The 71,091-nt window shown below is 51.9% G+C and overlaps 2 protein-coding genes across 2 annotated transcripts; both read right to left on the bottom strand.

Annotated features, from left to right (window-relative positions):
• Positions 1-34,584: 34,584 nt before the first annotated feature.
• Tas1r2 (taste 1 receptor member 2) lies at positions 34,585-48,630 on the bottom strand. Its single transcript, XM_051170921.1, has 6 exons — positions 48,070-48,630; positions 46,102-46,402; positions 44,636-45,412; positions 43,043-43,252; positions 37,592-37,715; positions 34,585-35,617 (listed from the first exon to the last, which is right to left on the bottom strand). The coding sequence occupies exons 1-6, from the start codon at positions 48,258-48,260 to the stop codon at positions 34,689-34,691; spliced, it is 2,532 nt and encodes an 843-aa protein (XP_051026878.1). The 5' UTR covers positions 48,261-48,630; the 3' UTR covers positions 34,585-34,688.
• Positions 48,631-53,551: 4,921 nt separating this feature from the next.
• Aldh4a1 (aldehyde dehydrogenase 4 family member A1) lies at positions 53,552-70,046 on the bottom strand. The gene is made up of 16 exons (XM_051171084.1): positions 69,993-70,046; positions 68,587-68,639; positions 68,006-68,099; positions 67,823-67,915; positions 66,959-67,006; positions 66,453-66,608; positions 64,958-65,107; positions 64,801-64,875; positions 63,316-63,503; positions 61,115-61,188; positions 60,160-60,356; positions 59,902-59,949; positions 58,924-59,076; positions 58,279-58,400; positions 57,374-57,492; positions 53,552-53,943 (listed from the first exon to the last, which is right to left on the bottom strand). The coding sequence occupies exons 1-16, from the start codon at positions 70,044-70,046 to the stop codon at positions 53,831-53,833; spliced, it is 1,737 nt and encodes a 578-aa protein (XP_051027041.1). The 3' UTR covers positions 53,552-53,830.
• Positions 70,047-71,091: the final 1,045 nt, after the last annotated feature.

Raw genomic sequence — 71,091 nt, 5'->3', positions numbered from 1 at the left:
CCATGAAGTTTCTATGACAGACACATAACCAGGACTGTGTAGCTGGCCTGACGCCCTCATCTCCTGCCCTTGCCAGATGCCTTGGGGGACCCCACAGCCTTGAAGAATCCAGTTTGAGAACTGTCAGGGAGGGGGCTCTCTAAAGGCCCTTTTAGGGTCCGTGAGAATTCTGGAGCTCCTCCAAAGAGCACTGTGGCTGACACTAGCTTCCTTACACCTCATATACACCCTCAGGAGGCAGTGAGGCAGGGCCTCCACTCCCAAGCCCCTCCTCACCTTCAACAACCCTCAGAGAGGGGAGTATAAAGAGTGTGGACCAGGCCCCAGCCTCCACCCTATCAGCCCGCTGTGCCTTTGACAGCACCAGCAGGCACCTGATGTCCCACATGTCCTTCACACCAGGCTTTGTGACACGCCCCATCACCTCTGCTCAGTGCAGGCCCCACAGTTACTGCAAATATTGCTTAACACTTAAAAAAGCAGGAGCTGCCGGCGGTGGTGGCGCACACAACCATAATGCCAGCACCCAGCAGGCAGAAGCAGGCAGATTTCTGAGTTCGAGGCCAGCCTGATCTACAGAGTGAGTTTCAGGACAGCCAGGGCTACACAGAGAAACCCTGTCGCAGAGGAAGAGAAAGCAGAAACTCAGGACTGACCATGAGAGAACCTGCGGAGGTCAGGCTGCTATGGGTTTCCAAGCTAGTCCCTCCTCCCTGCCTCCTTCCCCTCCCATTGCCTGGCCCACCCCCAAGCTGATCCCTCTTCACACTATGGGGACAGTAAATTCTTCTATTCCCAAGTGGCAGACAGTCTACAGTGTTAGCATACCTGCCATCAGATAAGCAGGACACAGACGGATGCGCAGATGCTGTCATTACCAGGGCAGGCAGGAAGTGCGCCCTCCGTTTGAAGCCCAGGGCCCAGAGCATGGGCTCGCATGGGCTTGGTAGCAATAGGCAGAACACTGTCAGCTAAAGCACACCGCATAAAGTGTACGCCCTGCCCTGCAGGTCCAAAGCATGGCACATGTGGAAACTGAGGTTCTAGAATGCTCTAATGAGCTTGAGCAGTCAGATTCTACCTAGGCAGTTTGTCTGTGAGAAGATCTCCATAGCCCAGGCTGGCCCAGAACTTACAATGTAGCTCCGGCTTGCCTCCAAACTGGTTAGTTTCCTCCTAGCCTCCACCTGCCAGGCAGTAGGATCTCAGGCAGGTGCCACTATCCCCAGCGTCCTAGTTACACTCGTCACCATTCGTCTGCACACCTCTAAAAACAAAACTAGCACTTGGGGAGCGCCTTCTGCGGGCAGGCACCTCTCAGGTCTTAATCTCTGGTCTTCAGAGCAACCTTACAGAGCAGACCACATGGGCCTCAAAACTGACTTGAACTTGGCTTCTCCCAGATTCCAAAGTACCCAGGAAAGCTATAAGTACCCTGGGGCAGTATCCTCAGGGTCCCACCCAGGTTAAAATGGTAGCTGAAGCTAGGCAGGACTCTCCTCCCTCTCAGAGCCCCAAATGCCCCCCACCCCCACCCTCACAGCCCCAGGGCCCAGGCTAGTTGGTGTTTTGGCACCATTACCAACAGCTGCCCTGGCAGCAGGGTTTCATCTTTCCAGGCTGGATGGGAGAATTCTTCCCCCCCTCCTGAGTTCTTGTTCCCAGCAAAAGACCTTGGCAGGACCCCCTGATCCTCTGCCTTCCCTGGGACGGATGGCTTCCAGCTGCCCACACCCAGCCTGGGAAAATTCCTCAGAGCTCTGCAGGTCCTTGGATCCTGAAACCTGAGTGGCTCCCTCCATCTGCCCAGCGAGTGAAGGCTCACTCATCCTGCAGTACCAAGCCTGCCAGATCGATACACCGCAGAAAGACGACCACGGGCGGAAACAAGGGAGGGCTCCAGACAGACACAGCCTCAGTCACTGGCCACCGTCTGCCAGGCCCTGGGCGCCAAACCCTAGGTGGACTGGGATCAGCAACAGCCTGGGGAGTTTGGCACTTTACATACGGGAAAACTGCCTCCGGAGACAATCCCACCATTGCTTAAGAACAGAGCCAGGCTGGGCGAGGTGGCACATGCCTTTAATCCCAGCACTCAGGGAGGCAGACACAGGTGGATCTCTGTGAGTTCGAGGCCAGCCTGGTCTATATAGAGAGTCCAGGACAGCCAAGGTTATACAGAAATATTCTGTATCAAAAACAAAAACAAAAACAAAAAAAACAAAAAACAAAGCAAAAACAAAAACCAGAGCTATACAGAAGACTGGATGCTATGAGCTAAGCCACACTTTATGCCTCAGTACCTTACAAAGGTGGGGAAACTGAGGCCTTGATGGGGAAAGATGTCTTTGCAAAAGACACCACCTGTTACATCAGGGCTGGATAAGGCTAAGAGGGTTCTAGTCTGCCCTACCTTGCCTCTGACCACTCAGAAGCCCCCCCCCATCTATACCCTCAGCCTCATCATCCATTCCCATGCCCCTCCCTCCAGCCCCCCCCCCCAGACACAGAGGCAGATCTGACCCTGTCCCTGTGCTGCAATTACTGTCCCTTGGTATTCCCGTGCAAGCCTCCATGTCAAGGACACAGCTCCCCTGCTTTCCTGTCCTGACAAATGTGCCCCGCACCCTACAAGTTTCCCCAAGTACATACTGTCCTGCAAAGCCTCTGAGCTTTCACTCGTATTTTTCCTCAGACCAGCTTGTTTTCCCACTCATTACCGGGGCTACAATCCACACTGTTGCTGATGTCATTAGGATGAAAGCCTTCTGAGGCCAGGGCTGACTCCTCCCTCTTTGGGACTGGTGAGCACACCCTGGGGTGGGGGGTTGGGGCAAAGGTCTCTGTCTCTTTTGGGAGTGGGAGTGGGGAGGCAGTGTGGCCTTCAGCGGACTCCCACTCTCTCTCAGCTTTGCCACCCTGGCGATGCCTGCCAGGATCAGAGTGTGTGCCTGTGGTAGAGAGTCTCAGTCCGCCCCCAGCCGGTCACCACCTCTGCTGAAAGCCTGGAAGCCCAGAGCCTGGCTTAGGAAGAGTGACCACAACAGGTGTCCCCCAACCCCCTCCCTACCCCAGCGGCCTTTCCCACATGTAACCGCCAGCTGGAAAGATGGATGGGCCTACCCCCCCCCCCCCGCATCCTCCAGGCGGAGGCTGGGAACCCAGCTCTTGTGCCTGGGCATCACATCCCTGGCTGGAGAGGGCCATAAAAATGTCCCAGAGCCAGACATGGGATGAGAGCCATTTTTTCAAATCGTGGGAGATTGTTGTTTGGGGGTTTGATTTATAAGGAAGAAAAAAGAAGAAGAAGAAGAAGAAGAAGAGGAAGAAGAAGAAGAAGAAGAAGAAGAAGAAGAGAAGAGAAGAAGAAGAAGAAGAAGAAGAAGAAGAAGAAGAAAGAAAAGAAAGAAGAAGAAGAAGAAGAAGAAGAAGAAGAAGAAAGGAAAGAAAGACTACTCCCAGGCTGTGTGCACAGGCCAGGTGGGTCTCATCCTCCACCTACCTGCCCGGCCTCCGGCACTCTTAGCTGCAGCCAAAAGCAGCTTCCCAGGCCTCGGTTGAGCATCTGCCAAGTGGACCAACAGGGTCTTCAGCTCCATTTGCTAGAAACAAGACCCAAAGCAAGATCACTGAAGCAGAGAGGAAGGAGCAAGGACTGTTAGGGGTCAGGTTTCTCCTCAGCTCAAGGGCAGCTTAGGCAGCACTTAGCTCACTATTCAATCAATGCAGGACTTGCTTTTCCCTGTAGGGCAATGGGTACAGCACCCTTAGAGCATGGGTGAACGCCAACCGTAAAAAGTATTCTCGTTGCTACTTCATAACTTTAACTTTGCTACTGTTACGGATTTGCAATGGAAATAGCTGCGCTTTCCAATGGTCTCAGGCGAACCCTGTAAAAGGGTCGGTGGACCTCATGGGGTCGAGACCGACAGGTTGAGAACTGCTGCTCCAGGGGATTGGGAATTCTATCATGGTTTATGTGCAGGGAGCAAAGCCGGCTACCTGTCCAGTCACGGTCATCTATGGAGGACATGCTGAGTGCAGACACTGGGCGGAGCAGCTGTGAACCAGTTGGCTTCTCTTCCCTCAAGGGGTTGCCCTCAAGCTAGAGGTATAGCAAAGATGGGAATCAGGGCAGTTTGTGACGTGCTTTGCAGGAGAAAAGCAGGGAGGGCTGGCACACAGTAGCACTGGAAGGATGGCCAGCTTCTCTAGAGTAATTTTGAAACTGAGTCCTTAAAGATGACCAGGAACTACCCAGTAGCTTGTTCCCTGGGGAATTTAGAGGAACTCCTACTTAGCCATAGGGAAGCTGGGGCACAGATGAACTTGACCTCCTGGCCCCCAGAAATTGGTTCTTCCCTCCCCTGTCCCAGGAGACCATATGAAGAACAGGTATGGGTCTTAACTCAAAGAACATCCTGGAAAGGGGCCGGAGGAGATGGTAGGACCTCTGGGCCTAAAGGAAGAGTCACGCTCTACCCACTAAGTAGAAAGTCCCATCCCAGCCTGAGGCACTTCCAGCTTGCCCTCTCACAACATTGATGGGGGCTCAGGGGTTGACCTTCTGGCAGCTGTCCATCAACCCAGCACATCCAACCATTGGTGTGACACGTGTCCCCAGGGTCTCCTCCATCCGAAAAAGCTATTCCAAGAGTCCCCTCCACTCCCCTAAATGACCCCCTGCCATCTAGGGGATGGAAACTGGAAACCCTTGAGTGCAGCTCCCACCCAGCCTCTATCCCCACTGGCACCAAGAAGGGGTTCCGTTCCACTCACAAGAGACCCTCAGTCATGAGGTCCTCAGCCTGGGCTGCCCTGATGCTGAGGGGGCCCCACTGTTTATAGTCATTACTAAACTTAAGCCTCAAGGCACTTTGGGTGCAGTGGTAGCTTTCTTCTCAGACAAGGGAGATAGTCAAATGGAGGCTTCAAGGTCACCCAGCCACTGAAATGGTCATCTTCTACCAGGGAGCAGATTCACGCCACAGCCAAGGGAATCAGCACTGCAGCCTGTGGCTCCTTCCTGGTACAAAATGACCTCTTTACTCTGTGGCAACTCCCTCTAGCCTCTGTACCTTCCTGAAGACACCCCTGCAGGTGGAGCTGGGGTCATGGCTTCTTTGTCCTTCAGCCTGAGCCCTGAGCCTTGCCCTCTAGGACTCTGAGCCCCAGGGAGGCCCAAAGCCAGGGGCCAGGCTCTCATCTAGGAGTGACAGCAGGAAGTGAACTCCAGCCTAATTCTTGTGCCATCTTGAGCTATGGAAAGTCCTATTTGGGCACTGGGTCCCAGAAAAAAAAAAACAGACCCCCAAAGAGTCTCTTATTATGTGTTAAACAGGCCAGGAGGAGGACCCTAGGGTAAGGAGTGGGCCACAACCACCCTGTGAAGGCATGACAAGCATAGAAAGATAAGCAGAAAGCTGCTGTGAATTCCCAGGGAGCAATCAGGAGCCCAGAGAGGGAGAGTCATCTGCCAGAGGTCGCACAGCCACAAACAGGCTGACCTTGATCCAGAACATAACATCTTAGGCTTGGGCCAGATGTTCCTCTGAGCTCTTCCTCCTTCAAGCTCTTGGGGGGCAGAGACCTATCACCCCCAAGGCACCCAGTAGGGCAGTGCCCATATCTGGTGGGGCGAGACCACAAAGAGTTAACAAGGCTCTGCCAGTCACCATGATCCCTCTAAGCAGGCAGGACCCCAGGCGGGATGGGCTTGGGTTTCCTGCCACCCCAGCCTGGCCAAGCTATAAAATATGATCGTGTCTCTCTGCTGATTGATGGGCTGAGGGAACCTCGGGAAGAAGGGCTGGGACGAGATCAGGTTTTCAAGTCTCAGTCTTGATATTCTATCCGGGGCCTTCTGGAACTCTCTATGGGCCCATCTTGCTGCAAGCCCTCAAGGATGCTGGGTGGTGGGAAAGCCAAGCGGTTGGCCCTCCAAGGTCCAGCATAGTCTGAAAGTGTTGGGTTCACCTCCAGACATGAGAGACCCAAAGTCCTCTTCAGAGTTATCAGGGGGACCAGCTGGGTGGCCTCTACTTTGTTCATTCTATCAGTGCCTGCTGTATACAGAGCCCCATCTTCATGCGGCTACCTGAAAACTCTGAGATCCCTGCGCCCACTCAGGATATGCAGGACCAAGGGCCAGGGCACGAGTGAAGCACTGGCCAGGGCCTGAGCTCCGCTGAGTGAGGTTCTAACCACACCACTTCGCCAGTGCAGGCCTCACCTCCAAAGTGGACACTGGGGGGACTGCCTCTATCAGGTGAGTTCCGGCAATGGCCTCATGAGGCATGGAGCCTGGTCTTGGGAAATCAGTCAGACTCTGGGAGACAGAGCACTTGGAACTGTAGTTTCATTCCATATGAATGAATGAATGAATGAATGATGCTGGTGTACCAGCCTGTGTTGGGTCTCTCTACTTAATAATCTCATTTAACTCCCATCTTGATTGTTGCCATGGGGAAACTGAGTCTCAAGGATCCTTCACTTTCCATTGAAGCCACCAGCCCTTGGTTTTGACCTTGAGATGAGGAGAGGGAGAGACAAGAAGAACCATTCCAGATTCTTCTTTTGGCTGTGGTTGGCAGCCATTCCTGGAAGCCTGCACATGCCCCTCAGCCAGTGTCTGGGAAAGTAAGGCACACGGAGGAGAGCCACATGCAGACGGTCTAGAAGTCCTGACCTCACATTGGTCCCAAGCTAGTCAGGGCTTGAGTTTTAGCTTGCAGAAGCCCCTCCCATGTCATGCTGACCACACCCATCATTTGCCTTGTGGCCATACCCTTTAATGGCCTCCACCGCTCTCTGATTGGGCCTTGGACCCATCACCACGTGGCTTCAGCTCTACGCCCAGAGAGAGGCTGCTCTCTAGTCTATGAAATGAGAATGACACTGAAAGGAGAACACTCCTCCCTCATCCCCACACCTCACGGGGGGGTCGCTGTTGCCTGTTGACCACCGTCAAGGCCCAGTGTGTACCCCACCCCACCCCCAACAAAAGGACTTGGAAGGCAGAGAAGCCTCACCCTGCAGCTGGCTCTCGGTCCCTTCCCCCTCTGCTCTCTCTTCTCAGCACCCCCAATCCCCAGCCCCGGGTCCTTAATCCCCCCAGAGTGACGTGAAGCAAGTGCTGAGAGGGACCAGAGGATCACACAGACCAAGCGAAACCCAAGCCCCCCACATGGCCCCAAGACCCCATGGAATGTCATCAGCAGATTAGACCACTCGCTGTTCCCAGGAATCAAGAAGGGTGAGCTGGGGCTCCCACACCCACCTTCTGCTGGGGTGAGAGATTTGCCTCCTGTGCCCCCAAAGTTCGGAAAACAAGAATTGTTGACCATGACATCTGCTCAGGGTACAGAGAGGTTCAGAGAGGCTAAGGGGCTTGCCTAAGGTCACACAGCAGTCTTGCCGCATGTCAAGGTCAGATCCAGGGCTTCTGGGCTTCGTGCACAGCCTGGTCTCTCTACAGGCATTTATTACCCTGGCCATGACCTTGACCAGCTAAATGGGGCTTTTCTTCTTTATTACTCGTGGCTAATACCACAGTGCCTTAAGTGGCCTGGACAAACCCATCCCCCCCCCCCTCACATTGCTTCCAAACCCTTGTGCTTTGCAGCTGGGGGTTCTTGGACTCAATCTGAGGGCCTGGGGGTGTCATACCACAGCTATCGGGTTCACACTAAAGTTCTTATTTCTGGTCAGAACTGACAGCATTTGTTTGGCTACTCAGAACCTGCCTCCGTCCTCCCATTGGCCTGGCTTTGTCCTCCTGGTTTTCCCAGTTATGTCATGTGTCTTGTCACACCTGCCCTGAGATGAGATTGTGCTTGAAAGGCCAAGCAGGGAGCCTGGAAGCCCTGGATCTGGTCTTGACTCAGGGCAAGACTGCTGTGTGACCTTAGACAAGCCCCCTTGCCATCTCTGAACCTCTGTGCCGTGAGCAGATAAGCCCAGTCAACAATTTCCATGTCTCTCACCCAGAAGCCTTCTGGGCTTCACTCTCAACCCCACTGCTTCCCTCTACCCACTCACTGCCACCATGATGCTGGGACAGACATAGGGTCTGGCAGTCTGGGCCCTCCATGGGATAAGCCACCAACCTTCCTCTCCCATTGCCCTCCCTTTCACCCCCCTCTCACTCAATGTCTCCAGGAAAACAAAGCCCCTCCCTGAACCCAGTCACCCGCCTCCTATTTATCTGAGTCCAGTCCTCATCCTCATCCTCATCCTTATCCCATTAGGCTCAGCAGTGTCCCGAGCCCCCCATCCCCATCACAGTGGTCTTTTGGACGTGGATTCTGCAGCCATCCAGACACGGTCCTAAATCCAGCTTAACCACCTGAAAGCTGGGTAGCTTCAGGTACCCCAGTCTCCTCTCCCACTTGCCTTCTCCATCTGTAAAATGGGTGTTTCTGAAATTTCACTTTACCTCCCAACAAACAGCTGCTGTGTCTCAGAGCAGATGTGACACCATTGGCAAAGCCGTGCCACACTCAGGACCGGCATTGGTGTTCCTTCATCTGGGTAACTAACTCCTTCAGTGCAGGTGTTCTGTGACTTCTCCTGGGAGACAAATGTCAACTTACCCCACATCAGCGCACGTGTACGCTCACACACACACACACACACACACACACACACACACACACACACACGAAACAACTCCACCAAATCTAGTTTAGTAAACCAGTGAGTTTTGGGGGGGCGATTTACGGGAGTGTGGGTGCCCCACAGACAGCTGCATCATTGAAGAGCCCCACCCCATCCCCAGCAGGGTGGTAACCAGGAACTCTGGAATCTGCAGCTTCCTGCATAAGTTCCAGGCAGCTCCACTGAAGAGCTAGTTGCTGCTTATGCAGCCCAAGGAGAGGCTAGGGAGGGCTGGAAGGGGCTAGGGAGTCTTAGAACTTTCTGGTCTTTGGGAATCTTAGGCATCTGGCTCCTCTTCCAGGAGGGTGTATTTCGCTGGAGGGAATAGCTACAGAGACACCATCTCCCCTTTTTTGTTCTGTTTGTTTGTATGTTTTATTGTTCTAGGAAAGGCTTGGGGTTTTTTGTTTGTTTGATATTTGGGGTTTTTTGAGACAAGGGTTCTCTGTGAGGCCCTGGCTGTCCTGGACCTCAAAGATCCGCCTGCCTCTGCCTCCTGAGTGCTGGGATTATACACTGTGCCACCCTGACCAGCTCCACCTTATTTTTTTAGGTTTAATCTTAACTCATCTGTCTGACCACCGAGCTCCTCCTGTCACCCTTCCCCAGTGCTGGGGTTACAGATGAGCACTTCCTTCCCTGGCTTTCATGAGGATGCTGGGGGTCCCAGGTCCCCGTGTTTGCACTGTGAGCCTTTCCCCACTGAGCCATCTTCCCAGCCCTGTTCTGTGTCTGTGTTGCCCCATGCCTAGCACTGCTCTGGCGTCTAGCAAAGAGTCCACGTTTGAATGGGTGCACGCATGGCATAGGTGCCTCAGCATGCGTTATAGTCCCTGTCCACAGGGGCAGAGGATTGTGGGGCTCCAGGGTGCAAGGACAGCCCAGGAAACACAGCGAGACCGTCATCCTAAGCGAGCAAGTACAGGGCACCAGGAGTTTGGGCCCCAGTGTGTTCTGCTCACTGACAGCAGGAAGGGATGGTTGCTCCAAGTCAGACGGCAAAGTCAGGAAGGAAACAGAGCCTTCTGGACCCTCACCATTCTTGGTCACATGCTCAGCTCGTTGCTTACTTGTTGGCACCTGTCCTGCACCACTCTGGCTTTGGTTTAGGAACAACGGGGGCTTCAGCAATGAGCGGGGCCTGTGGAGTCCTTGGCCTCAGAACGTTCTCACCTAAGGCTGCAGAGGCAGACCACAAACTCAGGAAAAGAAGAAGAAAAAGAAGGAGAAGGAGGAGAAGAAGAAGAAGAGACGGAGAAGGAGGAGAGGCAGAAGAAAAGAAGAAGAAACGAAGAAAGAAGAAAGAAGAAGAAAGAGAAAGAAGAAGAGAGGAGAAGAAGAAGAAGAAGAAGAAGAAGAAGAAGAAGAAGAAGAAGAAGAAGAAGAAGAAGAACTAGAAGAAGAAGAAGAAGGGAAGTGAGGTGATTGCAGATGCCCCTGAGAGCTGTGAAGAAAACGCACAATTTCTATGCAGCTAGCAGAATGTCCCGGAAGTTCAGGGTGCACATTTGAAGTGAGACAAGCGCATGGAGGCTCAAGAGCCATGAAGCCCTGACACAGAAGTATGAACTGTGCAGTCAAAAGTTCCAGCACTGGGCCAGGCGGTGGTGGCGCACGCCTTTAATCCCAGCACTCGGGAGGCAGAGGCAGGCGGAACTTTGTGAGTTCGAGGCCAGCCTGGTCTACAAAGGGAGTCCAGGACAGCCAAGCCAAGGCTAAAACTGAGAGATCCTATCTCAAAAAATACAAAAACAAAAACAAAAGAAAAACCAAAAAACAACAAACAAACAAAACATCCCAGTTGGGCGGTGGTGGCGCACGCCTTTAATCCCAGCACTCGGGAGGCAGAGGCAGATGGATTGCTGTGAATTCGAGGCCAGCCTGGTCTACAAAGTTAGTCCAGGACAGCCAAGGCTACACAGAGAAACCGAGTCTCGAAAAATGTAAAAAGAAAGAAAAAAACAAAACAAAAACTTCTCTCATTTAAAAAAAAAAAAAAAGTCCCAGCATTGGAAACCACATGCTTCAGAGTTGGAGGGTAGCAACTACTGGAGGTGACACGTGACCCTGAGTGGATGGTGCATTGGTGCGAGACCAGCCACATGGAATGGCACACCATCTGGAGACAGCAAGGGCAGGTGCATTTTGGGCATCTGGGAACTACCAGGCTCTGTAAACAGGAAGCCTGAGCTGGCTCCCAACTCACTGCAGCTTTGAGTGCCCTTGAGCCAGTGGCTCCCCCGACTCGGGCCTCAGTTTCCCATTTTCTGCAGCAAAGGGATTGGTGCTAGAGACCCCTTGCAACTGTGACTTTCCTAAAAGTCCTCCCTCCCTGAGCCAACAAGATAAAGATGACTGCCACCGAGCCTGCCGACCTGGGCCCCATCCAAAGGAGAGAGTGGACTGCTGCAAGTGTCCTCTGACCTTCAAATGTTGTGTGTAGAACCTGCATGCCCCACACACAAATAAACAGCTAAAAATGTATTAGAAAGCAAGCCCTCCTCCCCTGTCATGCTCAGAAGTGTAGTCACCTGGCATCTCCCTAGGGGTCCCAGCTGGCCACACCAAGGGAACAGGCTAACCAGGCAGAGCTCTGTAACATCATCCATTTCAGATCCAGCCAACTCCCTACTACCCTGCCTGCTACTCTCTATCTCCTCAGCTCCCACCTCCCAGCTCCAGCCCAGGCAGGGTTAATAGCCACAGCCCCCACCCTGAAGGAAAAGGCGAGAAGGAGGGGCTATCCCTGAGCAGCCCCTTGGCTAGCCTAGCAGCTGTCTCCCAACATCCAGGATTACCAGGCTCCCAGGGGGCCCAGAGGAAGCAGATCACATTCTTGAGGGCCTTATGTCAGGCTGGCTGCTTCTCCCTCAACACACACACAGTCCTGCAATATCCTCTTCACTCCCCTGCCAAGGCGGCTGGGCAGGCATGGAGCCAGCCAGGCTGGGCACAAACCCTGGCTGGATGGGCCTCCCCTCCTCTTTCACTTCCTTTGCCTGAAAAGCAGGATCACCCCCCCCCCCACTACCACGGTCTGACACAAAAGGTACAGGGCACAGCACGGTAGCCACCCTTGCACACACATTCACTCAGTCCTCGCAGGAAGCATCAATCGTATTATCAGCTCCATTCTGCAGACAGGAAGCTGAGGCTCAGAGAAGGTGGATAGGTACCCTAAGGTCACACAGCTACCACATGGCATGGCTAGGATTCAAACCCAGGCCTTCTGGTTCTGAAGTCAACAGGCTTAACTGCACTGGCAAGCTCATTTCCTCCCCAATTTCCCTACCCTTGGCTGCTCAGTTTGTGGCTACTCTGATTGAGATCATCCCCAGTCATGGTTAGGGTCACATAGCAACTTTCATTCTTTTTCTTTCATACTCTTTTTAAAAATTTATTTATTTGGGGCTGGAGAGATGGCTCAGTGGTTAAGAGAACTGTCTTCCAGAGGTTCTGAGTTCAATTCCCAGCAACCACATGGTGGCTTACAACCACCTACAATGAGATCTGGTGTCTACTTCTGGCCTGCAGGTGTACATGCAGACAGAACACTGTATAAATAATAAATAACTGTTTTTTAAAAATGTTTATTTATTATGTATACAGTATTCTGCTGGCATGTGCTCCTGCATACCAGAAGAGGGCAATAGATCACATTATAGATGGTTATGAGCCATCATATGGTTGGCGGGAATTGAACTCAGGACCTCTGAAAGAGCAGACAGTGCTCTTAACCCCTGAGTCTCCAGCCCTGAGCAACCTTCATTCTTTCCTTGTCTTACTGGAACTCCTTCTCTGCCTCCTCTAGCTGTGTGGCCTTGGGGAAGGCAATGCCCTCTCTGTTTACCACTCCCTGCACACGGACGTCAGAATGGGAGGAGGTGGTGTGCAGAGGCTGCAAAGTGGATAAGTCTTACTGGAGTTCCATCCTCTCAGATAGCCATCCTCCCAGAGATACAGGCCCAGGTGGGAGGCAGGTGCACTGTAAAGTGCAGACGGGAGAGTGGAAAGGCTAGCGGATGATGAGGGACTGCCCTGAGGTACACCTCAACTGCGGTGATACATGCCAGGTGCCCCTGCAAGGCTCCCACCTGCAGTACACCTCAACCGCAGTGACACATGCCAGGTGTCCCTGCGAGCCTGCCACCTGCTTCCTAAAAGGACCATCCAGGTATCCTCTTTGGGCTCATCTAAAAAAGTGAGAGGGGATCAAAAGCCTTAGAAGTCTGGGGAGCCCTTGGGTATTTCTTGGGGGTGCAGCCAGCCCAGGGACACACAGAAGGTATGGTGAGCCGAGGTTAGACCCGGAGCTGAGAATTAAGACAGATTTGTCTTCCTATGAAGCCAGACCCACTCTTAGGAAGTCCATCTTGAGTGCACTCTGCTCTGGGAACAGGGTCACCCAGAGGCCCCACCCTTGGCATCTTTCTGGGTACTGTGCCTCACATGTCTCCTCCCATACCCTCATGGCATTGTTTTTAAGTAAATACAAACAACACCTGATGGCATGCATCTTTAACTCTGTGTGTGTGAATTCTTTATTCTTGATTTCTACTATACCCACATTTGCTCAAAAATTTGGTAACCCAAAGTACAGACTGAGGGCTGGGCATATATTTCCATAGCACAGCTGGTCGAGTGCCTGCCTAGCACACACAGAGCCCTGGGATCTGACCCCAGCACTGCATAAGGCATGGTGGCAAATACAGATAAATCTCAACACTCAAGAGTTGGAGGCAGAAGGATCAAAAGTTCAAGGTCATTGTAAGTTTCAGGCCAGCCTGGGATGCATGAGACCCCAATTCAGAAAGAAAGGAAAAAGCTGGGTGCAGTGGCACCATGTGCCTTTATTCCCAGCACTCAGGGAGGCAGAGGCAGAGGGATCGCTGTGAGTTCGAGGACAGCCTGTTCTATAAAGCGAGTCCAAGACAGCCAAGGCTACACAGGGAAACCCTGTCTCAAAAGAAAAAAAAAAATGGAAGGAAGGAAGATTGAACGTGGGGGAGAGGGAAGAAAAGGAGGAAGAAAAAGAAAGAGCCCACAGCAGCTGGGAGTGGCCTGACAGACTGAATTCCTAAACGCTGTCAACATGTGTCATCAGCATCCCTTCATCACAGTCAATTATCTCTGCAGCCGGAAAAGCACCCCAAGGCCTGCTGTCTCCTGCAGCTATGTCACCAAGGCTGCCACGTGCCACCCTCAGCCGTGGCCACAGCCACAAAGCCATCACCGGACATGGCAGACTCCCATGTGTATCCAAGTTTCCCGTGGATAAGAGGAGACTATGAGTTCCTGCTTCTCCTCAAACCATGCTCCAGTGGGACTTCCCAGACGGACCGAGAGAGAGTTCAGCTGAGACCTAAACGCAGAACAGCTACTGGGATGTGCTGGTGAAAGGCAAAGCCTGTGCAAAGGCCAGGAAGATCTGGGAGCAGCAGGGTGTGACAAGTACAAGAGGACCCAGGGAAAATGAAAGGGACCAGAAGCCAAGGCAGTCAGCCCTCAGAGCCTCGTGGCGGGGTGAGGGGGTGGGGGTGGGGGTTGCAGTAGGAAACAGAGCCTAGCCTTCTAGGATTCTAGACGACCTGGCACCCGTAGCCCCAAGTGAGACCTAAAAGGAAGCAGCCTGAAGGATGATGGGGCCCGAGGCAATGCTCGACATCAAGTCTCGTGATCAAGCAGGGAGAATCGATTGCTTGGGCCGGTGCCTGCCTGGTACAGAGCCACGCTGACGCTGAAATGTCAAACCTGTGGCCTGCAAGTCTCTCCCAGCGGCCACCACACACTGTGTGAGCACAGTTTGGGGATGTGTGTGGGGTGGAGAACAGGCAAAGGTAAGGGTGGGAGATAAAAGGAACCCTAATCCCCCACACACACAACACAACAGGAGCAGCTATCCATGCAGGGTAGCTGTCCATGTTGGGGTATCAGAGTTAGGAGTGGGGCTAGGAGCAAGAGTAGAGATGGGTTTATGAGCAGGGCTGGGAGTGCTGTCACGTGACGGTGTTCCTGGTCTTGCTCATGTTTCTCTCAGAGGACAAGAGGGCATGGAGGAAGGGGAGATATACCAGAGATAGACGCTTGCTTCAACTCACACTATGGCATGCAGAAGAGGCAGCAAGGAATGCTGGGAGCCTTCTAGCACAGTTCACTGAAGTGCAGTAAAAGGAGCGGGCTGAAGAGAGAACACATGTGGTGGTGGGGAGGTAGGTGGCAGATGAGGTCTTGTGCTAACCATGACCCACCCCCTTGCCTTGTCACTGTCCACAGAAGCCACCTTTCTATGGAGCAGGTGGGGTGACACCCTGTCTACCTTCTATAGGCACTTCCTATGATCCACGAGCTCACCCCACCCTGAGGACTCGAGGCAAGAGGCTGTGCAGGCCTGGAGGAGTAACTGGCGACAGACATGAAAGCAGTGGCCAGTGCTCACAGCCCTGATGACCTGCCCTGTGCTGTGTACAGCCTGCACATCCCCACTGGCTCCCCATCACCTGTCACATTCTGAGAAGCATCCTTCTACCTCACAGAGAGGGAAACGGAGGCTTTCAGAGATGCATTTTGATTGGTGTCATCTGTCCTTTAAAGGGACACCTGGGCTTTCAGCCTTCAGCCTGGACAGAGGGCTATACTCGAGACACCCCCTGCTAAACACTGCAATGGCAAAGAGACCATAGAAGGAGCCTTGGCGGCAGGGGGTGGGAGGGGAGGGGAGGGGACAGAAATACACAGAAGGGACAGACCAGAGGGATCTTGTACAGGGACCCAGAGTTCAAACCATTTTCTCCACATAGCCAACCTGCCTGGGCCCCAAACTGCACCATCTTTTAGAATCCCTGCTGTACACCAAACATCGTCTGCAGAACCATTAGGCCCCTGCGAACACTCTCTCAGTTGAATCCAGGTCTTTGTTCGCTTGTGTCCTTCTTTGAAGTAGGGTCTCCCTCCAGAGGGCAACTGGCTGATCTTGAACTCAAGAGCCTCCTGCCTTAGCCTCCTGAGCGGCGGGTTGAGAGCCATGTGCCTCTATGCTGGGCTTGAGTCTTGAGATGCTTAAAACTCAAATCAGATATGGAACATTTCTGCTGACATTTCTCACCCCATGTAACACACACACACACACACACACAAAACACATAAACATAAGCATAAATATAAACACACACATAAACTGCATACATGTGCACACAGGTATTTGTCAGCATATCATCCCTCCACACACCTAAATCATCCACAGTGGCAGTTAAGGCACAAGACTCCTTACACACCTATCCCTTCACACTCCTGCAGTGTCCTATGCACACACAGACAAGCACAGATGCAAGCGCCTGTGTGCCTACACATCCCACCAAACCAACACAGCTGCTGCCCTGTGCTCCTCTCTTTCTCTCTCACACACACACACACACACACACACACACACACAGATGCCATGACACCAGTGGCATGTAAACACATGTGCTACATGAACCTAAGTAGACTGCCCATTTGCAGGGCACTGTGAAAGACAATAGCTTGTATGCTCTTCCATGTGTTTACATGTCGTGTGTGTGCATGCGTGCATCTGTCTGTCTGTCTGTCTGTCCATCCCAGCCCTACAGAGCCCTTCCAGATCCCTGGGGAAGGGAGCCTGAGAGGCCAAAGCATGAGACCAACGTGATCAACATCGCCATCTGCTGTCAGCTTTTGGGACTGCCCTTCAGGGAACACATGGGGTCTGTTTCCCCCTTAGGACCAGAGATTGAGGCGTGACCCTGAGAACCAGTTGGGGTTGCAGGGACATCCCAGCCCCATGGCCTTTAACCCAAGTCAGAGACTGTCCACCCTTCATAGCTGGGGAAACGGAAGCCTAGAGTCCAGCGGCTGACTCAGGAAGGGGGTCATGGGATTTCACTCCAAGACACACGTCTCAATCTCTATTTTTGTTTCCCTGCTCTCAGGCTGAGTCTTACTCTCTCAATGGGCAAGGACTGACTGGCATGCTCATGTGAATAAAGAGGCTGGCAGGTTAATCCCAGCACCTGGGAGGCAGAAGGAGGCGGATCACTGTGAGTTCAAGGCCAGCCTGGTCTACTAAGCGAGTCCAGGACAGCCAAGGCTACACAGAGAAACCCTGTCTGGAAAAAACAACAAACAAGCAAACAAACAAGAGGTTGGCAGGTGGGTGGGTGGCTTTGAGGTAGGGAGTGAAGGACAGGAGAACCAGCCCAGGGGGATAGCGCATGTTCAAAGCTCCCACTGAACACCACAGAGACAGCCTGGCTCGACAGGCCTGGAGGGGCTTGTCCTTACTGGCTCTGAGATTGGTTTGGAAACCATGAAAACACCCCACTGGGTGTGTCCCTAGAGACATTTAAGTGACCTGGGAAGGCCCACCCTGAATGAGGGCGGCCCCATCAGGCAGGCCGAGATCCTGGACTGAGTAGAGAGAAGAGAGTGAGCCAAGTGCCATCACCCATCTGTCGCTGGGTCCTGACTGCAGATGTGATGTGACCAGCCGCCTTGGTCTCCTGCGGCCATGCCTTCCCACCATGACCTACTGCACCTTCAATAAGCAATGAACCAAATCAACCCTCCTCCCACTTAAGGCACAGAGGGGACACTGAGGCTGGAGAGCAGCTGGGATGAGCACTATTCCAGGAGCCAATTACCCAGCCCAACGCTCTCCCCTCCCTCAACCCTGGTTCCTTCCTTGCTTTGGGGTTGAGTAAGTGGGAGTCAGGTGGGCTGGGAAGAGGGGGTGAGCAGGAGTGAGAGGAAGGTCAGACGAGAATGGGGGTGAATATGATCAAAATACACATGCACATATGAAATCATGAAGAGAAAGAAAATATCGGAAAATCGGAATTCATACTGGAAACTCAAGTATCTGTTAGTAAAATGCTTACAAATGAAGAAAACCCACTCTGGCTGGCAGAGGGGTTCTTTGCACCCATCACAAAAATTGTCAGGGGCCCTGGGAGGTCTTCCTTGCAAATGGTGGCTCCAAAGAGTCTACAGTCCCTGGAGGCCTGAGAGCAGAAACTTCTGTTGGGGCCACAAGCCCCACATTGGGCCGGCACCAAGCCTGCCTCCCGGTTTGAATTCATGGATTCTGGGGTTCACACTGGCAGGAGTGAGTGAATGAGTGACTGTGTCCCCTGAAGTTGCTGTGTTGCATGGGGTAGCAGGTATTTGGGGTGTGATTAGCCTCGTGGGTGGGATTAGTGTTGTGGTAACAGGGACCCCTTTCCATCATGTGGAGATACAGGGAGTCTGAGTCTCTAACCTGGAAGAAGGTCCTCAGCAGAACCCGTGTGGGCAGGTCCCCATCTCAGACCTCAGCCTCCAGCACATCAAGAGTTAAGTGTCTATCGTTTGTAAATTGTCCCTGCACCCCACCCCCCCCCCCAAAGCTTTCAAAGTTGCTGTACCACAACTCACAGTGGGATACTGGTTCCTAGTGCAAGGATTGGATAGCACCACCATTGTCATCACCACCACCACAATTGTCACACCACTACTACCATTCTCAACACCACTATTGTTACCATTACCATCATTGGCATCATCACCACCATTGTCACCATCACACCCATTGTCACTATCATCACCATTGCCATCATCACCAACATTGTCACCATCATCACCATTATCACTACCAGCACCACTGTCACCATCACTATCATCACCATCACCACAACACCACCATTGTCATTATCACCACCACTGTCACCATCTCCATCACTGTCACCATCTCCATCACTGTCACCATCACCACCACTGTCACCATCACTGTCACCACCACTGTCACCATCACCACCACTGTCACCATCACCACCACTGTCACCATCACTACCACTGTCACCATCACCACCACTGTCACCATCACCACCACTGTCACCATCACTACCACTGTCACCATCACCACCATTATCATTCTCACCAATACCACTTCCACTTCACCAATAGCAACACCATGCTCAGCATACCTATGACCATCACTGTCATGTCACTATGGCCACTTAGCTGACTTAAACACGTCACCGCCATCATCACAATGATTCCTGTGCATCGTGGCTGAGGCGGATCTAGGAGGAACTGTAGCAGAGAGCAAAGAGAGCACACTGAACCTGGAAACTCCTGGAGAGTGTCCTCCCCTGGTGGGGCTATTTTGGGGAGGTGGTACAGCCTTGCTGGGGGATGGACATCACTGAAGGAGGGCTTGCCTGACTGGTTCAGTCTCTCTACTTTGCATCTGCAGAAGATGTGATCTCTCAGCTGCCTGTTTGGGCCACCCATTGCCGTGCCATTATGGACTCCCCTTTTGGAAATGTAAAACAAAATAAACTCTTCTGTAAGTCGCTTTGGGTCATGGTGTTTTGTCACAGCAACAGGAAGTAACTACGCAGGCCAATGAGAGGCCTTTTCTCAAAGAAAAGATGGGGGGTACCTGAAAACTTCCACCCAAGTTTATCCTCTAACCTCCACACATGTGCCATGCACATGCGCACCTGCACAGAGGTGCGTACTTATACACACACATAAAATGTGATTTCACCATACGCAATAATATACAGTTGTGTATACTTTGCATGGCTGTCAAAGGGATAAAACCTCGGATTACATGACAGGAGCCAAACATGCTAACAAGCATACTGTCATCTGAGCCCAGAGCTCTCCCCAGGGGTGGCCATAGCCCCTGTGTCAGTGTAGAATCATGACAGAGGCCATCACAATGCCATCTGCCTCTTAGCCACCCCAGGCATCACATTCAGTTTCCTTAAGTCAGACAGGCTTAGATACCAAGCCTGGGACACCATGACAGCTGATCTGATGATGAAGATGACTGAGTGACAGGAGTCGCCATAGTATACATACACTCAGCATGGATACAAGATCTCACAGGTGAGCACCTTAGTGCAACTTTTAAAACAGTATGTTTGAGCTAGCTAGATGACTCGGAAGAGAGAGATGTCTGCAAGGAGCTCTGAACACCTAAATTTGATCCTGGGATCCGGTGAGACCTCAGGAGAGAAGCCATAGCCTAGAATTGTTCTCTGAATTAAATACACACACACACACACGCATGCATGCATAAGCACATACAAACACATATATACACATGAACACACACACAAATGCATATACACACATGTACAAATAAGAAAACTATACACAAATGTGCATACACATATACATATTTACACATGCACACACAAAAATGAATTAATAAAAGTTTTAAAATAAAAATAATAGTTCTAGGACAGAGTTAAATTCACTGTAGAACAAAACTTGGAGGGAAAAGGAGAGTAAAGTGGCACCTGCCTATAATCCCAGCACTCTGGGAGGCAGAAGCAGGTGGATCCCTGTGAGTTTGAGGCCAGCCTGGTCTACAAAGCGAGTCCAGGACAGCCAAGGCAACACAGAGAAACCCTGTCTTGAAAAACCAAACCAAACCAACAAACAAAAACTTGGGAGGAAAAGGGGGACACTGTGAATCTCTGAAGAAAGATGTTTACTCAGAAAGAGGACATTGTGACTCTGTAAAAATAAAAAACAAAACACTGTGACTCTATGAGAAGACACTGTGATTCCTTCTGTGACTCTGTGACTCTGTGAAGGGACACTGACTCTGTAAGGGAATACTTGTTACTTAATGAGAGGATACATCATCTCTGTAGAAACACTATAATTTTCTGAGGGGGACCTTGTGACTCTGATAGCAGGACACCCTGATCCTGTGAGTGAAACACTGTGTCTTTGTGAAAGGACACTCTGAGGGAAGACTGTGACACTGTGAGGGGGACAGTGTAATTCTGTAAAGAGACACTGTCAATAGGTGAGAGGGCATTGTGACTCTGAGAAGTACATTCTACTTGACAGAAGAACGCGGTGACTCTGTGAGGTAATACTGTAATCTGTGACATAGTCACCACGAGTCTCTGTGAGGACAAAGTGGCTCTGAAGGAGACATGGGGACCCTGTGAGGACACTGTAACTCTCTGTGGGGGCCACTATGCCTCTGCGATGGGTCACTTGACTCTCTGAGACAACACTGTTACTCTGTGAGGAGCACATTGTGACTCTGAAACGGGAACAGTGTGACTTTGTCAGGGGAGAATGTAACTCTGGGAGGAAGACATTGTGACTCTGTGGGAATACTGTGACTCTAAAGGGGGTTAATGTTATTCTGAGTGGACACTGTGACTATGTGAGGAGATACTGTGACTCTGTGAGTGGACACTCTGGTTCTGTAAAGGGGTGTCTTATTCACTGTTCTATTGCTGTGAAGAGACACCATGACCAAGGTAATTCTTTAAAAGGAAAGCATTTGATTGGGGGCTGGCTTACAGTTTCAGGGACTTAGTCCATTGTAATCATGGTGGGAAGCATGGAGGCATACAGGCAGACATGACACTGAAGCAGTAGCTGGGAGCTAATTCCCGATCCAAATGCAGAGAAAGAGACACTGGGCTTAGCATGGGCTTTTGACATGCTTTCCCTAATACTTCTAACAAGGGCCATATTTCCCAATCCTTCTAATCCTTTCAAATAGTTCCACTCCCTGGTGACTAAGCATTCAACTATATGATTCTATGAAGGCCATTCCTATTTAAACTACCACATTCCACTCTCAGGCCTCCATAAGCTTGTAGCCATATCATAATGCAAGATGCACTCAGTTTGACTTCAAAATCCCATAGTCTCCTACAGTCTCTACGCTATTTAAAAGACCAAAGTTGAAGTTTCTTCTGAGACTCAAGGCAGTCTCTTAGCTGTAACGCCCTCTGTAAAATCAAAATTAAAAGTCAGATCACATTCCAACGTACAATGGCACAGAATATCCATTACTATTCCAAAACCAAGGAAAGGGAACACAGTGGGGAAATACTGGACCAAAGCAAGACTGAAACCAGCAGGACAAACTTCACATTCTGTATAAGAGTGTCTGATGTCAAACTGCTCTTCGGATCTCCAACTTCTGTTAGCTTTGCAGATGGCAATACATATCTCTCTCTCTCTCTCTCTCTCTCTCTCTCTCTCTCTCTCTCTCTCTCTCTCTCTCTCTCTCTCTCTCTCCCTCTCTCGGGCTGGCTTCACACACAGTCTTCAGCTCTCCTCGGCAGGTATCCCACAGCTCTGGCATCTCCCGCATCTTGGAGTTTCCAAGGCAACTCAGGCTTCACCTTCACTGTTTCCCTGAATGTCCTCTCTGGGCCTCCATGTAGGGACACCCCAGACACATGTCTGGCCTCAGCAAATTTCTTTGGTTGCAGAGAGAGATTCTATAACCCCCCTTTTGCATCCTTGATTCTAAAGCCAGAACGAGGTGCCCAGAGCTGCCAAGTTCTGCTGCTTGCTGGGGCTAGAACTCAGCTGCCTCGTTCAATTCCATTTTTCACCACCTTTCTGTTGTGCATGGTTTTATTCACTGCTTAAGCTTCCCTTTAATTTCTTTTCACAAGTTGGAAGCTCAGCTGGGTGGAGTCCCTGTCACCAGTCCCTTTATTCCATTTAGCATTAAACTTTTCATTAATTTTTTTTTATCTCCTTGAACACTGGACCTAGCTATACTACAATTTCCTGGCGCTCTTTTTCTTTTCCAACTGTACATCTTGTATTTCTCTGTCCATATTTCTCCTTATATATCTGCATGAGTGACCACTAATAACAACATGACAGAGTCAATACTAGGCTGTCTTGAAATCTCTTCTGCCAACGCCATTATTCCATAATTCTTCACTTTAGTCTCAGGCAGATCTTTACGACAAGGGCAAAAAAGTATCCAAAGTCTTTGCCAAAATATCACAAGAAAGGTCCCCAAACCACATGCTAATATCCTTCCCCTTTGAAATCTCTTGTGCTGGGGCCCCACAATTTAAATCATTCTCATCAGTGTCTTCCTTGTTCCTCCAACAAACAGCATGGTCAGGCAATGTCACAGCAAAACTCCAGTTCCTGGTACCAACTTCTGCCTTAGGTAGGGTTTCTATTGCTGTAAAGAGACACCATGACCAAGGCAACTCTTATAAAAGAAAGCATTTAATCAAGGGTTTGCTTAAAGTTTCAGATGCTTAGTCCGTTATCATCATGGCAGGAAGCATGGCAGCATCCACGGTGTGGGAGCAGGTGCTGAGAGCTACCTCCTGATCCAAAAGCAGAGACAGAGAGACTGGGCTTAGCATGGGCTTTTGAAACCTCAAAGCCCACCTCCAGTGACCCGATTCCTCCAATAAGGCCACACCTCTTAATCCTTCTAATCCTTTCAAATAGTTCCACTCCCTGGTGACTAAGTATTCTAATATATGAGCCTATGGGGCTCATTCCTATTCAATCACCACACACACTGCCCCCATAGGCTTATAGCTACATCATAATGCAAAATGCTTTCAGTTCACCACAGGGGGACACGATGACTCTGTGAGGGGAGTGTGACTCTCTGAGGGGAACCTTGTAACTCTGAGATGGAAACAATGTGATTGTTAGGAGACAGTGTAACTCTTGGAGGAGGACCCTGTGACTCTGTGTGGGAACAATATGACTCTGAGGGGAGACACCATGATTTTGTAAGAGGCCACAGTGACTCTGTAATGGGACACTGACTCTGTAAGAAGAACACTGTAACTCTGTGAGAGGGACATTGTGACTCTGTGATTTGACACTCTGAATCTGAGGAGGATCCTGTGACTTTAAGAGGGAGACTGTACTGGCTGGGTTTCTGTCAACCTGACACAAACTGGGGTCATCAGAGAGGAGGGAGCATCAATTTAGAAAATACCTTCATAAGATCTGACTGTAAGCAAGCCTGAATGACAGTTTCTTAGTTAGTGACTGATGTGAGGGGGGTCTGATGTTGGGGTAACTGTGTGAGGATTATTGATTGCTGTGCCAGCAGAGAGCTGACACTGGCTGGACTTCAGTATCTTTATTCTTTTTTTAAATTTTTTTCATTTTATTTTTTTATTAATTTATTCATATTACATCTAGATTGTTAGCCCTTCCCCTGTTTCCTCCCATTCTTCCCTCCCTCCCATTTCTCCCCTTCTCCCCTCCCCTATGTCTGTGACTGAGGGAGACCTCCTCCCCCTATATATGCTCTCAGAATATCAAGTCTCTTCTTGGTAACTAGCTATCCTTCCTCTGAGTGCCACCAGGTCTCCCCATCCGAGGGACATGGTCAGAAAAGGGGCAACAGAGTTCGTGTGAGAGTCAGATCTCACTCTCCACTCAACGGTGGAGAATATCATGTTCATCGGCTAGGTCTTGGTAGGGGTTCGAAGCTTACTGCCTATATTCTCCTTGGCTGGTGCCTTAGTTTGAGGAGGACCCCAGGATCCAGATCTGCCTGTCATAAAGATCTTCTTGTAGGTTTCCAGGACCCTGTGGGTCCTACTATTTCCTCTTTCTTCCATGCTACTCTATACATACTAGCCAGAACATGGAAACAGCCTAAGTGTCCCTCAGTAGAAGAATGGACTAAGAAACTGTGGTATATTTACACAATGGAATACTACTCAGCTATTAAAAAGGAGGAATTCCCGAAATTTGTGGACAAATGGATTGATCTAGAAATTATCATAATGAGTGAGTTCACCCGGAAGCAAAAAGAGACAAACGGTATATACTCACTTATATCAAAACACTAGTCCAAGGGATACGTACCATGAAAATCTTTACTTACCAAGAAAGTGGGTCAGAGGAGAGGATATCCGATTAAATTTTTTATCTTATTTTATTTTATTTTATTAATTTATTCAGATCACAACTAAATTGTTATCCCATCACTTGTATCCTCCCACTCCTCCCTCCCTCCCGCTTTCACCTATTCCCCTCCCCTAGGTCTATGACCGAAGGGGACCTCCTCCCCCACTACATGGTCATAGGCTATCAAGTCTCATCTTGGTAGCCTGCTTATTCTTTCTCTGAGTGCCACCAGGCCTCCCCACCTAGAGGAGGTGGTCACAGTATCTTTATTCTGTGGGATCAGTGGATCATCACCTGCCTCATATCTTTTTTTCCTCCAAGACAGGGTTTCTCTGTGTATCCTTGGCTGTCCTGGACTCACTTTGTAGACCAGGCTGGCCTCAAACTCACAGAGATCCACCTGCCTCTGCCTCCCAAGTGCTGGGATTACAGGCGTGCACCACCATGCCCTACAACCTGCCTCATATTTTGTAAATATTCACCTTCCTCACCTGTTGATTGGCTTATTAGAGCTAATGGCCAATAGCTAGACAGGGAAGGGAAGGCAGGACATCCTGGCTGAGAGAGGGTCTCTGGGAGAAGAACCAGATGTGGGAGGATCCGCCTCGCCGGCAGTGGGACACAGAGGTGGACAGATGTTAACATCAGCAGAGGTAGAGCCAGCCATATGGTGGGTAGTGTCAAAATAGCCAGGATAAGTTTAGAGTAGATGAGAGTCTTCCCAGCTGAGGCCTATGCTTTTATAAATATTAATAAGTCTCCATGTCTCATGGGCCAAGAGAAGTCCCACTATAGTTCACCTATGGTAAGTGTTGCCACCCTGGGCTGGTGGTCCTGGGTTCTATAAGAAAGCCTGCTGAGAAGCCCACAGGGAGCAAGCCAGTAAGCAGTGTTCCCTCATGGCCTCTGCATCAGCTCCTGCCTCCAGGTTCCAGCCCTGCTTGAGTTCCTGTCCTGACTCCCTTCAATGATGACTATAATGTGGAAGCGGAAGCCAAGTTAACCCTTTCCTCCTGGAGTTGCTTTGGTCATGGTGTTTCATCACAGCAATAGAAACCTTAACTAAGACAAGGGGACACGGATTCTGTGAGGAGGACACAGCGTCTCTGAGCCAAGAACACTGTGACTCTGTGAAGGAATAACTGTGGGCTCTGTAGGTGTACACTGTGACTCTGTGAGGACACCGTGACCCTATGATGTGGACACAATGACTCTGAGAGGGCACTGTGATTCTGTAAGGAGAACTGGTGACTCCGTGAGAAGACATGGTGACTCTGCGAGGTAGACACTGTCACTCTGTGAGGGAACACTATGGCTCTGCAAGGGGGACATTGTGAATCTGCAGGTGGGACTCTATAATAATTCCATGCTGGGGACACTGTTACTCTGTTATAGGACACTGTGACTGTCTGAGGGGGAAATGACTCTGAGGGGGGACACCATGATTCTGAATGGGGCACTGTGACTCTGTGACGGGGGACACTGACTCTATACTGAGGCTTCTAGGACAGTGACTTCAGAGGTAACTCCTGGAAGATAAGGACCACACTCAGGCCCACTGTGTCTCAGGCACATGGGGACCTGAGACAGTTTGTCCCCTCAGGCAGGTGTAGCAGGATTGTTTTCTGTCCCCCCACCCCCACCCCCTGGTGACGATACTGTAACCACTTAGCCAGTACCCTGCAAGACACAGACACTCCAAGAGCCAAGGTCCCCTGCTTCAAATCTGTAGCAACTCCATTCATAATTTCATCACATGGCAGGATCTGGGGTTTCCATGAAGTCCTCAGCTGCCAGTAGAGTCTGTGTCCCCTATGAGAGCTCCTGTCTCCTCTGTGTTCAAGTCTCAGCAGCTCCCATGCCCCTCCTTCTCGGCCATGGCTGCATCTGCCTGGGCCCCTCAAAGCTGTTCACCCTCGCCCACCTCCTCTCACTTCCGTGCACAAGGACCTGGTTCTGATTAGCACCCGGCTCCTGCGGTGGCCGGATGGGGCTTGGAACGCATCCAGAAAGTGTCAGTGTCCTTAGTATGCGTTAACAACTTACCTAACATGGAACATCAGATTGTTTGATCTGCCAATTAGGCGCCTGGAGCTGCTAACTGAAAGCAGATGGCCCATACATCACCACTGGAAAGAAGATGGCCAGCCACCTTCCCAATGGTAGAAGCCGACCTGCCCTTGCCTTGTCACCCTAGACAGTCCAATTGAGTGTCCCCATCCTAGAACTGAAGACCTGAGGAGAGAGAGGCTCTGCCCTTGTTGCTTATACCCCCCAAGAACTAGGCAGCACGGGTGATGGGTTAATTTCAGGTCGCTGTTGGCCTGTGAGGTTCCAAGTTCTCTGTGGGACCCTGGCATCTGCTAGATCTTTCTATGTGACAGCAGTGCACTGTGCTGGGAGACCCGCAGAAGTTCTCAAGCATGCACCAGCATCCTAGTCTGGGTGTCAAGCATGCCTCGAGGCTTGGTGTAGCCCAAACCACACAAAGACCATCCTAGATAGCCACAAACCAGGACCCCAGCCCCACCCCTTCCCCAGCTCACCCTGCCCCCAACCAGTTGCTCCACAGAACTGATGTGGCCCCAACCCCATGACTATCACTGGTTCCATCAGTGGGATGGGAGACCTAGTAGGGCCTCCCAGCCTCATTTGGCTCTTGAGCTACACCCCTAAAAGTCTGCACTTTTCTCCCAAAGCCCCCTGGACCATGTCTCAAGAAAAAGTCTAAGTTGTACTTGTCAGGGACTCCCTAGTGGCAGGTATCTGGCTGAAGACCTCAGCTGTCCTGTAGGGCATGCACACAGTCCACTCAGGTGCCCACTTCTGCCTCTCCTCTCCATATTTCCTCCTCCTGGCCCCTCCCCCACCTATCTCACCTTTCTGTCTCTCTCTTCCCCTTGCTTTTCCTCCTGAACCTTTGACCCTCTGGGGTTCAGGTTCCTAACTCTGCTCTCTGGGATGCTGGGTCTCCCTTTGGCCACCTACTGCCCACTCTTCTTTAAAAACATATCTGTCTATCTTATGTGTGTATGTATCCTGTGTGTGTGTGTGTGCACATGTATCTTGTGTATACATGTGTGTGTCTTGTGTGTGCATGTATGCATCTTGTGTGCAAGTGTGTATGTCTGGCATGCACACGAGTGTATCTTTCTGTATGCATGTGTATAGAATGCATCTCTTCCTCCACCACCTGGTTTCTTGGGACTCAAACTCAAGGCAGAGCCGCTGCCCATTCTTAAGCCCTCAGCTTGACGCAAGCTGCCCACACAGCACGAGCCTTCCTTGGCCTGCCGAGGGGTCCCCTCTTGTGCTTCCGTGACTCCCCAATCCTCTTCTTACCACACTAGTGTCTGGTGTCAGGATGAAGGGCTGTGTGGCCTGTGTGCCACACAAGTGCAGGCTACCGGGAGCAGGGACTGTCTTCTGAGATGGCAGTTGTCCTTGATGCTACAAAGGGACTGACTTCAGTAGCTGTTAATCAGCACTTGATGAATGAATGAATGAACGAATGCTGGTCTACAACTCCGTCTCATAGCTGAACTCTTCTTTCTGGACATTTCTTCCAGACTTCCAAAGCAGCTACCAGGTTGGCTGGTCTTGGACCCCACAGCCCGGTTCCATCTGAGTCATTTGTCACCTCTGATAATACTCACATTCATTTGCTCCAGGCAGGATGTTCTCTTAGGAGCCCCACCCCTACCCCCACCCCCTCATCCTTGAATTCTCCCCCCCCTCCACCCCCCACCCCCGTGTGCTTGTGTTTGTTGGGTCCTGGGACAGGTGAACACAGCACGGTAGTGAAATGTTCACTCACCCTGTGATGACTGTGAAAGACAGCTGCCAATCAAGAGGGAGAAAATGAACAGGGGCCAAGCCTCCAGGCTATCAGGGAGGGGCATTCTGAGAGAAGAAAGCAGGCAGTGCAAAGGCCCTGAGACAGTGTGGCAGACTGGAAGCTGGAAGGAGTCAGTGTGGCCATGGAGAGAGACATGTGGCCACAGCGAGGGCAGGAGGTGACCATGGAGAGGGACAAACGGTGACTCCATAGTGAGGTCATAGAAAAAGCTTGTGAGCCTGAGTCATTCCTGTGGCCTTTCTAGTTTCTTTTTTCTTTTTCTTTCTTTCTTTCTCTTTTGTTTCTTTCTTTCTTTTTTTTTTTTTTCCAGAGCTGAGGACCGAAGCCAGGGCCTTGCGCTTGCTAGGCAAGTGCTCTACCACTGAGCTAAATCTCCAACCCCAGCCTTTTTAGTTTCTATACTCTGTCCTGAGAGTGCCTCTGTTTAGACCATCCCAGGTCGTGTGCTCACCCTCAGCTAACCATGGTGGATGAGGAGAAGGTCACCTTCCCAGAGATGGACTGACAGAGCTCTGGCTCTGAGAACAGGGACTGCTGGCTACCAAGGGGGTAATGAGAGGTCAACGGAAGCCATAGAAGGTACTGGAGCAGGCATGCCTTCAAAGAAGATGCCATCTGCTGTCACAGAGGAAGGGCCACCATGAGAAAGCTTAAGGCACAGTCCCAAAGGACCTACAGAGAAACCCCAGAGAATCAGGGTCTCACTGGACCTATGAAGAATTGTCTAGCCTGGGGAGATCAGTCAGTGTCAGGCTTGCCTTACAAGCGTGAGGACCTGAACCTGTGTAAACAAAGTCAGATTCCCTGGGGAAGAGGAGACAGGGGGATCCCTGGGGTTTGTGGGCTAGCCTGGTCTACTGGGTGAGTTCCAGCCCATGGTTCAAAAGAAGAAAAAAAAAAAAACACTCAATGGAACAACACAGGAGGTTGTCTTCTGACTTTCGCATGCTCCTGGACAAACATGCGTATGTACCTATATAAACCACACACACCACACCACACCACAATATACAGCACACATCACAATACACCACACACACTGCACACCACACACACACCACACACCACACACACACACACACACACCACACACCACAATACACCACACACACTGCACACCACACACACACCACACACCACACACACACACACACACACCACACACCACAATACACCACACACACTGCACACCACACACACACCACACACACCACACACCACAATACACCACACACACTGCACACCACACACACACCACACACCACACACAATACACCACACACACTGCACACCACACACACACCACACACCACACACACACACACACACACCACACACCACAATACACCACACACACTGCACACCACACACACACACACACACCACACACCACACACACACACACACACACCACACACCACAATACACCACACACACTGCACACCACACACACTGCACACCACACACACACCACACACACCACACACCACAATACACCACACACACTGCACACCACACACACACCACACACCACACACAATACACCACACACACTGCACACCACACACACCACCACACACCACACACACCCACACACACACCACACACCACAATACACCACACACACTGCACACCACACACACACCACACACACCACACACCACAATACACCACACACACTGCACACCACACAACCACACCACACAATACACCACACACACTGCACACCACACACACACCACACACCACACACACACACACACACCACACACCACAATACACACACACACACACCACACACCACAATACACCACACACACTGCACACCACACACACACCACACACCACACACACTGCACACCACACACACACCACACACCACACACAATACACCACACACACTGCACACCACACACACACCACACCACCACACACACACACACACACCACACACCACAATACACCACACACACTGCACACCACACACACTGCACACCACACACACACACACACACCACACACAATACACCACACATACTGCACACCACACACACACCACACACCACACACATACACACACACACCACACACCACAATACACCACACACACTGCACACCACGCCACACCACAATATACACCACACACCACAATACACCACACACACTGCACACCACACACACTGCACACCACACACACACACACGCATACACACACATATGCCAAACACTACACATACTACACCACACACACCGTGTATACCACATACACACACACACACACACACACATACATACAACACATAAACATGACCTACCACCCACATCACATGAATACACACAACTCAACACATACGGACAACACACACACACACATGCGAAGATACCACATATACCCCCACACATACAACACAATACCAAATAGTTGTCTAACAGGAGGATGTCCTCAGTAAACCTCTGGAGGGGAAGAAAGGGTTAAGACCCCTCCATTGCAGCACCTGTGCAGGTGTGTGGTGTGTATCCACTGAGGTCGGAGAGGTTCTAGGATTTTCTCCACTAATGGTGATCCTCCTGCAAAACCCAGAAATGAGGCTCTTTAAAAAAAAAAAATTAAGCCAAGGCATAGAAGGATGTAAAGAGAAAGAATTAAGAGATTAAAACTCCCTGTGCTCATACAATCTGGTCCCTCAGGCAAGGAGGAAAGATGCGGCACAGGCCCAGGCCCTACAAGCTGTTCCTCGAAAGCTCCGGGCTGAGCCAGGCCTCTCTGTCTAGACTCTGGGCTCCCCTGGGAAGTATGGGAGGGGTGGAGAAGGACCACGGATGAAGACTTCCCGCCGTTGGTCTGATTGCATTAAGAACCACCTAGGACATTGGTGAAGCACAGCTCTAGGCATTTCCTGAGGTGATCAGCAGGTGGGCCAGCATCCCGAGTGGTGAAAACTCTCCCAGTAGGCCTGGCAAGGTGCACATTGAGCCTTCCTTGAGCCAGTGGTTTTGGTGCAACGAACATCACAGACTCTCACTCCTTTAGCCTTTGAACTCAGACGTGGACCCACTTTCTCCAGGGGTGCCCAGGCCCTTGGCCTCAGACTAGAGCTGCAGCATTGTCCTTCTCGGTCTGAGCAGCTGCGGGGTCCCCAGCTCTCCTGTCTGTAGATCGCTATAGCGAGGCTATGCAGCCTCAGGCCACGTAGTCTCAACTAAAAACTGTCCTCTTATTATTTCGTAAGCATATCCCATGACTCTATTTAGTCCTTCCGGAAAATGCTGCCTACCTCCGGCTCTTTCCCTAACCATCTCCAGCCCCTCCCTACAGGAGAGCCACACTGAGGACTGTGGGAAGACTTGGCTGGTCATGGAACAAGTTGTACCAGGGTGGCCTCCCAGGTGACAGAGCAGAGGGGAAGGGTGCACGCTGTGCCCAGAGCACTAGCAGGGCTACTCAGACAGGACAAGGTCCGGCCCAGAGATGAGCCTCTGTGCCCCAGGACCCTGCTGTCCTGCCTTCCTGCCTGTGTTTCCATCTTTCTTCATGCCATCCACACCTGGCCTCACCTCCCATCTCCTGGGAAACTGTGATCACTCCCACTCCCTGAAGAGATTTGAAAAGCCTTCCCCATGTCCGCAGGTGGCAACCCTTCAAAAAGCTTGTCCCTCTGTCCCACCCAGGTACCACCATTCCAATGCCTGCACTCTTGTCTGAAATCTGGATGCCTCCGAACAGGCCACACAGGCTCTCTGGAGAGCATCTTGGAACCTCATGCAGCAGCTCTGTCTCCTTGGTAAACACGGAGGGAAACAGGCCTGAGCCCTGGACACGGGGGTGGGGATGGGGTGAGAGGGGGGCGGAGGACCCTGCCTGGAGCCCACCATGAGATAGGGGATACTAGACAGAGCTATGCCCAGCAGCACAATGTCTCCTAAATTGGCAGTGCCACAGTGGCCACAACACACTGACTCTGGACCACTAAAGCCTATGAGTCTTGTTTGCTGGGGTGGAGAGGTCTGGGGAACAGTTCAAGGAAGGTGGATTTTCCCCAGGGGCTGGCACTGTGGTCTCTAGTACAGGAGGTCTCTGAAATGTGGACATGAAAATTAGTATGGACTAGGAGATGGCTCAGTCACTAAGGTGCTTATCACACAAGGATGAAAATCCAAGAACCTACATTAAAGAGAAAATCAAGCATCTTAGTTACTTGACTACCGTTAGGCTGAAAGATGCCATGACCAAGACAACCTATAAAAGACCACATTTAATTTGGTGCTCAAGATTCCAGTGGGTAGTAGTGTCCATGACTACCATGGTGGGGATCATGGCAGCAGACAAGCTTGGAAATGGAGCAGGAGCTGAGACAACAACCAAAGGCAGAGAGCTCAAATTGGAAGTGCCATGGGCCACCCCCAGTGACACACCTCCTAACCCTTCCTAAGCAGTTCCACCCAATGGTAACCAAGCATTCATATATATGAACCTGTGGGGCCTCCACACCAGGCATGGTGGTAGAGATACTTTAACCCAGCAACATAGCTACGCTGGCTGGAACAAAGACACACCCCTTAGCGCACACCTTTAATCCCAAACAATGAAGGTAAAGTTAGCTTGTGGAAGGAAGCATCAAGGTTGGAGTTTGTTCGTAAGTTCAGGGCAGGTCAGTAGAGGCAGTTGAAGCCACAGAATGAGAAGCAACCAGAAGACTAGAACAAGTTGCTAGAGCTAGTTTGAGGCCAAGCAGAGCAATTCAGTCAGAAGCTGGGGGAAGCCAGTTTGAATCAGTCAGCTTGGAGAGAAGTTTTGAGCCAGAACAGCTGGACTGAACCAACCAGCCAGAGTTCAGAAAGAGCTAGAAAAGGTGAGCTTATTCAGCAGTAAGTCTCAGAGTCTGAAAATATTCCAGGTCCATATTAGTTTGTATGGAGGCTGGAAGCTTCCAGGAGTAGGCCTACATTAGCAGATAGAGGCAGTAAGCTTCCAAAATGACAATTATTTCAGACAAATAAAAGCTACTTTAACAGAACCTTGTGACTTCCTGGGTTCCAGCCTAGCCCATTAGCTAGTTCCAGGCCCATAAGAGTCTATGTCTCACTGTTAACCTATTGTTTCTGAGAGACAACATCTAATGTTGTCCTCTGGTTTCCATATGCATGTAATAAATGGATAGATATGCCTGCACATGCATAGGTACACTCACACATGGAACACACACGCGCGCGCGCGCACTCACGCACGCACACACACACACACACACACACACACATACTCACAGCACAACTTTGCATTGCCCTGATGTTTTAGTGGCATGTGAATTTTTAGTCATTGGCATTTATTGAGCATCAGCTGTGTGCATTTTTTACCTTATTGTGTTATATCATGGATTCTTGTTAGGTTATTCTCTCTCCCTCTCCCCCCCCCCATCTCTGGCTATGTCTCCAGCTGTCTCTGGACAGAGCTGACCAGCGAACCTGCTATGACCTGGAAGACTCTCTCCTCCTTGCAATTGCAAACCCAGCTCCCCCTTCCCCACATACCCAGACCCAAAACAACTTTAAATTATAACTTCACTTTTGTCTACTGCCCTTCTGCCCTGAGACTCCTGGCAGGTAGCTGAGATAACATAGTGGGGAGGGGGTTCCCCCTACATACACCCTGGAACAAGGAACTTCCTTTGTTCCATAGATGGGAAGACTTACTGTCCTGTAGCCTCCTGTCAAGCTATCCATAGTTGCTTTCTCTCTTAAGGAAGCTCCTCTTAGGACCCAAAAGCTCTCTCTCTCTCCCTGTCCAGGGCCACATCCTGGCTGTCTATGGCAACCATGCTGGACTGTCCCCACATCTCTTCTGGAAGGATGATGGTTCATGTCAGTTTCCTTCCTACAAAGCCTGTAACATCTTCCATTTCTTCAGCCCCCAAGGATCAACATCTGCAACTATGACTCCCATTTCAGAGGTGGGCAAGTGTAGACTCAAGGAAAAGTCAGATCAAGGTCACTCACTCACCATGGAGAGACAGGGAATGCTCACAATGAGTCCACGGGCCCTTCCTTGGGGAACCTCTGAAATTAAGACGAGGCATCGATTTCGCCGAAAGGACGTTTATTCATAAGCAACAACGAAGGGCCCGCAGTGACTATCTGCCCATTAGAACAAGACAGCTGGGGAACATACTGGACCCCACTGTTGGCCTCATAGCCACCTAGCCAGCCATGAGCAGGCTGGAAGGCATGGGCCACAGCCTGCAGGTGCTCACTGTGACCACCAGATGGCAGCAGTAGGCTCATAAATCAGACCTTCCTTGGAGCCCTGTAGGCCACCTTGGGTGATTTCTTCTATAAGTGGACGGTGGCTCCTAGCTGGCGAAACAGCTCACGGGGCGGGGGGTGTATTTTCAAGCGCTAAGTGGGTAAAAATAGCTAGGCTGCAGAGAAAGGCAGAAGAACACCAGTAGCATGGCTGGGGGCTCTCTGCTGAGGCCGGTGGGCGGGGCTAGCTCTTCCTCATGGTGTAGCCCTGGATCACGCTGTTGAAGTAAGCTGAAGTGTTGCGCTCCGGGTAGAAAAGGATCATGTAACACTTGGGACCAAAGTACCCCAAGCCGATGGCCAGAAAGTTGAGCACAGTGACTAGGAGGTCCATGATGGTGACCAGCACTCCATCGTGGACGGACATGAAGGTGCAGAGGGAGGTGGAGGAGGCGAAGGAGAAGGTCATGCTGAGAGTGATAAACTTGGCCTCGTTGTAGTTGGTGGGCAGTTCCTTGCCCAAGTAAGCGAAGCTGAAACCCAGCACGGACAGCAGCAAGTCCATGCTGGTGTTGAGCAGCAGCCCGTTGCGGTAGTTAGGGTGGCACGAAAGAATCATAATGGTGGGGTCTTCCGGGTCCGTCCGGCCAATGGGGTTGATGGTGGTGGCCAGCATGTTGCCTGCCACCAGAGCCATCTTGATGGCCGTGATGAAGGCCACAAAGGCATAGGGCCCGTGGCAGCGCAGCCAGAAGGCATAGGCACGTGGCAGGCGCCTGGCCATCTTGAAGACACACACGATCTGGAAGGAGCGCACCGTGATGCAGGATAGGCAGACGGAGAAGCAGACGGTAAAGAAAGCCTGGCGGCAGAAACACGAGAAGACCGTGGGGGGTCCCACGTACACAGGCACCATCCCAAAGGCCAGCAGCAGTGGCACCAGCATCAGGAAGCACATGGGGCCACCCGCCGAGCGCACCATGGGTGTCTGCAAATGTCTCCAGAAGATGAGCAGGATGGCCAGCGTGCTGAAGAAGCCCACAGCGGCCAGTATGGTCACCACGATGGTGGACACATCGTACCACTCCAGGAAGGCCAGGTGCCGCTTGAAGCAAGTGATGTCGTTTTTGTAGGACCACATGGAACCCGGGCAGGGTAAGCAGTTAAATTCATCTGCAAGAGCCCACAAGTCTGTCAGTCTGACCGCAACTGCAAAGCCCCTCTATGCTCTGGGCCTGGGGCCCTGAGGCAGAGAGAGGTTAAAGGAACACCTACCATGGTTGAGCGAGACCTCCCTGATGCCTCATCTCAGAGACACATGGGGCTCAGCTGTGTTAAATTGTTTTCCCAAAGTCACGAAGTGGCGAGTTACCAAATAAGGATTCATACCCAGGTCTCCTTGCTCAGAACCCACAGACTCTAAGGCCTTGCTGCCACAATATCGACCCCTAGTGGGGGAGACCTGCAACTGCATCTCCAAGGACCTCCTTCAGTTAGCGCATGCGTGTGTGTGTGTGTGTGTGTGTGTGTGTGTGTTTGCCTGCGTGGGGTACGTGGGGTATGTGTATATGAGTGTGTTTGCACAGGGTACATGTGCGTGTGTGTGTGCATATCGGTGTGTTAGCACAGGGTGTGTGTGTGTGTGTGTGTGTGTGTGTGTGTGTGTGTGTGTGTGTGTGTTTGCCTGCGTGGGGTACGTGGGGTATGTGTATATGAGTGTGTTTGCACAGGGTACATGTGCGTGTGTGTGTGCATATCGGTGTGTTAGCACAGGGTGTGTGTGTGTGTGTGTGTGTGTGTGTTTGGGGTACATGGGTATGTGTGTATGAGTGCGTTTGTACAGGGTGTGTGTACAGGCCAGAAGACATCAGTAATATTCTTCAAATGTCATCCTCTCTCTCCCTTCCTTATTGAGACTCGGTCTCTCACTTGCCTGTAACTCTGGCAGCCACTGAGCCCCAGGGAGCCACTTGCTCAACCTCCCGGCCGTGATTCCAAGTGCATGCCACCATGCCAGGCTCTGTTTCTCACAGATTCCGGGGGTCAAACCCAAGTCCTCCTGCTTGCAAGGTCAGCACTTTACCAGACCCTCCTCTCCCCAGCCCCATAGTTAGCACTGGGAGCCAGATGCTATGGCAGGTACCAGAGATGGAAAGCCCTGGCAGCCGACAAAGCCTGGCCCCTATCTGCAGGCCGCTGCCGACTGTGACAGACCCGCCAGCAGACGCCTTCCACAGACTTGATCAGCACTTAGTCAGGGCCCTGCGGGCTGCTGGGCACACAGCAGGTGTTTTCATTCAGAGGTGAAATCACCAATTAATTTTCAGTCAATGAGGCCATGAGAAAGCTTTTCACTCGGCCCTGAACTGAGTTGAACACTAACGTGACGTTAAACACTGGAGTCAGTGATCTAGAAAGAGAGCGTCTTTCAAGCAAGAACTTGATCAATGACAACTAGGAAGATGGCTCAGTGGGTAGCTTGCTTGGCACAGTGTGAGGACTGATCCAAAGGTACCACACAGAAGCTAGTACTGGGGATTTTGCTTCATGGGAAGCCATAAGAGGCACTAGGCTGCCAGGAGGTGATGGCGCATGCCTTTAATCCCAGCACTCGGGAGGCAGAGGCAAGTGGGTCTCTGTGAGTTTGAGGCCAGCCTGGGCTACAAAATGAGTCCAGGACAGCCAAGGCTACACAGAGAAACCCTTCTTGAAAAACAAGAGAGAAAGAGAGTGGAGAGGGAGGGGGAGGGAGGAAGGGAGGGAGAGAGAGAGAGAGAGAGAGAGAGAGAGAGAGAGAGAGAGAGAGAGAGAGAGAGAGACCAGGTTGCTGCCAAGCACAGTGGTACATGCCTGTGATCCCAGAACTTGGAGAGGCAGAGGCAGGAGGATCTCTGTGAGTTTGAGGGCCAGCCTGGTCTATAAAGGAAGTCCAGAACAGCCAAGGCTACATAAAGAGAAAACATCTCTAAACATCTCTGGGGGGTCAGGGGGAGAGGCACTAGACCTGGTCTCTGGCCCCTGGCCTTTGGATACTTGCATCCTCTGGAAAGCCCTCAGAGACCCTGACAAAGTGAAGGGACCCCTGAAAACTCCAGCTCAGGGTAGGGATACTGAGCCACGGTCGGCTAACAAAGGTCAGAGCTGTACCTGCAGAGCGGTTGAGGTAGGTGCCCGGCGGGCAGTCCACGCACTCAAAGCAGCAGGGGTGGAGGCCTATGGGCTTTTTCATCTGCCCAGGCTGACAGCTCTTGGAACACATGGACACAGGGATCTGGAGGGAGGAAGGCAAGAGACCCTGAGCCCTCTTTCTCCACTCTCTGGGAGGCCCCTGCTCTCCCCACTCAGAAAGATGCTCCTCCGGAGAGGGTAGCCTGGCCCTGTCTGAACTGCTGTTAGAACTGGGTCTCTGAAAGTTGTGCCTGTCTATGGTCCAATCCAATCCTCCATCTTCTGAAAAAAGCACCCAAGGGTGAAGACAGAGACTTCCTGAGGACATTGATGAGACAGAGGCATGCCACCATGCCTGGCTCCTATTTCATATGCATTCTGGGGACAATACCCATGTCCTCGCGTTTGCAAGGTCAGCCTTTTACCAACCATCTCCCCATCCTCATAGTAAGCATGGACAGTGAGACACTGTGGCAGGTACCAGAGATGGAGAGCCCTAGAGGCCTGGAGCCCGGGGGTGCCGGCAGCTGTCTTATCACAAAGAAGACATCATAGCCAAAGGCTATGATCTTAGGCTTAGGAATTTAGCACAATGATAGAGCACTTGCCTAGCAAGTAAAAGGCCCTGGATTCAGTCCTCAGCTCTGGAAAAAAAAAATCATCCTGATCTTGGCAGAGTAGGGTTGAAAAATATTGAGAGGTCCTAAATCCATCTTTGCCTGAATTGTCATCATTTATTCTGCTACCATGCTCCCTTGTCACCTACAGCTAAGGCTCCTGGCTGGCATGATTTTCTCAAGAGCAGGGGTCTCCGGGGAAGTAGGATGCAAGGGCACACTGCCCGTGGGCAAAAGAGCCCAGCACAGAAAAGCCATTGAGCCCGGGACGGATGGATGGACTATACACAGAATTAGGAGGGTGTGGAAGAGGATGAGGAAGATGGAACATCGGATCCTGTCGGATAGGGCGTGGAGAGGGAGGGGAGGAGCCTTTGACATCAGAGCCCATCTCTTCTTGCCTCTCTCAAGTCGGAAGCCTCTGCCTTCATGCGCCCTCGGCACATCCAAGCCTTCCTTTTCCCTGGCCATCCGATGACATTTCTAGATAACTTGATGTCTCCCCAGCACATCATAGAAAACCAGCAGTCAAAAGCACCTCAGCTAGTAAAGGTGGGAGGAGATAAATGACTTCACCAAGTTGTTCTTTAACCTCCATTTGTCTCCAGCACTCGGGAGGCAGAGGCAGGCGGATCGCCGTGAGTTCGAGGCCAGCCTGGTCTACAAAGTGAGTCCAGGACAGCCAAGGCTACACAGAGAAACCCTGTCTCAAAAAACCAAAAACAAAAACACAAAAAAACCCAAACCTCCATTTGTCACCATGTCATGCATGCTCACATATACATGGCACTCGTACACACACATACACACACATACACACACCACCACCACCACCACCATTATCATCCATTTAAAGGAACTAAACACATAATCTACTCCTGGGTTCCCTGAGCCTTATGGGGACTTCTCTGCCAGGAACATGAACATGCACTGTGGAGGTGCATGGGCCTCAGCACAAACACCACATGTCCTTTATCCGAAGCAAAGACCTACCACATATTTCCAGGTCTTGTCACCCACTTCTGAACTCGAGATCTCTTAGTAGCTCCTGGCTTCCCAGGAGCTACCTTGCCTTGCACCCCCAAGGCCTTATAATGCTTTTCAGTCACTCATCCATCCACTCACACATGGATGGTGGCTCTGGAGAAATTGCTCCAGTGTGATTTCCACAAAAGCATGAGGCCCCACATTCCATCCCCAGCGCCCATGCCAAAAGCCAGGTGTGGTGGCTCATGCCTGCAAAGCTACTGTTGGGTAGCTGGAGACCGGAGGCCCAACAGCCTAGCTAAATGAGCAAATTCTAGCTCCTAGTCGGCAACTCTGTCTACAACATTAAGCATCCAGGCAGTTGCAGAGGTTAATCTCTGGCATACACACATACACACATACACACACACCTGCGCACACCTGTACGCACACCTACACACGCACACTCATGGAGCACCAACTGATGCCAGACTCTGGAGTCCAGCAGTGAAGTCTCTGAAGCAGAGTCCCCACTACAAAGAGATTAGCATTTTCATGAATAAGATGGACAGTTATAAATGCCGTGAAAAATGCTAAAAACAGAAGTGCTACAGGGGAGAGCTTCACTGTGGATGGCTAGCTTCCCGCTTGGCCGTGGAGAGCCTGAAGTCCTCACAGTGAGAAGACAGAAGAGCAAGCTAGGAATCAGTGACTCAAATCCCCAGAGAACTGAGCCATGGGGCCCGGCACTGCCTCCAAAGCTGCAGTCGTGGGGTGCATGCTGAGAGTATTCGGGAAGACACGAGGTCCTCCACTTACTGGTAGGAGAAATTATCCCTGGAGAGAGCAACTAGGAAGAAAACTTACCGAGCAAATGAATGACTTACTGAGGCCGAATCTTGACTCTCTCAGCTCAAGAAATAAAAACTATAAATAAATAAAATAAAAGTTGGAATCTCTAGAGAAACCCAAAGATATTATAAGAGACCCAAAAAAAAAAGGACTGTGAGGGACGTGTAAGCCTCTCTGGCATAGCAACCGCATGTTTGTGTAGAAACTTAAACATATAAGTATAAAAGTGCTTAGGTGTAAGTATAAACACATAGGCTGCTAACAAGAGAGATTCAAAATCCATAGGGCAAGGAAAATGAGAATATGTAGTGTTCAATAATAACAGAGGGAAATGTCAACATTGTTCTTTTAATGACTACGTAGAACTAAACGGAAGATCCACAGAAGGTGGAGAAGCTGACTAGTACCATCAAACAGCACATTCTAACAGGACGCTCTGCCAGGCGGCAGCAGAGAGCAGCATCTTACCGACCGAGTGCACATGAGCACCTCCCAGGACGGACAGATCCATGCTATCGTGTGGTGCAAGTTTTACTGAAATCATGGCAGGCATGTTCTCCAAGCATAGAAAAACCAAATTAGATAAAGAACAAAAGGAGGAGCTAGAAAGACCGCTCAGAGGTTAGAGGCACTAGCTGCTCTTACAGAGGGTCCACCCTGGCCTATTTAGTGAGACTCTACCTAAGAAAAAAAAAGAGGACTGAAGATGTAGCTCAGGTGTCCGAGTGACTGCCCAACATGTAAGAAGCCCTGGGTTTGAACCCAGCACTCCATAACCAAGGGAGGTAGGACACACTTGTAATCCCAGCAGCCAAGAGCTTTCAATCTCAGTTACATACTGTATTTGAGACCAGCTTGGGTAAGGGACCATGACAATAAGGAAGAGAGAAAAGAAGGAGGGAAGGGAAGGAGGAAGGGAGGGAAGGAGGGGAAGTGAAGAAGGAAGGGGAGGAGAGGGAAAGGAGGAAGATGAGTGTGGCTAGGCGATAGAGCTCTGGCTTAGCATGTGCAAGACCCTGGGCTCAATCCCCATCACCATAGAATAAAGGACCCACTGGCATTCACGAGACCGTAAGAGTGGTGTCTTAGAGTGGTAGGGGTGGAATTCTGGTCCCTGGTGGGGAGACGCATCCACAGCAAACTGGCCGGTTCCTCTGAGGTCCTCCCACCAACTAACAAGGTCACAGAAGGAGGGGGCTTGGGCTCTCACAAGAAGCTGCATGGGGCAGGCAGGGTAGACTGCTGGGCACCTGAGGACAGTCCCGTGCCACTGTCTTGGGGACAACTGTTAAGGTACAAATAGAATCCAGCAGCTGAGGGCTGGGGACCCTAGGATGGAGGTCTCCCATCATGCCTTGGTAATCACAGAGAACAACCATGTGCTAGTGAAGGGTTAGGACCTCAGGATCGGGGAGCGGGGGTAGGGAAGAGAGGGATGGTCACCATCTGTCACTTGCCCACCAAACGCCCCTTTTACACAGACATGATTTTCCTAATATCCTAAAGGCTCTGTGGCCCTCCAGGGTCAAGCAGGACAATCTCACACAGCCACTGCTGGCCAGCCCCTTGCCTCAGCTAGCAGGTCGTGACTTTTGCTGTGGTGTAAGATGCCCACCGGGAGCTACTAGGCACTCAGCCGCATGGGACCCGGAAACCCAAAGGCATAGTACTCCACAGAGCAACCTGTGGCCCCCAGAGGGTTGGACCCAGCCAATCCATGCTGCCCATTCCCTTGGACTGGCTTTTCTTCTTCCCTGTTTGTTTTTCCATCTCCCGGTCCTGGTACTTGGCGCATGTCTGTAGTAATCTACCATAGATGACCCTTGTCCCAGGCTCTGCATTTCAGTGGGGACTGAGGCTGGGTAAAACCTTTTAGGTTTTAATGCCCATGACCTAAATAAGTGGTCTGAATCCATTATAGGGTCATTGCATATATAATTAAAGAAAAAGAAGAGCCCCTTACCTGAGAGAACTGGTGTTCTTACACAGAAAGGACTTCTGCACACTGACAAGATCACAAGGAGACTTTCGGGTGAAGAAGGCAATAATGAGAGTGGAAAATCAACAAACCAAGGAGAGCGAGCTGTCAAACACCAGGGGAGGGGACAAGCAGGTCCCTGGCCTCAGCAGGGACCAGCCTTTCCTCTCCCTTTGCTCCTGACTCCAGAACCCGAGACAAAGAACTTCTGTGGTTTGAGCTCAAGAAAACAGAAAAAGACACCAACCCAATTCACTCCACAAACTCAATATCCGGCTACAGCTAGAAGGCTATGCAGAGAGAGCCTCTACCACAGACAAGCTGTGTGGATTTAAGGATATTACACAACCTCTTTGTGCCTTTGGTGTTCTAGTCCACACAATGGGGAGAGTGTCAGCCTCGGTCCCTGAGATGGGTAATCCTTTGAACTCGATGACATTAAGCATGCAGGTGAAATGCGCCTGTGGGTATGTATGTCTGAGTGGACGTTTCTGGAAAATTTTAGGAAAGGAGGGAAGATGTGAGTGTCACCATCCCACGGGCTGGGGTTCTGGACTGAATAAAATGGAGAAAGCGAGCTGAGGACCAGTACCCATCTCTCTCTGCTTCCTGTCTGTGGATGTGATGGGACTGGCTGCCTTAGGGGACTGTCATCAACATTTCCCTAAGACAGACTGAACCCTCAAACCCAGAGCAGAAGCACACCCTTCACTCTTAAGCTGCCTCTTCTCGGATACTTGATGGCAACATCGAGGAAGAAGTCTGATGCCGTCCCCTCAGGCTGATACAGGAGCCACCTGTGCTTCAGAGCAGGGCTTTGAGCAGAGGTCCCTGAACCCCCATCTCCCGAAGCCAAAGCATCCTAAACCCCACATCTCTCAGTTGACAAAGAAGGACAAAGAAGGACGTGACCTCAGACCCTACACCCTGAATGGAGACCCTGCTGGCTACCATTGCTGCATCTCTGGAGACCCTTCTTGACAAGCCCCGCCCCCCGGCACGACCCTCCAAGCTGACCGTGTTGTTGGGGGTGTGCCAGGACACATTGTTGATGTAGGTCAGCCTCTTCTGGGTAGGGGAGTAGGAGGCAATGCTCTGGAAGGGATTTTGGCTCAGGTCCCACTGCCACTGGATAATGTCCAAGAGCATCGGCATGTCCCCTCGTTGGTCGAAGAAGAGCCGGTTGCCCAGGAGGGTGAAGTTGACCTGCCAAATCTCCCCGAGTAGCTGGAAGAGTCAGAAAGAAGGGAAGCAAAGCCGGCATCAGAGGTGGGAGCAGACATTTGAGATTCTACCCCCACTGGGCCTGCACCAGCCTCGACAACACCTTGTCAGGTGGTGACTTCTGGAACCTGATGTGCCTGGAGCTAGGTCTCAGTCCTGCTACTCTCTGCGAGGCTTAAGCCCTGTTGCTCAACCTCTCTGGGCTCCCAGTTTCTTTTCTGCAAAATGGAAGCAATAGGATCCTGTCTTCCGGGCTCTGTGGGGGGGGGGATGAGGGGGTGGGGATGAAGGGGTGGGGGATGAGGGGAGGGGCTAGAGGACATGGCTCAGCAGCTAAGAGCACTGAGTGCTCTTCCAAGGGTCTGGGGTTCAGTTCCTAGCACTCGCATTGCTGCTCACAACCACCTGTAGCTCCAGTTCCAGGAGATCCAATGCCTCCTTCTGGCCTCCACGGGCACTGCACACATGTGGTGCACAGACATAAGACACGGGCAAACACTCATATAAATAAAACATTAAGGAAAAAAAAAAAAAGGAAAAAACTTAGAAGGGTAGCTGAGAAAGCTGCTTTCTCGCCTTCCTCCTAGAAGTCACCTGACACTTCGCTCAGGGCCTCTGTGAACTGCAAACCTCACCTGGAATTGTCCTTTTTCCCTGTCCTTCCTGCTTCCCCACACCACAGGGTCAGCTCCTCCTTCCTCAGACTGGTGCTAGCTCTGAATGTGCTCCTAACAGAGCAGCCCGGGGCTGAACTGCAGTCCCAGTCCCAGCTCTGCCCTTAGTTGGCTTTGTGACTTTGGCTCCCTGCGCCTCAGTCTTCCAACGTGCGGAAGGTCAACCGTGGTGACGCATGCCAGTGAGCGCACGGCATGCACCACAGCACCACTCTGAACCATGAATGACACACAGGCTTCTGGGGTCTCAGCACGCAAGAGTCCAATCCAGCCAGCAGCCAGCAGCCAGCTGCCTTTCAAAGAGCTGCACATTTCAAACCATAAGCAGTTAGAGCAGTGGGACTAGGTTCTGAGGCCGTGGGGTGGGTGACACGTGACTGAAATAGAGCAAAGTTGTGTTGGTGTATGGCGGATACATACACGTACAATGTATTACAGAGGGATGCCTGCCTGTGCCTCCACAGAGACCAGAGGAGGACATCAGGTGTCCTGCTCTATCACTTTCCTCCTGTTTCTACCTACCCCAGCACTGGGATTATAAGCACACACAGCCAAGTCTAACTTTTCACATGGGGTGTTGGGGATTTGAACTCAGACCCTGTGCTTGCTGGGCATCTGGAGATAGGGGATGCTCTATGGCCTCTCATAGCCCTTTGCCCAGATCCTGAGCATGGCAATGGTGGAGTCAGGCCCTGAGAGTTTAGACCCTCACCTGCCATGGGTAGACCATTCGCTTGGTGCAGTGGACCTGGTTGCAGTGCAGAAATCTGTGCAGGGCATGGGCCACTGCGTAGACTGCCGAGTACACACTGTAGACCACACGCTCCCCAGAAAGCATAAGAATGTTGTTGAAAGACTCAGTGATGTTCAGGCAGGCGTCACAGTCCTGGTTACAGGTAGCCCTCAGGTTGGTCTTGTTGGGCATGGGATACCCTGGCTTGGCACGGCGCACTCGGAACTCGCTGAAGCCAGGGATGGACACCCTCTGGGTGGTGACACCCAGGAAAGTGCCCGTGTGGCGCAGCTCTGTGAGGTTGTGCAGAGCAGGGTCAATAGCCCAGGACTCAGAGGCGATCCACACAAAGCCGGTGAAGTTCCAGCGCAGCACCTCCAGGAAGAAGTTGTGCAGGGTCAGCTCCGGTGAGAACACCACCACAACACGCGCCGAGGTCCGCCACAGCTTGTCCAGTATGTTGTCCAGATGGCTCTGCTCCTCGGGCCTCAGGGCCTGGCTGGGTTCAGGTATGGGTAGAACCTCCTGGAAGGCAATGCAGATGTCGCCCGTGTTGATCAGACGCTGGCTGAAGAGGTGGCTGTTCTCCCGGCCATAATCATCATTACTTGCCAGCACCACGATCCAGTTCCAGTGGAAATGAATCATCATCTGCACCATGGCCTCGATGTGATGGGTGGCGCTGGACACGGTGCGCAGCATGGCAGGGAAGCGCCGCTTGTCCCGCAGCTTGTCGGAGATGGCGCTGTATGTGACCTGCCGGAGCGAGGTATTAGAAGGGCTCCCCCCTGACATCATTGCCCTGGTGGTATTTGAGGATACACACACATGCCCAGGGCTGTGTTTACACTGTCATCACCAGGGCCACCTTAGCAAATGTGAGACCTCCATATTAAGTGCCATGCCTTGGCTGTGTGACCCACATCAGTGCTAGGTGACTGAGCAAGCTAATACTGCATGCTCTTTAGTATTCCTGAGGAAGATGCATTTTGTGGTGATGACAGCATTGCGGACCACCTAATGTGTGATGAGAACTCCTGCAGCACTTCACACTTCAACCCAGAGACTGTCCTGGGATGGTGCCTCATCAGCCCACTTTAAGGGCGTGGTGGCGCATACCTTTAATCCCAGCACTCGGGGAGGCAGAGGCAGGCAGATCGCTGTGAGTTCGAGGCCAGCCTGGGCTACAAAGTGAGTCCAGGACAGCCAAGGCTACACAGAGAAACCCTGTCTTGAAAAAACAAAAACAAACAAACAAATAACCAAATGGGGAAACTGAGGCTCAGAAGAGCAAAGAGTTTGGCTACAGGCTCCCCAGTAGGCCAGCCATAAGCCCAGACTGCTGTCTGCTCCTGTTCATGTTCCTGCCATGGCTGACAGGGAAGAAGGGCTTCCCACCCCCAGACAGCTCTCCCTCTGTCCCCTCGGCCCTTCCCAGGCATCACCTGTGGAATGAGGAAATGGGAGAGGAGGTTGGACACGGTGATGGTGGCCTCAGAGTTGTCTGGGCCGATGACAGCCACGACGTGGGGCACATACTGGCTGTAGTCATTGAGGATGGGCAGGAAGTCATCATCCTGTGCCAGGAAGTAGAGCGCAGGATGGATGTTGTTGGAGAGGTAGCACACGTCCACCATCTCGTAGCCGAGCAGCACGCCCGGTAGCAGAGTGCTGCAGTTGTTGATCTCCTCCACGGCGAAGCGCATGGCCTGCATGAGGTTGTAGCCCAACACCTTCATGTTGTACCTGCAGGGCCACACGCTGTGAGGTCCCCAAGGGAGGGGAGGAATAGGACAAACCACCGCCATATTCCACACATGAGGAAGTTTGTCAAGGAACACTCAGGAAGAGTCTGCCACTTACCGCACCTTTGTCACCACTGTCCCTGTGACCACACAGTGAGCCCTACCGTTGCCTACCCATACCCATAATAATCTCCTCTTTCATTGTCATCTCTACCGTCACCATCATCTCCCACTCTCCCGGCACCACCCTTACCGTCACTGTTACCATATCTTTGTGCTCCTCACCAACAACAATGACATCACTACCCCTATTTCATTATTGTCACCACTGAGGAGACCATCACCACCATTGCTACCATCACTACCATAGATCATCAGGACCACTGTACCATTACCATCACCACCACCAACACCATCGCTACCGCCACACCATTACCATCACCACCACCAACACCATTACTGCCACGGCTACCATCACTACCACTATAAATACCGATACCACCACCAATACCACAGACATCACCACTACCACCATTTTTACCACTACACTGTCACCACCACCAGCAATATCACCACCACCACCACCAATGACACCATCACCACTCCTACCACCATCACTATCAGCACCACTATTTGCCATCACTACCCATGCTACCATAATTACCACTGTCACCACCACCACCACCATCATCACCAAAACACCATCATTATAGCTACCAATACAATCACTATCAAAACCACCACCATCACTGAAACAACTGATGCAACCACCATCACCACCACCATCTTCACCGCCACCATCAGTGTGCCTACTACAGCCACCACTGCCATCGTCACCGTCGTCCCTATACCCATTTTCGCTACCAGCATTATTGCTACAGCCAACATTGTTGGTGTCATCACCATGTCTCTGCCACTGTCAGTCATTGCAGACCTTGTCATTACCACAGGCATCAGAAGGCCTAGCGCCGTGCTTGGTGCCATCACCGTGCCACCCTACCAGCCTCCAGTCCACATGGTATCTCCCTCCTTGTCATCTAAATGGTGAATTTCCGGTCAAGCCTCAGCCTTTGATCACTCTCTCCCTCTTCCCCCATCTCCCAGAATGTTCCTCGCCCTGAGCAAGGTCAGGATGAATCCCCTGTGCACTTAATCTCTAAGTGGTGCTGTTACCCCAAATGGCTCAGAGGCAGAAAGAGAGCTCCCCAAGCCTGGGAGCACTTCCCGTCTCCCCAGCCACAACCTTGGAAACTGCAAAGCTCCCCTCCGGTGTCCAAGCCCACTGCCCAAACATCACCTTCTGCCTATCAAGGCAAAGCCTGGCATCGATACAAGGCTTTGACATGGTCTTATTGGTTGTGGGGGGGGGGGGAGTTCTTCCATTTGCAAAAGTGGCTGAGGATGCCTTTGATGGTTGACCCCAGGAGCTTAAACATCCTGTATTTCCAGAGATGTAACACAGAGACAAACCAGATCTCTGGATTACAAACACAACTGCTTAAATTTTTTTCTGGGGACTAGCAGGTTGGATCTAGGATTGGGAGTGAGGGGTTGGAAATGAATGAGATGCATTCTGGGCCCTGGCCTGGCCTCCTAAAGACTGCATCTTCCCCGCTCAGACTCCCTGCTCCCTCCCACCACCACTTGCAGCTTCCTATGGGGACTCACTCATTACACCTGGGCACGTGCAGGTAGCTGAGGTGGGAGACGCTCTTCACGTTGGCATGGAGGGAGAAGAGGCCACCCAGGAGGTAGTCCCCAGCCAGGTGGAAGTCAGAGTTCTCTACCAGCTGGACTGGCTTATTCTGGGCATGCAGAAGGAGAAAGAGCAAGTGGAGTGTTCTTGCCTGGGGCCCCATGACTGCTTTAGAAGCAACAGCTTTAGAAAATGCCCCAGCCTTGCTGTGTAGCTGACCACCCCACACTGAGGCATTTGCACAGACATTTACATAGTGACTATCCAGCCTGGGGACACGTGGACAGCCTTAAGGGCTCTAGGGAAGGAACTGGGGCTGAAGCAGGATACAGTCGTGGGGCCCAGTGGGGCACTCATGGCATGGGAGAACAAGGCATCTTCATGCGGTGGCCACACCCAGACGTTTGCCTGAGCTCATACCTGTGTGGCCACTGGCTGTGAAGGTGACAGTCAGCCGTGGTGGACATGCAAAGCACATAGGGAAGGCAGAGGGGATAGCCATGGACACAGTGAGCCCAGCCTGGTCTGTTGGTTCGGTGTCTCCCTTGGCACACAAGAGAAGAAATAGGCATACCAGCTGGCATGCAGCCAGAGCTGTCCCACCCACCCACCCATACCCCTTTGCCCACCACCTTCCACACTGTGCCCTCATAACCAGTTCCAGTCGCCCCACTTACCCTCCTCCTGGACACATTGGGCTCTAGGCCGACTTAGGATGCAGAGGGTTGGGTCTCCTCCAAGGCAGGGCCTGGAGCCAGTCTACCTTGTTTGGACACTGGGCGGGGAATGCTGTGGAGGTCTGTCTGCACCGGCTCCCCCACGGACTCAGTCTCCACAGGCCTCCATCCAGCCCCATGGGATGTCAGAAGACATCTCAAGGGTGGCTGGGTATGGTATACGCCTAGCATCCCAGCATGCAGGAAATGGAGCCTTAGCTACACAGGGTGCTGGTTTCTGTAAGCTTGACACAAGCTAGAGTCATTGCAGAATGGCTTCCAGCCTGGGATACCTGAGACCCTGCCTCAGAAAAGCCTTTTTAAAAAAATCTGAAGAGAGGGAGCAGGAGAGACTGCTCTTCCAGAGGTCCTGAGTTCAATTCCCAGCAACCACATGGTGGCTCACAACCATCTATAATGTGATCTAATGTGCACTGTATACATAATAAATCTTACTTTAAAAAACTGAAGAGGTAATGAGTGGGGACACCAAGGCTTCTGCAGACTTGGGGTGCTTTCTGGATCAGGATAAAAGTATCACCACCACCCCCAAATTGGTGTCCCCCCTCTACAAGAGCCTTCCCTGTCTCTCATCTGTGAAAGATAGGTAAAATAGCCCCACTGCCCTCACAGGCTGGCATCATCTAGTCTAAGTGGCAGGACCATAGGGCTCATAAAAAGGTCCCCACAGCCCAGCCTCCAAGACCGCAGTTACTGAAGTTGAGTGATCCTTATCCATCAAGTGTGCCACTCTGCGGGCTGACACCCCAGGGCTTTGGTTCCCAGCTACTGAGAAGTGCCAAACTTGAGGCTGGAGGGTCAAGGCCGAGACTCCCACCACCCATCAGCCTGGAGAAACTATAGTTGTGTCCCACGGCTCAGCATCCCTGTTGTACTAGTATCCTGTCACCCACCTGTCCCTACAGCGTCCTCATCAGAAAAATGGGTGGAGCACTTTATGAGTATGTAGGGCAAAATCATATTTTTAAAAAAACTTCATTTATTGTATGTTCGCCTGTGTCACACAGACGTGCCAGGGTGAGTGGATGGAGGTCAAAGGACAAGTTGCAGAGTGGGTTCTTGCCACATAACCCTGTGGGTCCCAGGAATAAACCTGGTCATTAGGCTTGGTGGCAAGTGCCTTTACACTCTGAGTCATCTTACCTGCCCAAGGTTAAATTTTCTAATGCCCTTGGTCCAGCACCAGACACAGCCTGTGTTCTAGGCCAGCCTGGCTTAGAATCTGAACACACTGGGATGACAGTTGACACTGGGCTGATGCACGAACTAAACAAGACTAGGTGAAGACAGTGTGCCCTGTCATTTCCTCTGTCCCATCCTGCTAAGGCTCTGGGTCACCCAGTGTCCAGGAGGCAACAGATGGTGCCTCATTTCCTTAGGACACATGCTTGAGTGGCAGTGCATGCAGCGGTGGCAGCAGGGACGTCCGGCCACAGTCAAATGTTCAGGCTCAGGGCTGGGGCTGGGGCCCTGGCCACAGCAGGGAAATGAAGGAGTTCTGTGGGTGACTGAAGACATGGGGACTGACAGTGATGACCATAGGAAGCCTCAGGAACCTAGTTAGGAAGCATGTCCTTGGGGGCCAACAGCCTTAAGCCCAGGGGAACAGTGGCTTTGAGTCCCCTCCTCCCCCAGTTAAGAGGACACATCATGGGAGGGCCATATAGTGACAGTGACAGCCAGTCACCTTACGGAGCACACCACCAAGAATACAGGCTGCAGGCACCCAGACTTGGGTTCAAATCTGCCTTCCGCTATCCCCACCACCACCTCTGACCTGCCACAGAAATCAAATGATGTCCTGGTACGGTCACCAGGAGAGGAGCTCCCAGAGGGCCGGGGTGTGACTCAGTGGTACAGTGCTTGCCTGTTGTGTGCAAGAGTCCAGGGTCCATCTTCAGGACCATAAAAGCTACTCGGTATGGCCTCAAGTGATTGGCACCATTCAAAGATATAAACAGAGCTGGCCGTGGTAGCACACACCTTTAATCCCACCACTCAGGGAGGCAGAGAAACCCTGTCTTGAAAAACCAAAACCTAGGGGCTCTGTGACTTCGAGGCCAACCTGGGCTACAAAGTGAGTCCAGGACAGTCAAGGCTACACAGAAAAACCCTGTCTCAAAAAATCAAAAAAGGGGAAAAAAAAGAAAGAAAGAAAGAAAAAGAAAAAGAAGAAGAAAAACCAAAACCTAAACAGAACTATAAATGTCATCTTTCCTTATTTGAGTCACAGCCAGGGCACCCATGTTACGACTGTCACCAATTAGCTTGAGCCCAGGACTCTGTCCACGGACACAGGCCCTCACCGGCTCCTTCCTGCAGGAATTAGTGGCTGTTCCGAGGGCCGACTGACTGGGCTTCCCCAAGGTGGCACATCACTAGGTGTGAACACAGGAGTACAGCAGGCAGATGTGGGTCCACACCCCAGCAATAGCACTCTCCTAGGAAGTGCCATGCCAGCTCTGCCTCAGTTTCCCCATCTGTATAAAAGGAGTGAGGCTGTACTTGTTAGTGGGGCTTATAGTAAGGAGACATGCATATTAGCTGAGGTTCTCCAGGGACACAGAAGCCATAGGGTGCAGAAAGGGATAAGGGAAGGAGATGAGGATGAAGGAGAGGTACAGAGGGAGGGTGACAGGGGCAGAGAACCAGGGAGAACTGTCTCCAGAAGGTAGTCAGATGGTAAATGTCCCACTTGGGCGAGCTCTTCTACTGTTCTACTTAAACATTCAACTGATCAGACAAGGCCCACCCACACTAACAATCTGCTGGGCTTCCTTTTGGTTGTGAGGCTAGCTTTTAACGGCGATGCCATCTCTCCCCAGCCCTGCTGGGCTTCTTTTAACTGTTTTTCGAGACAGGGTTTTTCTGTGTAGCCCTGGCTGCCCTGGCCCTGGCCCTGGCTCTGCAGACCAGGCTGTCCTCGAACTCAGAGATCTGCCTGCCTCTGCCTCCCGAGTACATGGATTAAAAGTGTTCGCAGCTGCCACCACTGGGCTTTCTGCTGTGCTTCCCACCCCTGCCCCGAGACAGGGTTTCTCCGTGTAGCCTTGGCTGCCCTGGACTCGCTTTGTAGACCAGGCTGGCCTTGAACTCACAGTGATCCGCCTGCCTATGCCTCCCCAGTGCTGGTCTGCTGTGCTTCTTAAAGCCAGGCATGGAGACATACACCTATAAACTCAGCACTCAGGAGGCTGAGGTGCATGGGTTCGAGGCTGATCTGGGCTACATAGCAAGACCATGTCTCAAAACAAACACGCTGGGGCTGGAAAGGTGGTTCTTCAGTTAAGAGCGCTCACTGCTCTACCAGGCAGTGGATCTAAGTAGCCACACTGCACAGCTCACAAATGCCTGCAACACAAGCTCCAACTGTTCCAATCCTCCCATTCTGGCCTCTGTGGGCACCTGTACATACATGCATATACATACAAACACACACACACACACACACACACACACACACACACACACACACACACACACAAATAAAAAATTAAAGCCCACTTATTTAAGCCTTACTCTCATTCAAAAGATACCTTCACAGAAATCCCCACAATGGTTGACCAGGTCTCTATGGACCCTGGACCAGCAGAACTGACACATAAAATTCACCACCTCAGCACTTGGTGGTGGTGGTAGACCAACGGTTAGACAGGTGCTATTCTTGATAAGTTGTCTCCTGCCGTTCGAAATCCACATGGAAGAGCTCACTGGATCCTCGTGCACATGAAGGAATCGCCACCGTTTTAGAGATGGAAGGTCGGAGAATTTATATAATCTTTTGGTGACCACCTTGGCAGGAGACAGAAACCCTTACTTCAACCCAGCCACTGGGCTCCAGAGTCGCTACTCCCTCCAGCCTCAGAGCACCCTTGGTCCCTCAAACCATGTGACAAGGCACTGGCAATGCATTAGATTTGGAAAGAGAAGCCCCTCAGCTCCCTCCATAAGCACTGCCACTCTGATTAGGCATCTGGTACTTTCTTGGGTGGCAGTAAGTATGCCCCAGCCCCTCACAATACAGAAAAGGCAGGAACTGGGACTCTGCTCCCTGGGAAGCAGACCCTGAAAGGAAACAGAGGACAGAGCTGGCCTGGTACCTGCCTCTGAGTGTGACAGAAGGTGACCCTTGGGGACAGCCACACCAGCTCCATGTGGACCCCTGGCAAATGTCCTTGAAGGGGAACCCTGAACACCCTCAAGCCACTAGAAACATTTGGTCATGCAGGACGGAACCAGGAGCTCACTCTGGCCACTCCGGGGTTGGCTGCATCTGACAAGAGTATGGAACGGAGGCCCACCTAGAAGATTCCCAGGGTCAGCCCGTATGTGATGACCACCACTGGGCCCTCCCAGAAGGTAGCCAGGAAAAATGAAGGCTTTGGGACACACAGACACCCTGGAGGAAGGCATGTGACTCTAAGGCATATGGTTAGGCACAAGTGCCTGCAGGAGGATCTAGCACAGACCAAGGGGCAAAGGTAGCTGGTACCCACCCCTGCAGCCACCTGGATGATGTCGTGTCACAGAACATGTGGAAAGGCCAAGGCCAAGGTCAGGAGTCTTTTTGAGTGATGAGGCTACAAGGCACCAGAGCTGTCTCCTTTCCCCCCACAGAGTCCTAAGAGTCTCTCTCTCTCTCTCTCTCTCTCTCTCTCTTTCTCTCTCTCTCTCTCTCTCTCTGTTCTGAGAGCCTCTGAGCCACCGGACCGAGGATGAGGAGAGTAAAGCAGACAGGTAAAGAACCTGCCAGGCACCAGGGTGTTCCACAGCGGATGAGATTTCTGGGTGAACTAGATGTTTCTCCCCAGTATGACCCAAAGCCAAAGCCTGGCCACCCGACTCCAAGGAAAGGAAATCAGCCCAGTGGCCAGGACAGGGTCAAGCTCCGTTGTAGAGAGTCCAGAAGGAGCTGGTGGAGAGCAAGGGGGTCAGTGCTGAGATGTCAGTCATCTGGACGGACAGACAAGTGGACAGGACAGGTGCTGGGCGGGGCTCACTGCATGTAGGAGTATCGCCAATCCCCCAGAGGCTTATGAGTCTCCTTGATGACCTGGGGTGATGTCCAGCGCAGGATGTAGTGGGGGCCTCCTGGTTTGTCATTGGTTCCTGTGGAAAAGAGAATGCACAGTGGTTTTCAACATCAGGAGAGAGGAGGGGGTTTGCGGGCTAACAGGGTGAATGGGGCAGCCAGAGGGGTGAATAGAGGTGCTGTCTACAATGTATCCTGATGAGAGGCTTGGTAAAGCAGAAACTAAACACATTCCCAGCCTCAGGGCTTGCTGAGCATATAAGAGCCAAGTGTGTCCACAGCCAGAGGGCAGGTGAGAGGCTGAGGCTCACAGCACCAAAACGCTAAGAAACCAACCGAAACCAACACTGCCCAGCCAAGCAGCTCCTTAGAAATAAGGGAGAGACAGACAGTTCAAGACAGGAGTTAACAGCCGGGCAGTGATGGCACACGCCTTTAGTCCCAGCACTTGGGAGGCAGAGGCAGGCGGATCACTATGAGTTCAAGGCCAGCCTGGTCTACATAGTGAGTCCAGGACAGAAACCCTGTCTCAACCCGCCCCCCCCCAAAAAAAGATAGGAGTTAAAACACAATACTTGAGTGAATCACTTGACCAAAGAAAGGAAGAAAGAATTATAATAAAACTAAAATCCAAAAGCTAAACTAAAACTAAAAACTAAAAGCTATACCTATCAACAATCAGTTAAATATAAATGGGTTAAATTCTGCAAGTCATAATGAGTCAGTAGATTTAAAAAAACAAGACCCAGTAACTCCAGCACCCGGGAGGCAAAGGCCGGGCGACCTCTACGAGTTTGAGGCCAGCCTGATTTACATAGTGAGTTCCAGGATTGGCCAGGGCTACACAGAGAAACCCTGTCTTGAAAAGCCACAAAAACAAAACAAAACAAAACAAAAAAACTAAGACCCAGGTAGAGAGAGAGAGAGAGAGAGAAAGAGAGAGAGAGAGAGAGAGAGAGAGAGAGAGAGAGAGCGGTCTGTAATTAAGAGCTCTTTCTGGTCCTCCGGAGGACCAGAGTTTGGTTGCCGGCACCAACATGAAAGTGTTTCACAACCTCCACTAACTCCAGCTCCAGGAGACCTGACACCATCTTTTGGATTCTTCAGGTATTCACATACACATGGTCTGTTACTCATATATATATACATTTACATAATTTTTCTAATTATCTAAAAAAAAATGCTCACACCTTTAATCCCAGCACTTGGGAGGCAGAGGCAAGAGGAACTATGTAAACTCAAGGCCAGCCTGGTCTACATAGCAAGTTCTAGGCCAGCCAGGACCATGTTATAAGACCCTTCTAAGAGCTGGCATTAAAAGCATGTACCATCATGCCCAATCAAAAAAAATTTTTATTTTAAGTAAATAAATAAACAAGGCCCAATTATACATTGTTTACAGGAAACTCACTTCACCCCTGAGGACACAGGAAGAGATGTAAAAGCAGTCTCAAAGACACAGGAGTAGCTCACAGCAGATAAAACACTCTAAACTAAAACTGGAGAGGGGGGTGAGAGGGAGGGAGGTTATAAAACCAGGAACAGAAAACAATTGTAAATACATAGGCAACCAATAGCAGACCATCAGAACACAGAAAGCAAACAATAACAGACGCAAATGCAGGAACTGTAAATACCCCACTTCCAGTGAAGGGGAGACCATCCAGAAAGAGTCAGCACAGAAACTAATTACACACACACACACACACACACACACACACACACACACACACACACACACACAGACACGAAGATGTGGGGAAAAGGAAAGCCTTGTACAAGGAAGGTAAGTTAGTACAGAATCACGGGAAATGCTTTGGAAATTGCTCTTTAAAAACTACAAAAAGAGCCGGGAGGTGGTGGCGCACGCCTTTAATCCCAGCACTTGGGAGGCAGAGGCAGGCGGATCTCTGTGAGCTCAAGGCCAGCCTGGTCTACAAAGTGAGTCCAGGATAGTCATGGCTACACAGAGAACCCTGTCTCGAAAAACCAAAAAGAAAAAAAACAAAAACAATAACTACAAAAAGGAGGCTGGAGAGATGGCTCAGCGGTTGAGAGCACTGACTGCTCTTCCAAAGGACCCAGGTTCAATTCCCAGCACCCACATGGAGCTTACAACTCTCTGTAACTCCAAGATCTGACACCTTCATACAGACATACATGCAGGCAAAACATCAATGCACATAAAATAAAAATAAACAAATTTTTAAAAAACTACAAAAAGGGCTGGAGAGATGAGTCAGAGGTTAAGAACACTGGTTGCTCTTCTAAAGGTCCTAAGTTCAACTCCTAGCAACCACATGGTGGCTTATAACCATCTATAATGAGATCTGATGCCCTCTTCTGGCCCACTGGCTCACATGCAGGCAGAGTGCTGTATAAATAATGAATAAATAAATCTAAACAGAACAAAACAAAACAACAACAAAAAACCCTACAACAATCCCTCCTGTGTATTTAGTGAGGAAAGAAAGTGAAATTGGCATGTTGAAGAGACATCTGTGCATCAGCGTTCACTTCCACTCTCTTCACAATTGCCAAGAAAATAAAACCTCCAAAGGGTCCATTGATCGATGAGCACTTGAAAGAAAATGTGGTAATATACACTGTGGAATATTATTCAGTCATAAAAAGGGAACTAGGAATCGATATGCTAAATGAAATAAGCCAGGCTCCGAAAAGAGCTGATCTCACAGAAGCTGGCAACAAGGATGGTTAACAGTGGCTGGGAATTGCAGAGAGGGCAGGCAAGTTGGGAGACTGAGATAAATCAGGAACAAGTCCTGGGGTGCAACATTCTGCACCATAGGGTGACTATGGGTACCTTTTTTTTTTTTTTTTTTTTTTTTGGTTTTCCGAGACAGGGTTCATCTGTGTAGCCTGGGCTGTCCTGAAATCACTTTGTAGACCAGGCTGGCCTTGAACTCACAGCGATCCACTTGCCTCTGCCTCCTGAGTACTGGGATTAAAGGCATGCACTACCACGCCTGGCCTGACTATGGGTAACTATTATGCCACATATTCCAAAGACTTAGAAGAAAGGGCTTCAAATGCTTTTGGACACACACACACACACACACACACACACACACACACATACACGACGAGACAGCAGACTGTCTGACTTAACCGTCACCTGCTGCATACATGAGTAGAAACATCCCATTTTTCATTAACCTATGTTCTGGTGGCTGACACTAGAGGGACAGTAGCTGCTGGCAATTTATTGCCTGGCCCAGGCTCCCCCACCTATGACCTAGACAGCACTGGACTTAGGTGATCTTGAGCCTGGTGGCAGAAGTGTGGGCATTGAAGATAACGTCCTTAGCCATCCCCGATGCCTGTTTCCTCCCCTGAACTACAGAACCCCAGCTCCAGGAGATCTGACACCATCTTTTGGAAGCTCCTGAAAGGCCCCTGTGTTTGAACACTCACACGCCCAACTGGGCACTACTCTGTTCCTATTCACACCCTGGAGATAATGACCAGGCCTTGCCTCCCACTCACCAGAGGCCCGGGCACCCCCAAAGGGCTGCTGGCCCACCACAGACCCAGTAGACTTGTCATTGATGTAAAAGTTGCCAGCAGCATTCCTCAGCATCCTTGTGGCTTCCTGGACAATCGCTCTAGGAGACAGGGTGGTGATCAGAGAGGCCGCCAGGCCCAGGTCTGGCTTCCAATCCCTCAGGCAGCCCACAATGGCCTCCCGGCTAAGCAAGCAACCATAGCAGGAACAGGGTACTGGCCAGCTGGCTAGAGTAGGCTCTGGACAACTTAGTCTCCAAGGCTCAGCTTCTCCCCTGAGAAGGAGATCTGCTCACTCCCCTTCTAGGGCCACTGGGTGGCCTGGGTGGGAACCACAGAGGGTCAGGCCACAGCTGGGAGGCAGGGGGCAGGGGACATGATGACACGAAGTCCTCAATCCAACTCAGCCATTTCACTGAAGCTGAGCAAACACTCAGACTCTGTGCTTTCTCCTGGGCTCCAATATCACCCCTACTCTTTCTGAGACAGATACAGTGGCTACAGGGCCAAGGAAAAAGGAAAATGCAAATAATCAAGGCTATCACCCTGGGACCCACATTAGACCTGCCTCCATTGCAGCAAGTCTTGGCAGCATGAGGCAGGGTGGTCATCTAGCTCAGAGGGGCCCTGGCAGGTCAGTTGCAAGCTCCCTAAGCCTGTCCCTAGAGACTGAGACATGGTGGTCACCAGGGGCTCCTGACATCTATGTCTCTAACAAGCCAGACTGCTGCGTGCCCCTGTGTGGGGCCGCCTGCCTATAGGTCTAAGCTGGGGGCACTGAGGGACAGCAAAGGAGGGATCAGCAGGAACTGCGGCTAGGAGGTGGGGATGACACTGAACTGGCAAGGACAGCACACCAGCTCTGCTCCCGGGGTGAAGCCACTCACTTATCCTGGGCAAACACTGCCCCCGTGAGGCCATAGCTGGTGGTGCTGTCGACCAGCTGCAGCGTCTCTCTGTACTTGTCATCAGGGTACACATACACTGTCAGCACGGGACCGAAGATCTCCTGGGAGAGGAGAGAGGGGTCAGTCCCTGCAATGTCCCCACTTGGCTGTCCTGGCCACCATCCCAGGTCTCCACCCACACAGCAGCCCTAAACAGGGGCAGAGAGGGACTGATTCCTCCAGGTTCCCTGTGGTCTCTGTATGCCTGGCTTCCTGACCATTTGGCAGATGATCCAGAACTTTCTGTCACGCCCTCCCCTGGAAAGTGAAGCAGCCAGGCCCAGGGGAGCAGGAGACTTGCTGCAAGTGCAAAGGCATCTTCCTTTCTCGGGGCCTCTCTCCCACCAAGAGGCTGGGGTTTTTCCTGGTCTTGCACCAACATCCCATCTCAGGCCCACAGCTGCCATATGCCATACTGGCTGTGGTAGCTGTGGCAACGGAGGGCCAGGCCACAGCCGGCACCGACAGCGACAAGGATAGAGTCACTCCAGCTGTGAGGCACTCCTGCTAGACCATCCCTCCTCTCGAAACCAGATAGCATTAGAAAGCCGGCAGGGCCGTGCCTGAACAGCCCGCTGCACTCACCTCCTTCATAATGGGCTCCTGTGGGTCCTTGCTCTCAACGATGCATGGCTCCACGTAGTAACCCACCGACTCGTTGCACTGGCCCCCAGCCAGGACGCTGAGGCTGGGCGAGGACCGCGCATGCTCCAGCCACTTCTTGATGCGAGCGAAGGCCTAAGGCAGGTGAGCAGCAGTGTCAGAGACAGTCACCCCCTCACCCCCTCACTCCCAAAAACCTCTGCCTAAAGGGCCTGAATTCTGGAAGGGTGGGGCAGGTTGGAGTCACTGAAGTTAGTAATAAGGCCCGGCTAAGCCATGACAGGGACACAGAGACAAAAGAGTACGCGGCTGTGTGTGTATATGTGTGTGTGTGTGCGTCTTTGTCTGAGTGTGTGTGCAGTGGTGTGTCTGTGAATGTTTACGTAGTACGTGTGTGCTGTGTTATGTAAGAGCACGTAAGTGGTATGAATGCGTGTGTTGTGTATGTATGTATATTTTGTGTGTGTGTGTGTGTGTGTGTATGCTGTGTATATGGTATCTGCGTATACATATCTAAGCATGTAGTATGTGGGTGTGCACATGTGTGAAAAAAACCACAGTTGTCTTAACAAATAAACACACTCTGGGATAAACACAAAGAAAGGTGCATAAGCAGCTGTGCTTACATTTAAGCGCACAGGTAGCTAAGGTCATGTGGCTGTGGCTACAGAGAAGTTTCTTGGTGGCTGTCTGCACGACGGGTCCAGAGCCCTCCTCAAGTGCATGTGTGAGCCTGCCTGTATGTGTGCGTACATGAGATTGTGCACCCATAGGCACTGTAGGGGCTTGGCGAGCCTGGTGGCAGCATGTGCAGATGAGAGCAATTTCCCACCATGGATGACCAAGGCCAGGGAGGCGTATATCTGGTTACAAGCCACCATGACGGACCTGCCCCTCTCTGTCCTAGATCCTTGCCCAGCACCCCTCCCCCAGAATGCACTGTGCCCCACCCCTTCCTACCTTGGCATCAATCACTGCAGAGAAGAAGGTCCCAAAGTCCTCTGAAGGCTGGGGACAAGAAGTGAGAGATGAGACACTGCAGGCCAGAGACAAAGGGAGCCTTTTCCCCACAGCCCACCCCCAAGTGCACAGAGCCCCGGAGGGAAGGGCCCAGCCTCAGAGAGCCAGAGAGAGCCCCAGGGAGGCACTCAAAGAGCAGAGACAGCAGCAGCCCAAATCCATCAGCCACCTGCTGGGTGCAGCAGAGGCCCCACTCACGTCGCCCACTTTGATCCTGCTGTGCTCCTCCAGCAGCCGCCCTTTGATCTGTGGCCACAGCGACTGTGGCACGTAGAGGCGTGAGCAGGCTGAGCACTTCTGACCACCGTATTCGAAGGCCGAGCGCAGAGTCCCGCTCACCACGCTGTCCACATCCGCCGAGCTGTGCACGAAGTGGAAATTCTTCCCACCACACTCTGTAGAGCACAGGGTTGTGGGAGGGATCAGCCACAGCCCACCCCGAGCCACAGCCCCACACCAGTCCAGGCTTCTACTATCAAAGTGTGCCCCAGACAGAGGTCTGAAAGGAGACCTCCCTAAGTGTGTCCTACAGCCCTTGGTCTGTGGGGACTTTTGCAAAATGGGGCTCTGTAGCCCAGGGAGTTTGGGAAACATTCTATATCTCGTTATATTTTCCCAGTATATAGATGGAGTACTGAGAAACCCCGTAGAAGACTCCACCGGCTTCCCTTCACACAACATGTATCAAGTTTTGGGGATCACAGAATGGTTTCTCAGGAAGAGTTACCACTGTCCACGAGGTGGCCCTGCTACCCTATTGCCTGCTTCCTCCTCTCTTGTACCCCCTCCACACCCACACCCACACCCACAAGCAGGCTCCCCTACTCAGACCTGGGGTATCCACCATGGCAGGCCCAGCCGTGCGTGCGTGTGTGTGTGTGTGTGTGTGTGTGTGTGTGTGTGTGTGTGTGTGTGTTACTAACATCAGCTTAAAGGAACACAGCTTTCAGTCCCCAACACAGGCATCATTAAGTGTTCCGTGTTCACATGTGGCTCTCAAGGGGGCCACCTCAGAGGCTGATAGAGAAGTCCCCAGTGCTGACTCCCAGCATCCCAAGAAGACCCTGGTCACCCCACTCTATCTCCTGCTCTCTCATAATGGCCTAGGAAGGGGAGGGGGGGTCCCTGTAAGCATGTGAGAGGTGGGGCTTACCTCCAGCCAGGCGTGGGAAGGTACGGAAACGGTCCAGATTCTGGGCCACTTGTTTCCACAGGTGTTTGAAGGTGCTGGAACCAAAGAGTAGAGCAAATGTCAGGAAGGGGCTGAAAGTCCTAGGGGAAGTGCCAGAGGGGGTAGGCTGGGGTCACTGAAGTACCAAGAGGAACTAAGTGGACGGTGGCAGCTGTGGTGGGGGGTGGGGAGCAAGGTGGCTCCTAGAAGGCCCAGAGGTGAAAAGAGAAATTGCTGGTCCTAGCTCTGACACAGGGCTGTGTGGTCTTGGCCTCCCAGTCTCCACCTCACCTAGAACAAGAACGAATTCCATGCACAGGGATTCTGGTGTGAGTCAGAACTTAGGATCACACCGGGCACGCGGCGGTCCCTGACAAGAAACACACATCCCTGTAGCTATGGGGGGCATTGTTGGCCCAGTGCCTGGCCTGGACGGACCCCAAACCAATGGCTCAAGCCGTGCCTCAACCTGCCGCCCCAGAGACAGAGCCGCCACTCTAAGCTTCACTGTGACCAACCTCCGACACCACAAAACAATAAAAATGCTAATCACCCAGCGGCAGCAGCTAACGGTAATTTATGACTTTCCTACCTTCGGCCTAGCAGCTTGCCAGAGCGTGGCAAACGGGGGGCGGGCCCACTCTGCTTGCTAACAGGCAGAGACCCGAGCACTGGCAGAGAAGGCCTCTGGGGAAAAGACCTCATCAGCACTCCTGAAGCTGTCGCCCACACCCACACCCACACCAGCAGTCCAGGAAGGGAAGGTATGGAGCAGGTACCCTGGGGTGTAGGTCCCCCATGGTGAGAGGGTAAGAGGCAGATGCAAAATGGGACGCCGGGCTGTCCCAGTCAACTCTACCCAGATACCCAGAAGGCTCCTCTGTCAATGACCTACACATGGCTCAACTTCCCCGACGCCTGTATACCCTGACAGTGTCTATGCCGGTGGCCCTTTCTGCCAAGGTCAGAACGCCTTGGGCCCAGACCCCAGTCCTGCAGACTGCCAGCTCACATTGTCCCTCACTGTACCCTGCCCTAGGTTCTGACACCCCTGTGAGGTCTGTGGCCATTGTCCCTAGCCCTAGCGCCCACACCGTCCTGACCAGGCCCCTGGAGCAGATCCAGCCAGATCCTAGTGTAGAGTACAGATGTAGGGGGAGGTGGGCCAGCAATGGGCAGACCAGGGCTATACAGACTCAGGTCCTGAAGTGGGACTTGGGGGACCAAGAAAGTGTTGTCCACCTCCAGCTGGTGGTACCATGCAGACCCAGGGAAGCAGAGCACAGCCCATATGGGTTTTAAAATAAGACAGTCCCAATTACACATGGCCAGCTCATGGCTGTTAGGAATTCAAGAAAATAAAGGCAGACACTCTCAATGGACAACCCTGAAACAACTGTGCTTACACCGTCTTCTAGAACCTTCCATGTCTTCTGATACCTTCAGCATGCAGCCCAGACACCTCTGCAGATTTGAAAGGCTCCTAGGAGCCCCTAAGCTAAATATCTGAGAGGTGGGATTAAGGGAGGCACGGGGGAGAGGGGGGATGAGAAGCAGGGGACCTGGACCTCACTGTTCACTTCTTTCCAGCTTTGGCACAGAAAGGGGTTGGAAGACACCTGCTGAGTTAGGGAGCAGATCCCTGCCCCCAGCCCACCCTCCAGGCCCAGGGGACATGATCACATCATGATGCGCTGTAAGGCATGGCCACACTTGGCCTCCAGGCCCGTTTAGTGTCCTTTTCTTTCCTGTGACGCTGTTCCCACCTCCTCACCTCCACCTAACCAATCTGCCATCTGTGTGCCTTCTCCAAGAAGCAGGCCCAGGATGTCCTGTTTCCGGCTCACTCGTTCATGTCCTCTGTGGTAAAAGGCTGCTATCAGCCACAGGCTGTGTTTCCAGCCCACATAGCCCTCTCCTTTTCCATCTTGTCAAATATTCAACAAGATATGGACCTACCACTCTCAACATTCATGAGAGGTAAAAAAAAAAAAAAGAAAGAAAAAGAAAAAGAAAAACAAACAAACAAACAAAAAACTACATGCAGAAAGGCACAGTGGCTCACCCCTGGTCACACAGAGGAAGTGGACAAGATCAGTGTGTGACCTCTGGGTCACAGCCCCAGACAGCAGCACCATTTCCCTCCACCCCATGCCCTACGCCACCCCACCCCAGGGACTTACGGCACACTGCCTGTGAAGTTGATGCCACAGAGGTGCTCTGAGCTCGTGATTGTGTCCCCGAATGTTGGCCCATCAGCTGGCACAAACTGGATTATGTTGGGGGGCAAGCCAGCCTCCCGGAGGATACGGTAGACAGCATAACTAGCCAGCATGGCAGTGTCACTGGGCTTCCACAGGACCACATTGCCCTGTCATAAAGGGGGTCAACATGACTCACAAGGTGGTGGGGTAACAGCCGTTCCAAATGTACCCCACCATACCCAATAGCACGGGCACCCCACCTGGAACCACTAGAACCCATAGTCCCCGACCTAAGCCCACTCAGGTAACATCTGCACAGTTTTCCAGAGGGCCCCACCCCTCACCCTTCACCCCTGCCCCACTCCCCACTCCCACCACCGGGGGTGGGGGGCAGTGTTCACTTCTGACCCTGGCCTGATCTCCCTTTCCCTGCCCTCACTCCAGGCTAGAGCTGTTGTTCTCAGGGTTCTGGGCCCCTCCTGGGTGTGGCTGGGCAAGTCCTCACAGACTTTTTGCACGTGTGCTGAGTCAGAGCATGTGCAGCATCGCAGGCTGTCCCCGTGCACCCACACAGGACACATGTGCCCCGCCTAAGGTCCAGGCTACCTTCCCCAACACCAGCTCTCTTCCTGCCGGGCTGTGGTAGCCTCCACCTCAGACTGGGAGCTCCCAAGGCACAGGCACTTTCACCCAACAATGGCAGCGGAGCGTGTAGCTTTCATTTCAGGCCCCCAAACACCAGCCTCCAAATCCCTATCTGTTCCCTGCTGTACGTCTCAGGTGTCCCGTGGCAAAGAGACACAGGGGCAACCACTTCTCTCGTTGCTTTATAAATCAATTGGCGCCGGGCATGGTGGCGCATGCCTTTAATCCCAGCACTCGGGAGGCAGAGGCAGGCGGATCGCTGTGAATTCGAGGCCAGCCTGGTCTACAAAGTGAGTCCAGGATGGCCAAGGCTACACAGAGAAACCCTGTCTCGAAAAACCAAAAAAATAAAAATAAAAATAAAATAAAATAAATCAATTGGCAGGTGCACATCAGCACACAGAGCATGGCTGCCACACGTATGCACACTCCAGGTCACCAGCAGCAACAGCCCTCAGACCCATGGCTTCACTCTTGGCTGAACCTGCCTGGTGTCTAGCATGTCTCAGTCTCTGCAACCTAATGACATGCTCCCGGACACACACACACACACACACACACACACACACACACACAGACAAAATCATTGCTCCTGCTTGACAGAGGAGGAGACCCCGTGCCTCTGAGCTTGGGGTCTGCCTGGGTCTCCTACCAATAGACAAGGCTATAATGTAATATAAACCAAGAGCCGGAACCCAGAACATATCCATGGCCCCAGCTGCTACCATCTCTACTTCTCCCATGACTGAGGGCAGATGATCTATGATTGTTTGCGATGTGGGACACGGCTAAGTGTCCTTATCGCCAGTGGGTCCTTACCATTAAGGCCGGTGCACCTGCCAGGTTGCCTCCGATTGCAGTGAAGTTGAAGGGCGAGATGGCAGCCACAAAGCCCTGAGGAAGAAGGAGAGGGTGAGGTGGAGCTCGAGGCTCCCCCGCAGGCCGGCCCCGTGGCTCACTGCCTGCCCTGCAGTACCTCCAGCCCCCGGTACACCACACGGTTGGTGCTGGGTGGCACGCTGATGGGCTGTTCACCCTCCAGTTCCACGGCGAACTTAGCGTTGAAACGGAAGAAGTCGATAAGCTCGGCTGCAGCATCGATCTCTGCTTGGATCACGGTCTTGCCCTGTTAGGAAGGCGGCCTAGGTTCAGTGTCGGCAGACAGGCCAGAGCCAGACCCAAGAAGGGAACAAAAACCTCTGGGAGACTGACCAGGATGGCTCCAGAACTGAGGAGGGAAAGGACCCGATTCTCACACAGGTATCCAACCCTCCTGTCAGAGAGACGTATACACTGGCCCGGAAAGCACCTGTTGACCATCATGCAGAGCTACACGGCTCCTAATTCTTTGGCATTACCATTAGAGTGTGGAGCCCAGGAGGCAAAGACCTGCAGGGTGCTGCTTAGACTCTCAGGCTAAATAAAAAAAGGATCCCAGTGTGACAGCCCACAAGCCTATCTTCCTGACAGTGTCACTCAAGTCACAAGCTCAAAGCTGCAAGGAAAGTGGGGAGCTGTCATCCCACCGCCACACAGCAGAGGGCGCTCTCACCATGGAGACAAGGTGAGCAAGGGCGACTCAACAGGCAGCCTGGGGCCTTGGTTAGTTCTTAGGAATTCAGGAGAGTGGTTCCTTAAGCTGAACTCTCTCTCTCTGGCTCCTTCCTCAAGGCGCCCATTTCTCAAATTCAATTCCTAGGAGACCCCTTTGACAACTTAAAGACGAAGATCAAGCAAGACACATCTCACATACGCTTAACACTCCCGCTGCTACCTGAGCTTTAACTGTAACTGACAAGGAACAGAACACTGCAGGATGGGGCAGAATGGCGCTTCTGGGCCTAGGGATGCTGAGCAGAGGCAGAGGAGGCCTGCACTTCCCACAGACCCCTACTGACTCCAAACTCACTCCTTCATGGGCAGAACCATCTGACAGGGAAGGGAAAAATGATTAGAGAACCAGGCAGGATGAGTAGAGGAGCCGCATGTAATGTGGTGAGGTCCTGGGAAAAACTCTGGCAGTCCCTGAGGCAGAAACAATGTTGTGGGTGTTTAAGAGCTCCCACGGAGGGCTGTAGGAGCTGAAGGCAGGGAGACTGGCACAGGGCCCAACCTGTAGCTTGCACAGCCCATCTGTCCCAGGCTGGCCATGCATACAACCTGACACATTTATAGATGACAGAGCAACACAGCAACGTCAGAAGGCTGGCCACTTCTGGTAGGGCAACTGATGGTCCTAAAATGACAAAGGCTTGGCCCAGAGCAAGGGGACAGGAACGGATGGGCCCATGGCAGGACACACAGGCTCAGCCCAGTCTGCCTAGTCTGGTAACCCGTTATATCCTGACCTCAGCCTTGTTTTGGAGACCATCTCCAAGTCCCCAACTGTTCCCGGCACACAGAAGATGTGCAGCTAATGTCCAGTGACAGGAACGGAGTACAACAGTAGGACTGGGCCTGTCGATCCTCACCTGTCCCACCATGGTCTTGGCAAGGATTTCAGCCCTCCGTGGACCGCTCAGCGTATCTGCTGCCTTCAGGAAGATCTGGGCTCGGTCTGCCACGGGCTTCAGGTCCCATTCTTTCCTGGCAGCCAAGGCAGCTTCGATGGCTTTGTTGAGCAAGGCCTGGAGAGAGAGGTAAAGGGCTTGCCTTCTGCTTTACACAGCAGAGCACGGAAAGGAGACCGGAAAGACACTAGCTACCAGGAGAAGGCTCCCCAGCCTTGCCCACACTGCTAAAAGACAGCCTTTCCTACCGTCAAGGAGGTCTTAGGCTCCTGCCAGCTTAGTCAGCCGCTACAAAAGTTCCTGCCCCACTTTCTCCCGTGACCTAACTAAGGTGATACCACATCCTAGGGACCTGTGACAAGTTAACCTGTACATATCTAGTTCGCTTGCAGACTCTCCAGGGTCAAGGAGAGAGGCAGTGAGGCGCACCCACAACTGCCGGGGCAGCCAGGGCACCAGAGACTCACCTTGTCCGCGTAACAGAACTTGGCCACCTTGTGTCCATGGTTAAAGGGCTGAAAAGAGAGAGAGGGATGTGTCCCGGTTCATAAGGAAGGAAGGCCAAGACCAGAGATCACTCTGCCTTTCAGGGAAAGCATTGCCTCTGTGGTCAGGCAGACATGTCTGAATCTCAGCCCATCTACCTACACCATTAGGCCATGGTACCTCCCGGCGCCTACCCATGCCTAGAAGCTGTGCCCCCAGCCTCAGTTAAAAGTTCTTCCAACAGGCCAGTGAGAACAGCTTGGCGGATAAAGGCGCTTGCTGCTCAAGCTTAGTGATGTGACTTCAACCCCCAGAAGCCACAGAGAGGTGGCCAGAGAGAGCCAACTCCAAAGTTGTCCTCTGACCTCCACAGGTGCCCTGTGCTCAGAGTCACAAAGCCAATGGGGGAATGGAGAGACAGGTAGGTTAGCTCTGTCAAACAGGACCCAGCACACGGTGCTCTCCCAGGTCTCCTGAGGTAGAATCACTGGCCCTCACTCGTCCCAGCCCTGACTGTGAGTCCCAGGAGTTCCCTGGTGCACTAAGGGGCAGGCTGATTTTCTAGAGGGCTGAACCCAGCTCTCTGGCCCTAGCTTGCAACTGGCCGGTAAGAAGAAACCGCCAGGGACATGCACGCCCTCCCCAGGCTCCTGGCTTCCGGCATGACTCAGGAGCGGGCTGGGCGTGGTACCCTTTGAGTCTAGAGGTTTAGGCATCTAAGGAATTCAAAATCTAGGAGGGGGCAATGACCCCCTTACAGGCAGAGACTACAGCTCCAGGCCTGTGAGCTTTCAGGGGGATGGCCTGGGTGTAAGGCAAGGCTGAGCCCTGCCCAGCAGACCTACCGACAGTTGGTACTGCACGTCAGACGTCCACACCTCCTCGTCCCCGACAACACAGGGGATGGCTTCTGTCTGGCCCTTCAGATCCTCCAGAGCCTGGGGAGAGGAACAGAAATACAGACTGGAACTTCCTGTCTCTCTTTGCTCCTTGCCCCACACACCCTGGAGGGCAGCCCACATGCTTACCTTCTGCAGTGCGTCCCGCTCAGGGCTGCCCTGTGTGAATGCTAAGATGGGTTCATTGGCCACCTTCAGAGAAGAGGTGTGTTTCCACCGCAGCCTGTGAACAAAGCATGCGGGGGGACAGGGGGGGGGGGCAGACTGGTTAGAGTCACCATGACAGTCCCTGTGTCTCCACAGGTGCTCCTGGGCTGGCCCACGTGGCAGAAACCAAAGCAAGCAAGTCCTGGGCTTGGGGAGACAATGGCTTTGAACCTAAGACTTAGGAATTGTAGTTCTACCACTGTGTGTCTGCAGACTTGCCTGCTCTGAGTGTTTCTACAGCCATTGAGCAAGAATAACCCACTAAACCCACATGGCTGTCTGAGGTTAATTTTTTAAATAATTTATTTATTTTTATTTTATATGCATTGGTGTTTTGCCTGCGTGTATGTCTGTGGGTGTCAGATCTTGTAGTTACAGACAGTTGTGAGCCGCCATGTGGGTGCTGGGAATTGAACTCAGGACCTCTGGAAGAGCAGTCCGTGCTCTTTGCCACTGGGCCATCTCTCCAGCCCCGAGGTTAATTTTTTTAATGTTCAGAGAACCAGTGTCGGGTTCCTGTGACCTGGCTGACTGTGGCCGCCACCTCCTTCTCTGTCTAGGAGTGCAAAGAGGGGAAGACGGAGGGAACAGAGCCAGCACCCTGGGCCCATCATTCAAGAGCTAAAAGCCCAGCTCTTTCACTTCCCAGACATGAGACGTTCCCCAAGGCCTCAGTTTCTTCTCTAAATGAGGACAGCTCAGAGGACATCGTAATGCTGGCAACACTAACCGAGCACAGGCCCCAGGGCAGGCCTCGCCAGCCCCAACAGGAGCTGCCGACAGAGCAGGTCTCCCAGTCATATAACATAAATGACTCACTGAAGCCCAGAATTAGAGTCTAGATCAGTGGTTCTCAACCTGTGGGTCGTAACGTCTTTGGGGGGTGGGGGTGGGGTCCTGTATATCAGATGTTTGCTTTGGGATTCAGAACAGCAGCAAAATTACAGTTATAAAATAGTTATATGGTTGGGGAGGTCACCACAACATGGGGAACTGTATTAAAGGGTTGGATAGGCACTGAGTGCAAGACACTAGGGAAGGTTGTCACATGACGGAATGGGGGGGGGGGGGCGGTGTCCGCAGGCTCTAGCGGGGTGGAATGAGGGGACAGTTCAGTTCAGAAACCTGGGCAGTGCTCTGGGCTGAGCTTTGTCGGGAAATGAGAGCGGAAGCTACAGTTGGGCAGAAAAGCAAGGCCCTCCCCCAAGTGCTACTTTGTGGGTACAGCGTGGCCTGGACTGTGCTTAGAGAGGATGAGGAGAGCTGTGTGCTTCATTCTCTCTGGGTCTCAGAGCAAAACTGTGCTCATCAGGGCAGATCGGCCAGGCTGAGGGAGGGGGCGGGCCATGTGTTTCTCCTTTTTTCATGGGAAGGAGCATGAAGGCCCATAGGTGTAGCCAAGGAGAAGAAAACAAATCCGCGTGTGGTGGGTACGTGTGGTGGGTATGGCCCAGAGGCCACATTCCAGGAGAGAAGTGCAGAGAGGTCGTCGGGTAAAGGCAGAAAGAGGGCTGAGGACCAGGAAGAGCGACATTTGCTGGCAAGACCTTACTTGGGGGTGGGGGGGGGGAAGCTAAGCATCTAGCTGGGCGCAGGGAGCAGAAGGTGTCCATCTTCCTCCCCACAGTCACACCCGAGGCCGAGGCACATTCCTTGGTCCCACCCTTGTCTAGCCAAAGAAGAGTAGGGAGGACTGGCCAGAGGCTGCCTCAGACCCGGTCCTGCCTTCCTGTCGTTCGAGTACAAAAGAGAAAGGGGCCCATACGGTTACTACGGAATCAGCTACAAGAAGGCAAAGGCTCGAGAAACCCACCATGTCCCCTCCTCCTCCTCCTGTAGTCCTGGGAACAGGGAGAGGTGGCCTCCGAAGTTTCTAGGGGCTGACAGGGGGAGGGTAAAAATAATCTACCCCACGGTTCCACGAGTCCAGCGGGGCTCCAGGCCGCATCCGGCCACCCATCATGTTGGTGGCTCTGTCCTCTCTCAAAGCAGGTAAGTCAAAGGCAACACTCCCATCCAGTCGAGATCACTCTTTGCCAGCCCAGCTTACCTACTCCTCTACAGAGCCTGGACCCTGGAGCCTGCTTCCTAAGAAGTACAACGCTCCAGTGTAGCTTCAAAGGTCGTCTCCAGCTGTGCATGACCATCCCAGTCATCCCTCACCCACTGGCTCTGGCTAGAGTTACACAAGACTCAGGAGTCTCCAAAGACCAGCCCCCCACCCCCATCCCCCACCCCCGGCACCATGATCATATTCCTCTGCTGGGACAAAGTCAGCACTTACAGAAATCCATAGACCTCCCTCCCCTGGTGGCCCGGGGCAGAGGCTCGCTGTGACCTCAGGCTTGCAGGGGCTTTCTCTGGCTCTGGAAAGGCTCCAGGCCCTGAAAAGGCTGGTTCAAAGATCAAGTTGAGCCCGAGTCAAGTGGTGCCAAAAATAACAGGCCTTCCTTCCAACAGGCTCGCTCTCGTTTTGACTTGCAGGCACCACTCCACTGGCTTAGATGAAGATAGAGGCAGATCATTCTTGAGGCTTCCAGGTCAGTGGGTCTCAACCTTCCTAATGCTGTGACCCTTTAACACAGTTCCTTGTCCTGTGGTGACCTCCAATCGTAAGATTATTTTCGTTACTACTTCATAACTATAATTTTGCTTCTGCTATGAGTCGTAATGTAAGTATTTTTAGAAATAGAGGTTTGCCAAAGGGATCATGACCCACAGGTTAAGAACCACTGCTCAAGCTGGGCACGGTGGCAGGCAGATTTCTGAGTTTGGGGACAGCCAAGGCTACACAGAGAAAGCATCTTGGGGAAAGAAAAAAATAAAAATAAAAGAACCATCACTCTAGGAGAATCCCCCAAGGACTTTCTAGACAGGATGTCTGTCCTTTCTTCCTTTATTCTTTCTTTCTTTCCTTCCTTCCTTCTTTCCTTCCTGCAGTTAGCATACTTACCCCACAGGAGCAACACAGTGTTAATCCACCCACCAGTCTGTTTATTCCCCCACAC

Source organism: Acomys russatus, chromosome 29, assembly GCF_903995435.1.
Source record: "Acomys russatus chromosome 29, mAcoRus1.1, whole genome shotgun sequence".
Lineage (NCBI taxonomy): Eukaryota > Metazoa > Chordata > Mammalia > Rodentia > Muridae > Acomys > Acomys russatus.
The sequence above is the reverse complement of the archived record's forward strand: the minus strand, read 5'-3'. Positions and strand labels throughout refer to the sequence as shown.

What these genes read in the sequence shown, in the direction of transcription:
- Tas1r2 (XM_051170921.1), bottom strand. Translation starts at nt 48,260, where the DNA reads ATGGGGCCCCAGGCAAGAACACTCCACTTGCTCTTTCTCCTTCTGCAT. An exon ending in CCCATTTCCTCATTCCACAG is followed by an intron (nt 45,413 to 46,101) that starts GTGATGCCTGGG and finishes TCGCTCCGGCAG; the next exon opens with GTCACATACAGCGCCATCTC. An exon ending in GAATGGTCTACCCATGGCAG is followed by an intron (nt 43,253 to 44,635) that starts GTGAGGGTCTAA and finishes TGACTCTTCCAG; the next exon opens with CTACTCGGGGAGATTTGGCA.
- Aldh4a1 (XM_051171084.1), bottom strand. Translation starts at nt 70,046, where the DNA reads ATGATGGGTGGCCGGATGCGGCCTGGAGCCCCGCTGGACTCGTGGAAC. An exon ending in CTTCCCACGCCTGGCTGGAG is followed by an intron (nt 60,357 to 61,114) that starts GTAAGCCCCACC and finishes TGTGCTCTACAG; the next exon opens with AGTGTGGTGGGAAGAATTTC. An exon ending in CTGCAGTGATTGATGCCAAG is followed by an intron (nt 59,077 to 59,901) that starts GTAGGAAGGGGT and finishes CACCTGCCTTAG; the next exon opens with GCCTTCGCTCGCATCAAGAA.